Source organism: Staurois parvus, unplaced genomic scaffold (genome assembly GCF_062004578.1).
Source record: "Staurois parvus isolate SC_StPar_1 unplaced genomic scaffold, SC_StPar_1.0 ptg000714l, whole genome shotgun sequence".
NCBI lineage: Eukaryota > Metazoa > Chordata > Amphibia > Anura > Ranidae > Staurois > Staurois parvus.
The window spans coordinates 7,715,665-7,782,674 of record NW_028318510.1 but is presented as its reverse complement, the minus strand read 5'-3'; the positions used below and the strand labels follow the sequence as shown (position 1 = coordinate 7,782,674).

The window sequence follows — 67,010 nt, the reverse complement described above, 5'->3', positions numbered from 1 at the left end:
GAAATGGTGGCTCTGGCAAACCCATCCTTTGAGGATACTATAGCAGTAGAAACCGGCCTCTCAAACACTAATCTGTGGTTAGAATGGATGAGATACAATGCAAACTCGCATAATAAGTCCAACTGCTATGTGTGTGGGCATGCCATACCACATCTGGGGACAGTGCCACTAACCCTACCAGATTCCATAGAGGAGTGTGTCTTAAGCCTGTATACTAACATCTCTACGAACCAGTCTTTATGTGAGGACTGGAAGAAGCGTTACCCCCTAATCCAAGGAGACGAAAAGGCCCCAAATGGTTTAACTATATATCCCGGTAATTATACCTGCTATGCCAACTATGAGGGAGGAAGAAGGTTCCTGGGGAACTTCACAAAGGGATTCTGTGCTGCTTATAGTACAGCCCGGTCAGATCTAACCCAGAACCAGGTCATATCATTGGGGGATATATTCTGGATCTGTGGTGATCAGAAGATTAGGACCCGACTGATAGGGAAATGGAGAGGGGAATGTACCCTTGCCAATGCCATAATGCCATTGCACATCCTCTCAGATCCATTACTTAAGGGGCCTCCCAAACCCCCCCCCCCATGCAACCAAGCACAAACGAAGTGCCCCACAAGGGAGTTTTGACCCCCATATCTATATAGATACGATAGAAGTCCCAAGGGGGGTACCCAATGAATTCAAGGCCAGAGACCAGGTGGCCGCAGGATTTGAATCCCTACTCCTCTTCATCACTGAGAACAAGAATGTAGATTGGATAAACTACATCTACTATAATCAACAACGGTTTGTAAATTATACACGAGATGCCCTAAAGGGGATAGCAAAGCAGTTGGAGGCTACTTCAAACATAGTTTTTTAAAATCGTATGACACCCGATATGTTATTAGCTGAAAAAGGGGGGGGGGTCTGTAAAATGATACCAAAGACCATGACCTGCTGTACGTATATCCCAGATAACACAGGCCCAAATGGGAAGGTGACACTGGCCATCAAGAGGTTGGAGGACCTGTCAAATAAACTTAAGGAAAACTCTGGTATTACACATCCCTGAGATCAGTGGTTTGGATGGCTGAATGGCTGGCAGAAAGCCCTCGCCCAAGCAGGGGTGGTTATCCTGGGTATTGTCATTCTAATGGCAATAGTTGCCTGCTGTGTGATCCCTTGCATTAAGAGGCTAATAGGGAAAGCTGTGAACGAGATCTCCCCTACATTCCTGAACTATAACAATGTTGAACTCCCCCGTGGAATCCTATACTCCCTTACAGACCATGGCCCCTGATCATCATATTTCAGACATAAAAAAAAAAAAAAAAAAAAAAGGAATGCTACAACTTTCCCCCCCCAACAGACAACTATAAGCAGGGAAAGACAGTGCCTGACTGTGGCCTTCTCAGGACGTATCGAGACTCTAGGGATGGATTAGCCACTCAGGGGCTCTATATGCGTCTTAAAAGAGTTCCAAGGGGAGGGCCACCAGGCAGTTAGGACATCAGAAGAAATAAGGACAGTCAGGAATAAAATAGCCATTTTAAGGGGGGATTGTAGTGGATTGTGATAGACAGTCCACGTTTTATTAGATGATCAGTAAAATGACAATTTTATAGTCTTGCTACTTTATGTTTCTTGCTCTTTAAAAATTCCTTACTCTCTTAAGTAAACAATCAGATATAGGTTGACAGAACAATGATGATAATTAAGATGGCGCCTTCATCCGGAGTCTCACCCTAGGTGACTCATTAGGAGAAAAGTATCTTTTAATGTAAACAACCCCCATAAAAGGGAATGAGTCTCTTTGGGGACAATGATTGGAAGATATCAACACGGATGGAAGAACACGCAGAAACCCAGTGGACTTTTCACCCAATCAATGTATATGCTTTGCCTGCATCATAAGCCCTATAAATGATACTGTTAGTTCCTCAATAAAACAGAATTTTAGGAAGCTGGCAAACTGCGAAGTGTCAGTGTCTTACTTCCACGTGCACGTATTCTCATATTAATTTGGCTCACTGGTAGATCACGGTAAATGGTCTGTAAGTGACCTAGTCCAAAACACTAGCAATACACACTAAACTGAGCATGTGCATGTGGCTACGGGTTCAGTCTGTCTTATCAGGAGATAAGACGTGGACATTTGAACAAGAGGAGGGCAGAGAAAACAGGATCCAACTTCCTTTTTACACATTGTGGAGAATTAACCCCTTAGGTTCCACAGTGAGTATAACAAACATGCTTTACTGCATATACAGACTGATTTTACTGTTGTGGGTTTAGTAACAGTTTAATTGGACTGCCTAAAGTTGTTCTGGTATACTAGCTAAGTCCTCCTTTGGATCGCGTGGACTTTGACTCTGCAAAAAAAAATCTTATTTGTAAGCAACACCTGGTGTTCCTTTTCGAGTATGCAGTAATAGTCACAGGTGATAATTCTTTTGATTTGTACTGGTGACTTTACTGTTTATGTCTAAGCACATGTGACACCTTAAATGGTTTTGAATAAAAATAATTTTTCCAAAAAAAATATTGCAGTTACTGTTTGAGCATTCAGGCAGTGGTCGATGTTGTGGTTCTCTGAATACAATAACCAGATGTGGAGATTTCTCCATCCATGCTAAACAGTTTCTACTGTTTCTTTTCTAATTTTCTCTTAGCCTGTGTTAGACTAGGCATTCAGTAACCCAAGCACTGATGGGACATATGACCAATAGGAGAATCTTCTGTTAGAGCATGAACAGGCTGGAAGGGTATCTTTTATAGACATCATCTAGGAGGAACATCTGGAACGAGGAGAAAAAAAGAACATTGGGTGGGTGATGGAATGTAGGGGAAATTTTTGCTCAGATAGGGGTTGCAGGGTCAAGCTAATCCATGAGTATGCTGACAGTAGGTGAGCCAGGAAATACTGTTATGAAGTATTACCAGTGACAGAACTATACAGTATCCCTTTGGAGATTTTGGCAGATTATATACAGATTTTAAAGTTATCCAGAGAAATATTAGAAAAATTACTTACAAACTGCCTTTACTGCCTACTATATTGAAACCAGTGCTCCATTGGTAATCCAACCAGCCTTTGTAGTTCTAATGGATGCAGAATGAGCATCATGCAACTAGCTGCAGAGCATGGTTTATACTTTGCTGTTATAAATTATTGACTGTTGAGATTTTCTAAAACTGGTGTACTCAGCTTCTGGTGGAGCTGTGCATGGTAGCCAATCAGCTTCTAACTTCAGCTTGTTCAGTTAAGCTTTGTCAATAAAACCTGGAAGCTGATTGGTTTCTATGCAGAGCTCCACCAGATTTTGCACTCTCCAGTTTTAGTAAATAACTCCGTGTACAGACAAAATTTGTGTTAATGAAATCAGGTTCATCTCCTACAACACCATTTCTGCACAGCAGAAGGACCACACTGCTTTTTATGACATTTACAATGCTGGTTTATAATATTGTTTTACTAAATAGGTAGCAGATCTTGATTTTACAGATAAGATAGTATGTACAGTCAGACATCACTAACCTGATCAATCACTGTTTTTGGTAGAAATGATATTTCTACATGGCAAATAATTTACTAGCAGGTGTAGTAGAGTAATAGAAATCCAACAGACCCAACAGTCATGACATGCATGCTGCGGATTCTGTGTAATTGAATCACTAATTGAAAGGGGCATGTTCAAAATAATAGCAGGGTGGACTTCTATTAGTGAGGTCATTCATTCTTTGAAAAACAGGTGGCAATTATTGCCCTTATTTAAGGAAGGAAGGCAGCAAATGTTGTACATGCTGGTTACAGTGCATTTCTCTCTGAAATTCTGAGGAAAATGGGTCATTCCAGACATTGTTCAGAAAAACAGCGTACCTTGATTAAAAAGTTGATTGGAGAGGGGAAAACATATAAAGAAGTGCAGAAAATGATAGGCTGCTCAGCTAAAATGATCGCAAATGCTTTAAAATGGCAACCAAAACCTGAAAGACGTGGAAGAAAGTGAAAAACTACCATTTGAATGGATAGAATAGCCAAAATGGCAAGGACTCAGCCAACAATCAGCTCCAGGAAAATCAAAGAAGATCTAAAGTTACCTGTGAGTACTGTTACAATTAGAAGACGCCTATGTGAAGCCAAGCTATCTGCAAGAAGCCCCCGCAAAGTCCCACTGTTGAAAAAAAGACATGTGCTGAAGAGGTTACAAGTTGCCAAAGAGCACATTGACTGGCCTAAAGAGAAATGGCGCAACATTTTGTGGACTGATGAAAGATTGTTCTTTTTGGGTCTAGTGGCCGGAGACAGTTTGTCAGACGACCCCCAAACACTGAATTCAAGCCACAGTACACTGTGAAGACAGTGAAGCATGGTTGTGCAAGCATCATGATATGGGGATGTTTCTCATACTACGGTGTTGGGCCTATTTATCCCATACCAGGGATCATGGATCAGTTTGAATACATCAGAATACTTGAAGAGGTCATGCTGCCTTATGCTGAAGAGGAAATGCCCTTGAAATGGGTGTTCCAACAAGACAACGACCCCAAACACACCAGTAAACGTGCAACATCTTGGTTCCAGACCAACAAGATTGACATTATGGAGTGGCCAGCCCAATCCCCGGATCTTAATCCAATAGAAAACTTGTGGGGTGACATCAAAAATGCAGTTTCTGAGTCAAAACCAAGAAATAGAGAAGAACTGTGGAATGTAGTCCAATCATCCTGGGCTGGAATACCTGTTCACAGGTGCCAGAAGTTGGTTGACTCCATGCAACACAGATGTACAGCAGTTCTCAGAAACAGTGCTTATACAACTAAATATTAATTAATTCAAAGGAAAGCAATGTGAATGTTTGAGTTTGTAAAGAAGAATACAAACACTGCTATTTTTTTGAACAGTCTAATATTCACTTTTCTTCAATTTTTTAGAGGAACAACACAAATTTGATATATTTTTCTTCATGTTTTGATTTGGAATAGAATGTGTAGTGTTCCCAATGCATTTGTGTGTATGGAAATAAAAGCTATTAGAAGGATTTTGAGCTTTATTCACTTTTTTCAACACACTGCTATTATTTTGAACACAACTGTACAACATTCAGCCCCATCCATCCTATCTCATGGATCTATTAAATGAAGAGCCCACTTGGATAACTAACCGAGATTACTCTAGAAAATTCCTTCAATGGGTGATGTCAGTACTTTGCTTCAAATGACAAATTAAAAAGTGAAGATGTTCATTTTTAATACTCCAAGTTGCTCCATATCTCACCTTAATAATAAATAAGCCACGTTGGAGACTATAAACAGAAACTGGCAATGAGAGCAATTTGCAGGCTGCCATTGCTGACCTTCTTCTGGAAAGGCTAGTTGCTCTGGCTTTAATAGACTAGTCTGTTCCAGGTAAGTGAATCAGTAGGCATTGAAGTCCCTATGTCAGCATGACAAACACAAAACTCATTTTGTAGAGGTCAGCAGTGGCAGACAGTATCCTATTACAGTTTTCCAAATCTCTATTTCCATAAGGAGGTAAGATTATTTACAGCATTTCTCTTATGAGTTTACCTTAACCACATGCCCTCCTGAGGATTTACCCCCCCCCCCCCCTTCCTGAACAGGCCATTTTTTGAGTTACAGCACTGCGTTATTTTAACTGACAATTGCGCAGTCATGCAGCGCTGCACCCAAATGAAATTTACATCCTTTTCCCCCCATAAACAGAGCTTTCTTTTAGTGGTATTTGATTGCCTGTGTTGTTTTTATTTTTTGTGCTAAACAAAAAGAGACCAACAATTTTGAGAAAAAAACAATATTTGTGACTTTTTGCTATTAAACATCCAATTAAAAAAAATCAAATTTCATCATAAATTTAGGGCAAAATGTATTTTGCTAAATGTCTTTGCAATAAAAAAAAAAATCCCAATACGTGTAAATTAATTGGTTCACATTATAGCGTTTACAAATGGCGGTATATATACTGGAATTTATTTTTTTTAGTAATGGTGGCGATCAGTGACTTATAGCAGGACTGCGGTGGGCATTCAGTGGGGGGAACTGACTTGGTGTCACTGACAACCCCAGTAACACCAATAGTGATCAGTGCTAATAAAAAGCACTGACACTGTACTAATGGCACCGGGCAGGAAAGGGTTAACATGTGGGGCGATCACAGTATTAACTGTGTGCTGTTTCACTGTGTGCGTGCTGTACACTGTAAGCACACTGCTATGCAGAGCCATACAAAGCAGTGTGCAGGAGCTGACAGGGGAGAGAACTGTATTGTTTACATACAGTTCTCTCCCCCATTAGTAATACTCAGCGATCACTGGGTGCCAACGAGTCATCACTTGCTGGGACCCGGTGACTGACAGCCGAGGCCGCAAATGGAGGCACGGGTAGGGCACGACCCCTATCCGGAACTGCAAAATCACGTGTATATATGCGTGATTTTGTGCACCCTTGCCTATCTCACTGCATTTTCTGCAGTAAAGTAAAAAAAAAAATTAAAAAAATAAAACCTTCTGCATGCAGCTCACAGCCACCCCCCTAAATACATACCTGAGCTTGAGCTCAATCCAGCTATGTGCATGAGAGCAGAGTCTCTCTTGGCTCTCGCTATTCATTGGCTCAGATACAGCAGCAGGAGCCATTCGATCCCACTCTGTCAATTAGAGCCAGTGATGTGGGAGCAGGGCTCAGGAGCAAGCAGCTTGCTACGGTGGGCCCTCTGCAGGGGAGAGGAGCCAGAAGTGAGTGACAGTAGGGGACCGCAGGAGAGGAGGATCGGGGCTGCTCTGTTTGCATTTTAAATCATATTAAAAAAAACAAAGCCTGGGGTTGTGATGTTGCTCAGTATTGGCGTTCTCGGACCCCTGCTCTTGGTCTTGTTATCTTTTTCCTTTTGTACTCCTCTTTCCGTTTGTTTTTGGTGTGGCAGTGGATAGCTGCCTTTAGTTTGAGTTACTGTCGGTGTTATACCAATGTTTTTGTCAATTATGTGCCATTGATAGACCCGGTGTGGGCACTCCTTTTGCTCTGTTGGTGTTAGAGCACTGTTTTTTTTTTATGTGCAATTGATAGCCCCTGTGTGGGCGTGTTTTGTTGCTCCTGTCTTAAACTGTTTATAAATTAATAAAAACATTGACAAAAAAACAAAGCTTTACAACTACTTTAAGAAAGAATGTGAGGGGATTTCAAAACTTTAGAGCTGTTCCCAGAGCAAGAGGTAATGAGAAATTTACCAATGGGGACACCAGTTTCAGGGACAACTGTCTAGGAGAGGAATTCCCTTCACTTTGGAAAAAGGTCTCTTAGACAGGGAGTGAAGTGAAATTTCCCTAGCAAAAAAACAAAACAAACTGGCAGTGGTTTGAACCTTACCCTATGTCATCCAAAAATTGAGAACAAAAATGTTGCCTATACACACACTTTAACCATTTCATATAGCAGTCCAGTTCCTGACAGACTGTAGAACTGCATCCCTGCCCTTGCAGAGAATGTGTACTGATCCTGTCGCTGAACTGACAGCTACCCATATCGCAGGAGAACCTTCCAGTGATTTCCGTCTAACACCAAGATGTCTTCATTCCAGCACCTCAGCAGAGCCAATGATGGGAGGAGAGATGTGCAGGCACAGTGGATTCTCCAGTTTTATTTATTGATACCTTCAGGACTGCTGTATTTCTTCTTCTTTAACCTCCCTAGTGGTCTGATTATGTCCATATTTCTGTGCTCAAAGCAGTACATTTTTTTTGCATGGAAATATGTATTTTTTTATTTTAGACCTGAATTTTTTGGAATAACTTACTGAAATCTGTCCAAACAAGAGTCAAGTAAACATCCCGGGTATGTTAAAATTTGAAACACAAAGTCATAAATTATAATTTAATAAATAATCATAAAAAATAATATAGTAATAAATTTAATTCAATAATATAATCAAACCAAAAACACTGAAAGTTGAAATATAGCGCCAAATTCACACATCACTGTGCAAAGTCGCAAAATCGTTTTCAGTGTCTGATGACGAATTTCCTCACGAATCATTATCACTCAATTTTGTAAGTAGTTCACTTTACGATCACTGGTCTGAAACTGATTTTGACCTAAAGGGACGCTTTGTGGACGCCATGGACGTTTCTCACTTTCCAGGCAGAAAGAACAGTAAAAATGCAGGCAGGGCACAGGACAAAATGTATGTGAAATGGTTTGATACAGCAATGTTTTACTATGTGATTTTAGTGAATGTCACTTTGTCATTTTCAATTTCCCGCCGTTCCGTCCCCCGTACGTCCCGACGCTCGCAGGGAACAGAACCCAGAAGACAGATGCCGGCATCGGCCAGAGGACATTACAGGGGACACTGCAGGAGGGACATCGCGGGAGCACAGGACAAGGTAAGAGAAGAACAGATCTCCAAGCAGCGCCGCATGGTAAGCCTGAGTGTAGCTCGGGGTTACCGCTTGTGGTACTGAAACTTTACCCCGAGCTACACTCGGGAATACCGCCAGGGAGGCTACAGTGAGTTCTGTACCAGGAGATGGTATTTTCATTACAGCTGGTTTTATTCTATTTGGTGACCTTGCTACAACATAATTTATAACCAATAATGAATGTTGGTGATAAATGATAAAATGTTAAGACAAATAAAATGACCTGCGAGAACACCTTATGCCCATATAGTTTATTGAACATTTATAGAAAAATAAAGCCCACTTATAAATATTATTATTGTCCTTTAAGTCCCAGATTTGCATATACACAAGCACTTCAAAATGATGACGTTGGTCCTGTCAACCATCAAAAATGTTCCTTATTCCTGTTCTAACACAAATACACTGGAGTGTTGTCTTCACAGAACAAAAACTGACCATTTTACTATTTAATATAGATGAAGCAGACTTAAGGTGGCAGGTTTGTGTCACTTGGATCTCCAGTGTTTATTCTGTTTTCATTGTGGAAGGATATAGAGCTTGCACAGGCTGTCTAGCTGTGAGAACATAGAGGTTGGACGTTTTTGGAGGGTTTTATAGTATGTTTGATACAGTCACCTTAATTTAAGTTCATTCAACTGACACGGTATTTATAGAAAAATTATCAAAATCCGGGCCAAATATATATAGCATCAGAGACATTGCATTACCGCCATGTATATGACCAACATGAGAGTTCAAGGAAAAACCCCAAGGTTGGACACGCTTAAAAGGAAGTCAGTTTTAAAAGACCATTCACATTCATGCTTTGCAATAATGGCTGTGCTTTCATTTTGAATGGCACACCAGTACACTATTACAGTGGTGGGCAATACAATTGCACTGCAGAGCATAACACATGTAATGCATTGCAGTACACTGTAAAAAAAAAAAAAACGTTTAATTTTCACACACGAACACGCAACTGTTACTGCAATGTGCAGTGGGATCGAAGCCAAAGAACAACACCTTTTCAGATGGAAGTTAAAAGGCTAAAAACAGCCATAGATGGATTGAATCTCTGCTGGGTCAGCAGGGACAGGTCAAGATTCGAACCATCAATGGGCAGGCTGATTGTACCCAATTTGATTGTTGCACGACTTGGGTACAACCAGCATGTCGGATTTTTCCATGCAATTATTGCCAGTGGCTGGAGCCGCTAGCAATTATCACTGTGTTCTGCTAGCAGGGCTGGCTCCCCGCCGGGAGAACACAATAGCTCTGCATGAGGGATTCCCCCATCAACACTGCAACTAGTATGCAGTCCATGAGTTGGGGAATGGCTGCTTCCTATAGAGCCTCTGCACATGGGCATTATTTTCATTACGCTGGCCATGGCTATGTAGGGACTTCTACAGGACCACAGGATAGAGGATATCTACGGTGGCAGAGGGATAGCACTAAAACATATACTTTAATTATTTATTTATTTAAATGTGCACTTACCCTTTTAAAACATAAAAAGCAAATCAAGTAAGCTTGCAAATGACTATTATCTTTCTGCTTCTGTCCCCTGAGAGCTCTCCCAATGATTCTGAGCTGACAGTTTAAACTGTGCTGATAAAGCATCCTCAGCAACCCTTTAAGCCCTGGTTCACACTGATGCGGTGCGGAATTTGCAGCTTTTGCAATGCAAATTCCGCACCGCATCACAATCGCACCCCGTTCATGCAAACCACTGCGGGGGTGTATGTTAACAACGTGGTGCATTTTGCAGAATCGGATCACATAGGTGTGCATACACATGCGAACAGATTCTAGTGCAGACCCAAAAAAGGGTCCTGCACCTTTTTAGTGCGGGTGCAGTATGATTAGAGCCATACAAAATGTATGGCTCCAATCGCACTGCACACAAATCGCATGTGATTTGCACAGGAATGCAGTGCGGTTCCTGTGCGAATAACTTGCAATATACCGCACCGCATATATGTGAACCCAGGCTAAATGAGTACAGAATTTGCTTACTCAGCTCCTAGCTTACAGTATTCCTCCAATACAATATTGGAGCACAATTTGTAAAAAGCATAATATACTAAAAAGTAAGCATGTTTATTCTGGGAATCAGGTTTACCTGGCAGCTATTATCTATGGGCTTCATGGTATAAACCAGTGGTCTCCAAACTGTGGCCTAAGGGCCAAATGCGCCCCTTTGCTTGCTTTTGTCTGGCCCTTGGGGCACTATTTCATCCACTGATACCAACAATGGGACATCATTCCTCACCACTGACACCAATGAAGGGGCACAATTCCTCCTACTGACATCAAAGATGGGGCATTTTATTTTTCTCACTGATGTCAGGACCTTTTCTACTCCCAATGGCCACAGTCTGGCCCTTTGTTTTATACCAGGGGGTCTCCAAACTTTCTAAACAAACAGCTTGCACTAAAGAGATGCCTTATTTCATGTTTTTTTTCTTCCAGAGATTTCAGCAACTTCCACCATGTACAGGAGAAATAGATTTTTCAGGACTACTGCTGCTGGTATTTAACCAAACAAGTTTAAGGAGTACAAATAACTCATCTGAACGGTACACCTATTCTTTAAATTGGCCTTACACATCATTATTGCAACATTTTCTGCAAAACTATGCTATATTCACTCTGTGAAGGCTGTATAAATAAGCTTGACTTCAGAGGACCAGCAGCCAAATCCTATAAAAACAAAAAAACAGGCAGATTTCTATTGTGGAAAAGATTCAAAAAGAAAAAAAAAAGAAAATACATTTTACCTTTATGTCAACAATGTTTTTCTAATTGTACACTGAACCATGCACTCCCAACATCTGCTGGAATGAATTAACCAATCAAGAGTGGTTAAAATCCCAAAACCTGGAAGAAGATGTAGCAGCACTGCAGGGGTCCCTTTGGCAGGTAAGCCTACCATGGGCAACATAATGAGGGCAGGGACTGATGTGAACATACAGTATGTGTGTAAAGCACTGCATATTAAATTAAATAAAGAGCAAATGTACGTGCTTTTTGCCATAATGTGATTATCACACTTTTTTTTTCCTTACTAACAGTTCCTGATAAGTTTCATGTATGGTCATCAGCTTAAAGAGTCATTGCTAAACATAATTACCAATGATAGTGTAAGGAACAGCCTTAGTACACATTGACTACTAATGTACCGTTCTATAGTTACCGGTTTCATCTGCCCATTTACAATGTATATAACTTACCTTCTTGAGTTAACATTGCATTTACAGTAACATACAGAAGATCATAATAAACAGACATACAGGCTGGCCTTGATAATGTATGGCAGGGAAATAAGCATACCCAGTATTGCGCAGTTCTTCAGTACCCAGGCTAGTGGAAAGTCACTTGACCTGGTGTAGGTCACAGCACAAGGAAATAATCATCTGAGGTCAATGTTGGAATATATATTTTTGATGGGGAAGCAAAAACAAAAACAAAAAACCTTTCCTTAAATACACCCTTCTAGTTCAGTCTGGGAGAGTTGAATACAATTTTCATTGGAAGTGCTGTAATCTTAAAAAAATAAATAAATAAATAAAAAATTGGTTTCAGAAAGCAGTATTGCTTCTTGAAGCTTTATAAAAGCCTGCCAACAGTTAAGGGTCACTGCACACAATGCATTGTAGTAATATGCAGAAAAAGGTGCATTTTGCTGCTAAGTAGTAATGCACCGAGGCTGCTATTGCTGTGTCATTCATTCTGAATGGCAACCAAATAGACCATAACACACATTCTGGTGGTGAAGTTCTCTGAGTACCAGCCTTTGTACAGTGAAGTATAGTGTTGTTTAATCACTTCCCCCTCCATTCATAAAACATCTTGTATTCCTTTCACAGAAAACAGGTAAATCTGTAATTGGACAAGGGGGAGGCTGGTAATTAATTCACCTTCCTTTCCCTTTGTCCAATCACAGAACACCTTGTATTCTGTGAATAGACCCCAGACATTACAGGGATGGATGAAGGGGTAAGAAAGGGGAGCATAAAGGACAAGATCCTGCACTGTATGTGTGCCGGAACCTGGAACTCAGACCTGCAGAGCTGAAGATCAGAGCTGGCAGTAGTATCTGGCAAGAAAACAACTTCCAAATTAGCTGTAGCCACAAGCTGTTCCGAGTATTCTTAGCTTTTTTTTTTATTTTATATATGTTGCTGTAGAAGGCCTCCAACCCAGGTCACCTTTTATAAAAGTTTGCGTTGATTCAATGCAGTGTGGGCACCTTTCTATAATATAACACGGGCCCCTTTCATTAGTTGGATGAGATGCTGCACCCTCTTCTTTGCATTGTGGGATGCAGAGGGGTGTACCACTACTTGACCTTGGTGCAACATTTTAAGAAGTGCTGGTGCCACCAACATGAAAATTAAAATCAGGGTTCTCAAAATATGAATCCTGCAAACTTTTACTTGTTCATTGCATGAAAATAATCTTAAGCACCTACAGCAGTCTGTCTTCGGTGAACAGGCTGCCGAGAGGCATCAATACATCGTATGATAACAGCTATGTCTCTGCAGTGGTTTCATATGCCCCAGACTGAGCTAAAGCTATGCAATCATCAGGGAGCAGGAGTTCTGCTGATTATACAGCACATGCTCTGACTCAGCAGAGGTTGTCTCAAACCACTGTAGAGAGACCACTGCTTCCAAACAGACAACAGCAGTCTGACACTCCTCAACCGCACACTAAAATCTAGGCAATCGGTCAGGAGCGCACGTTTTGGGATTGCCTAGCTCTAGCTCAGGAAGGGGGGCACTTTGGACTCTTCTAGAGAACACCACTTCCACACAGAGCAGTGTAGTCCTCTCCACAGCTTTCTTGCTGGGCACACACTTTGCAACACATGCTTGAGATCATGTACAAGTGAAAAAACATTAAAGCCTCATTCACAGGAGCGCTTACACCGGTAGTACGTGAATAGGCCATGTCTTTAAGCAGCTGAAGCCACCAGTACCATGTGCAGGCAGTCCATTCATGTCAACAGGAATGCAGTGGGTTCACCGACACAGAACGGCTGTCAGATTGGGATGATTGACAGTGTCTAAACAACTGCTGTATCTCCATAGACATGAATGGACTAATTGTAGGCAGTACCTGATGGCTCCAACTGCTTAAAGACATGATCCGATCACAGACTACAGGTGTAAGCTCCCCCGTGAATGAAGCCTAAGACTTCACAGGAGTACCATTTTCTTCACCTGGAGTTTAATTATTCAATTTTTCTAGATGGTACGGTTGGGCCTTAAGTACCAACCCTAGGATTTTTTTTTTTTAAAGTAAATTAATACACCATTACCTACAGGAAAACCCATAGCAAGACGATGGAGGTAAGAGAAGGCAACATATATTAGATCCATATATTTCAAACACATAAAATGTCCCTATCCATTTTAATTATATTAAAAAGATCTGCTCTGTTGTGCACAATTTAGAACAAATCCACTCTCTGGAGGGGCAAGAAAGAAAAATAAAATAATAAAAGGAATGATAGATTATTGTCCTACTACTCCATTCAGACCATGAACAATATTTATATCTGATAGCACAAAATAGAGTACCTCCTCTGTGTTCCAGATGTCCATAAAGAACTAAAGGCAGAAGTCATTTTATAACATTGTATAAAAACATCTTGATTCAGTCTCAATAAAGATAAGAATAGAGGTGAAGTATAAAATCCAAATTTATACGTTTCATTTCTGTACACTGAAGTTAAAGTTTGAAGGTTTCCCTTGACAAAACACAGGAAGAATACTGAGCGGAAAAGGTGCCAATCACATGATATACGTCCCATCCTTGTAATATTTTATGGTGTCCATCTGTTGTGTCATGACCAAGACTTCTTGGAACCCTGTGCTAAGGCCAGACATATGTTGGAAGTAGGCCTCTTTCTCCACTTGGATAGTAAGGTTATTGACTCCAGCATCTTTCAGTATTGCAGTTACCTAACAGAGAAAAGGGCAAAGGTTATGGCAGTAGTAAAACTTAATATAAAAGTTGTGCACAGCCAAAACAAAGGAAAAAAAACCCTAAAGTGAGCCATTGCACAAATAAGTATCAAAATTTAATTTACAAATTAAAAAACAAACAAAAAAAAATATCCTAACCCATAAAAAAAATCCCACTTACTGTATAGGTCAGTATGGAACACCCCAATAAACCATACAAATGGAAACCTATGCGCTAAGCCGAATATATATCAAAAACCATATATATTATGTTGCAGCTCCTCGCTATTGTGTGTTCAGACACCAATAAAAATGATTATGGAAAAAGTGTAGTGCAACTAAAATGTGTATAATCCAATATAAATGTGCAATTTTTGTTTTTTAAATAAAAAATGTTTTAATCTTTTTTATGACATTTTTTTTTCTTGCACATTTATATTGGATTCTGCACATTTTAGTTTCACAACACTTTTTCCATATTGAAAAACATGATGTATACCCACAATAATAAAAAGGTTTTTACTGTTGTCTGGGGAAGACCCGGGTCTTTATATCATTCATGAGTGTTAATAAACTGCATACTCACGCCGTACCTCAGTAATGTATAAAAGCAAAAAATCCAGCAAGTCAAAGAAATTCAAATGTAGACAAAGGGAAATAGATAAAATGTAATGGCTAGGATGAAACTGAATGCAAGGGAGGCAGGAATATAATTGCCCAATCCTAAAAGGTAGAGCCACCAACAAACCCCAGCACTGTGCTTAACATCCCAAAAGACTTCAGCTATACCGCTGTTTTATAAAGTGGGACTGTAAGAAGTACCTTAGCAGTAAAAGATCTGGAGATCTTTGTTAGGAAAATGTTATCAGCCAGTACATCACTAAAATAAAACTGTGCATATTTATGTGTACAGGGAGGAAAGAAAACATCCCACCCAATGTGTAACCACTACTTAATGGTCCATGGGGCTTTACCTGTTGGATGATTCTCTGCTCCACAACATCAGACATCACTTGTACATGGATAGTCCCTGCAATAATTGAAGCAGAGTGACGCCAAAAATGAGGATCCCGATAAGATATAAGACCATCAACCTTCGATATCTGAGAGAGAGAGAGAGAGAGAGAGAAGTCCTTTTTTTTAATCTTACTATGGAAATTACTTGCAGCATTTTTGCTTTTGCCTTCATTTTACAGTCAATGCATCTACAGCACAGAAATATGAAAATATGTTCTTAAAATATATGTAAAACTTGCATGCATTAAAGCCTGTTTCTGTGCAAAAAAATTTAAGTTTTCCCATGCAGTGGAGCTGTGCCCATGCGGTCTAGGTGAAAAAGGAGATATACTTGCCTAATCCTCCAATCCTTCAAGCACAGGACCGATTCGGCACCCCTGTGCTCCAGCAGTCTTGAGTTGTGGACTGTTCCTGACATCATCAAGCAGCCTCCATAGACCAGGAGCAGCCCACCGCTGGACTGTGGGGGAGCGCCGCTTTCCAATGGAACAAAGGATCAGGTGAGTATAAGCTCCTTCCTCACCCCTAGACAAAATGAACAGTTGACCCATGCGTGCGGGCACAGCCCAACTGCATTAGAATTTGTTTTTTTTTTTTGCCTGAAATTGGTCTTTAAACATGGCCAATTGGTGTAAAGCAGCAAACCTCTTGTGTGAAAACCATGAATATTTATGCAGTGTCTGCAGCACCCTAGCACCCTCTAGTGGTCAGCTGTAATAAAAGCTATTCAGAAACACAGTAAGGCCCAGTGCAGATGGGCTTATGTTTGCTTACTGCTTCTCCTGTTATACAAGTCTATAGGAATGCAAAAAAAATGCTTCAAACCCATCTCCGGGGTTTAAAATTTAATTCCATCCCACCACCTCTAACTGATCGCTAGCATGAAAAAAAAAATAGAAAAAAATCGAAATACCCTCTTTCACCTATCATGAGCCATAGTTGAGTGACACAATTTAGATGACTATAACTGGCTTCATCAGGATTATTATTATTATACAGTATTTATAAAGCGCCAACAGTTTGCTCAGCGCTGTATATTACAAAGGGGGACAGAACATGCGACAGTACAATAACAATACAATGTGATACCCGAATGGGTTCGAGGATTAAAAGAAAAAAAAAAAACAACAATGTGAATGGATTAGAGGAGGATCATTTTTTGCCTGGAGCTAGGCTTTAAAGCAGTTCAAATGCACCTGTCATTGAATTTTAACTCATCTCAGAAGCATCCCCAAAATGGAGTCAAAACGCATACCATGGACACAAGCCCAAAGCCTCATTTAGCCCTGGTTCACACTATAGCTTGCATGTGAATTGCACAGGTACAGCACAGCATTCCTCTAGGTTCACATATGTGCTGGTGATTACAGCTGTGGAAATGCACCTGTTTTCACAGCCGCAATCACCTGCACAGAAAAAAGCAGGAGCTGTGTATGGGTGCTGTCAATGCTCCCACACGGGGAACTGTGCTGTACTGCACTTGCGGTTCCAATGCGGGCTGCAATTTGTAAAATGCTGCAGGGACCTTTTTTCTGTAATTCAGGAGGCATGGCAGCCCATTCAAATAAATGGGCTGCTGTGCTCACGCAAAACGCGGCTCTAGCACCTAGCTTTTATGTGCGATTCACATGCGATTCAGTGCAGTGCGATCTGAGCCCATTCAAAGCCACACTGCAACTGGCTTGCATGGTTGTTTTGTATTATGCAATCAGGTGCAGGCAAATGCATGTGTTTGGGGTGTCAATATCCTTGTTCTGACACCCGTCGCTGATTGCAAAACAAAGTGCGATAGCGATGCAGGGAGAGCACAGGAATCAATGCGTTTCCTGCACCACATATCTGTAGAACTAGACTTAGCAGTATGAATTTATAAGGTGTTGCCCATAGCAAATTATTTTTTCCTTTTAATTTTCCAGTGTATTTGGAACAAAGGGATGGGATGGGTTATAGAAACAGTTGTCCTTTCATCCAATTGGAGATGTTTCTTAGAATAGCAAAACATTGGACTACCAGCTGTGGGGAGTTACTGAAATATAAAAACCCCATTGTAAATAAAACCAAATGGGTGACCTTGATGAAAGTGTCCAGCTCTATGTTCTCATTGGGAAGGCACAGGCCAACTGCAATAGCAAACCAATATATGCCAAATTCCCCTCCAGCCCACCTCCCCAGAACTCCATCCAGTCTTACCTTCTCCAGGGCGATGTTTATTCCTTTCTCTATTTCTGGAGGGATTCGAAGGAGGATCACCTGGCAGGCATCTTTCAGCAGAGGGATGACACTTCCAAATATCAGAATAGCAATGAAGAGAGAGCAGAGAGGATCAGCAATGAGCCAACCAAACTGCCGAATCAGAATGGTGGAGACTATCACACCCACACTGCCTAGAGTGTCAGCCAGTACATGGAGGAACACACCTGGATGGCAAAACAAGAGGTTAGATAGAAGTTAATGAACTGGAAACAATGACACGTTATATGTTGGATTTCCAAGTTGGTATATGTAATTTTGTATGTATCTATACTTTTCATTAAAACTTTTACTTCCACCCCTTGCTGCATGGTATTTTACAGAGTGTCATCTGTACTCTGCGATCCAGACATTGAATGCTATACTGCACATCTGTAAGATCAGCCTTCAGAGTGGAAGATGGCCTGTGTTGCACAGTGCTATTGATCAACATTCTAGTATGAGAGGGGAACAGAGAGATGACCACAGCAGTGTGCACCTTCATTGTCCAAAGGACAAAATGGGTCCAGGGCTAGGATATACATCCTAACTGTAGTGTACTCTACAGGGGTTCCAGGACCTGGCTGTGCGGTCAGGCGGAGGTACGTGGATCATCTGGCTGCATTGATTTACAAATTCTTTGGCAGGTAAACAGTTCACACATATGTGGTTTAAAGCAGCATTAAGCCCAAAAGCAGACATATTGCAGTTTACTAATTCGTAGATGTGGTGGCTGCATTAGTTTTCTTTTTAGGCTTTGTTTCAGTTATTGAGGCAAGCCATTAACCAATGATAGGGGTGCTTCAATGATCAGCTATTTATTGAAAACATTTATCCCAATAGAAAAAAAACTGCTCTAACTGCTTATAAAATGTTAGCTGTAGTTTGGCTTCAATGTGTTATCTACTACTCCATCTAACACTCTTCTCACCCAAGATGAACAATGTTTCTATCCAAAAAGTACCCCCTGTGCGCCTTCATTCAGTGGGGGCACTCTAATACAGGAGGTGTGTTACTGGCCAGAGCACCAGGTGAAAACAGAGGGAAAGAAAACTAATGCAACCACCACATCTGATGATTGGTAAGCTGCAATATGTTACATTTTTTGGTTTAATGCTGCTTTAATTATATGTGTTTGTCTGAAGTAAGCTTTCATTTATGGTAGGTACTGAGAACTGTACAACTAAACTTTTTTTTTAATAAAGATTACAAAAACGTCCAGATCTTGAAAATCATCTGAGACAACTTAGCAAATTTGTCTGAAGTATTCAGGAACACCTTATATGCAAAAAGTACAATTGTGTCCTACAATTTTTTTAAAGTGCTCAGTGCTTCCATGACCATATACCTACCACGCATGTTGGCATTCATGCCTCCACCAGATCCATGGGAATGTCCATGATTGTGAGTATGCCCATGATCACCATGTGAATGCCCATGTCCATGACTGTGCCCGTGGCCATGGTGAGAGTGGGCGTGGGATTCATGAGAGGAACATCCACCTCTTGAACCACCATGGGAGTGGGCGTGGCTAAAGGCACAGATACCAACAAGGTTAACCAGCAGACCTCCAACCGAAACTGGCTGTAAGACAAGAAGAAAAGAAAAAAAAATAAGGATCAGTAAAAGTAACAGGAAGACACAGGATGATTTATGAAAACCATAACAATAAATGGCACTGGCTCTACACTCTTGATAAGTAAGCAAAGTATGCAAAACAAACATGTATTTCTGGTGTGTTCACATAAATTCAGGTGTGAAAATTCAGCATGCTGTACTTTATTTAAAAGCACTACAACAGCATAAAGTAGACTCGATAAAATAAATTCCTTCTTCTTCTGATGTCTGCGGTGATACCTCACGTGTGGGACAATCGCTGTTTGCGTGCGAGCACAGAGGGAAGGAGGAGCTTTACATTTTTTACAAATTATTTTTCTTACACGATCACTTAAAAAGTTTTTGTGATCACTTTTATTGCTGTCACAAAGAATGTAAACATCCCTTCTGACAGCAAGCGACAGGTACTCTTTTATGGAGAGGTCTGTAAGACCCCAGATCCCTCCTATGCCCTTAAAAGCAATTGATCATACCAAGATTGGTGTGATCAAATGCTGGTCATTTTTTAAAAACGGCACAGTTTACATCCAGGGAAACCAGAAGTGATGAATGCTCATTGCTTCTGGTTTCCTATGACATATGGTTATGGTCTTTGCATCTATGATCACCTTACATCAGCTGGTCCCAGCGGGATGGAAAACCCTGAAAAAGCCCTGGAAGGAAAAGGGGGGGGGGGGGGTTATTAACATCTCCTATCACTGCTTGTAAACTATATAGTGACTAGTTAGCCGCTAGGATTGCTCTTACAAGAGAGCCTGCCGTCGGCTCTAAAAAAAAAAGGTACCGGGATGATGCCTGTGGCTGCGGGTGTCATCCCAGTATACCCCCTTGAAGGCCAACAACATATGGGTATGTCACTGGTCTGGAAGTGGTTAAAGGACAATCGGTGTGTCATCGTCCACACCTCCCACACACAGTTAGAAAGAAAATACTGGAGATGTCAACGCTATGGTGACAATTCTAAAGTTAGGCAGATGTCTCCCCACTTGTTATTGGTGAGATGCACAAATCTATTAATGGTTTGTTTTTAGGTAGTACTTACTGTTAACATATCTGTATTGATGTCTGGAGGATCAAAGATTCTTGCTATAGCCTCAATAAACACAAAGAATGCTATCACCACCAGAAACAGACCGTTAATGAATCCTGACAGTATTTCCACACGGCCATACCTAAAATGGTATATGACAAAAACCACATTAATCCCATCACAGACATCACTGATCTTCCCCTGTGATTATAGTAGTACTAAATAAGCATTGAGTAGTATTGCATAAGTTGCGTTTGTATTTGGATGTATAGTCCGTTTTAAGTAACAAGACATCACAGAAAACAAATTCAGAGCTCCTCTTTTTGAATATCTGGGCAAACAGCTACAAAGCACAACTGAAACCAATATGCGTGCACTGTTTCACCTGTCAAAGGATTGGCAATTCTGCAAAGCTAGCATAGCGAGCCAGACACCCCTGTCAGACAGCTCAACCTGATCCTCAATCTTCCGGCACACTATACTGCAGTTAATGTAGGTTCACATCAGTGCATGTCTATGTGGGGGTGTTTGCATAGGCACAGCAGCCTATTCATTTGAATGGGTTGATGTACCTGTAGGAAAGTTGGGGTCTTTAAAACGCAGCCAAACAGAACTACATGGTGCTATGGCACCATGTGGTTTTACACATGCAAAACGTTTTCCAATATGTGGGGGTGCCTTTAAAAATTAATGGCACCCACGCATGTCTGAAAAGAGCAGCATGTTTTGCCTGCGGGGCTGGAATGCATACGATTATGCATGTCTTCCTGACATACATACATACATACATACATATATATCTCTCAAAAGGCAAACACTTTTTGATAAAGTAGGGGAGGGCAAGATTGTTGCAGTTTTTTTTTTTTGTCATCGGTGTCTCAGTAGTAAGGAGATTTCCTTTTCACTTCCTGTCCTGGACACAAAAGAAGTGAGAGGTGTGCCAACTAAACTTTTTGGACCTACCCTCACTTTCATTCCCAGTGACACTGGTGATTAGAAGAGAGAGCCTCGCCTCAATAAGGCTACGTTCACACTAGCGTTGTGTGCAGGCGGCAGAGAGGCGTTTGGGAAGCGTTTTTACCGCTTCCCAAACGCCTCTGACAATTCTGCACATTGCAGCACATGGTGCTGTTCTAACGGGAGCGTTAGCGTCGTGGCAAAATGAACGCCTCTGGTCGAGTCAGGAGGTGTTGAAGCCTCCTATTCTAGTCTATGGTGCTGCGGTTGCGGGGCATTTGCAAAGCGGTAACACCATTCAAACTTCATTATAGGCGTTTGTGGGGTGTTTTTAATGCTCGGCAAACGCCTAGCAACCGCCGCTAAACCGCGCATGCGGCGTTTGCGGAGCATTAAAAAACGTTCCGCAAACGCCGGACCAGCGCTTGCCAAACGCTATAGGGGTGTTTGGCAAGCGTTGGTAAAACAGTCAAGTGTGAACGAGCCCTAATAGAGACACAGACAGCAGTAAAAACCTGACAAGGGTTCTAACCCCTCCCTCACCACTCTATCCAAATCTAAAAAATGTTTTGCTTTTAATTACACTTTAGGTCATGGTCCTGGATTCATCCCAACCTGTAGCTGGATGATAAAAAGGGCAGCACCACACTTGATGGGGTGTTACCAGAGATACATTTAAGTGTATTTGGATCAGAGTCTAAACCTGCCTGAGATATCCTGCCAGGAAGCGGTCACTGTGCACTGCCAATTAGAAGTAACTGCGGCTTAAGGTCAGGGCATGCTTTGGCTGCTTATGATTGGCAGTGTGCAGTGACAACTTCCTGTAGGGGTCGCTCAGGCAGCTCTTCACTAAGACCTCCCCTTCTGTAAGCATGTTCACATGTGCTGTGTGAAGCAGAAAGCTGAGATTGAAGCTACCACTTGCTCTTTTACTGTGAGCACTCTTATACAGGGGATTACAAAAGTCAAAACCGTTTCAGGTACTTATGCTAGTGCTATGTAAAAACCCATTTATCAATTTAATAATTGTGATACTGTATAAACTCAATGGTTTTGTTGTTTTTAAAATGTAAAAAAAAAAATAAATATATATATATATATATATATATATATATATATATATATATATATATATATATATATATATGGAATTTAGCTTTGTAATTTTGGAGAAATGTCAAGGGTTCATTTACGTTATTGTATATAATCAATGATCTCCAGATGTGGCCCTTTGCATGCCTTTATCCGGCCCTTGAGGCATTATTCCTGCCACTGACGCAAACAATGGGGTATTAACCTTCTAGATTGTAAGCTCCAAGGAGCAGGGCCCTCCTATCCCTCTTGTATTGTTGCTGTATTGTCTTCTGTTATATTGTAAAGCGCTGAGCAAACTGTTATATAACTCCTGTATAATAATAATAATTCCTGCCACTGACACAAACAATGGGACATAATTCCTGCTACTGGCAACAAAAAAGAGGCACTTTTCTCCCACTGACACCAACTATTTCTCCCCCTAATACTAAAGATTGAGCATTGTTTACCCCCACTGGGCACAGTCCGGCCCCCCCAAAGTCTGAAGGACAGTAAACTGGCCCTTTCTTTAGAAAGTTTGGAGACTCCTGGTATAAATCATATAACTTGTGCATTGATGATAAACTTTTCTTCCCCTGACAAAAGTAACAAATTCTCAAATATAAATTGGCTGACTGGAACCTGGGATTTGCCAAAGCTTTCCATATATGCACTTGCTTACCCATAAGAGAAGATCCGAGTTGCCTTCCACCGAGTCATTAATGCAGCAATAAGTCCCATGACTAGAGCAGAGCAGTCAAACAACATGTGGAATCCATCAGAAAGCAGCCCTAGACTATTTGTCCACACACCATAGAACAGCTCCACAAAAGTAAATGCCTGAAATAAAAGCAGAGATTTAGTTCCACACTGAAGAACAGGCCATTCGGGTAGGTAATCTGATTTTATATATGGTAGGATGGAAGCTCCAAAGCTTCGTTATCATCCAGCTTAGGCTTAGTGCACACTGGACATTTTTGCTCTCTCTCCTAACACCTTTCCTTTTGGCAATGGTGTTTTGTCAGGAAAAAAAAAGTGATATTTGTAAATGCATGTAAGTAATGTTTTTAGGCATGTTTAGGCGCGTCAACGCTTGGGTGTGAATTCATTTAATTTGCCAAAATAATTTATTCTGGCTATTGCAATGAGTTAACACTCAAGCACCAAACGCACATTTAGACAAGATGTTCTACAATAATGTTGCTGTTCCTGGACATGCTGGCAGTGGGTTTTTTTCTGCCTCTAAACGCCTATGTGTGCATGGACACATAGGCTAAATTGCAGGGGTGTTTACAAGCAGGGGAAAAAAAAAAAAAAACATGCCCCGAAGAACAGCTTTAAAAACGTCCATTGTGCATGAGGCCTTAAAAAGACAAAAGTCCAATTTAAAAAAATGCTAAATATTGATCCTGTATTACTTTGCGAAAAGGATACAGTTAATAAAATACAGTAACAATATACTATAAGCACTAAGCACCCATGACTTTATGGCTCACAATAGCTGTAAGGTGAACCTGACCTGGCCTATAACATTTACAAGGTAAAAATTATACTCAGATGCAGCAACTTAAGGTGCTAGTCTTCAAGTGAATCCTTCAGTCCCTGTAGAGACCACAGGATCTTACTAGGTCTAAGCTAGATTCCTTTGGCCTAAATCAGCAATAAGCCCATGGTGCCAAGCCCTACGTCTGGCATTCAAAGTTCAAGTGCCAGAGCTTCAGTTGGCAGTAGAGGCTTTAGCATTTGTCACTTGAATAATAAAGCAAGGCTTAGCACTAGGAAAGAGCAAGGTTTAGGGTCCATTCATGTTGCATGTTCAACGTTTGGTGCATTAAGACAGCCCATTTATTTTAATTTAAGGATTTTGCCTATTTTTCTGACATAGGGGAATAACAAGTTCCAGTAGGTAATTTTTCTGTCCAAAACAACCCCTTAATTTGTTGCCTTGGCCTCAAAACTCAAACCTTAAGACTTCATCCACGCTGGGTATTTACTTTTCTCCTCTGAACGCCAGAGCTCTTGGCAGGAGAAACACTGGTTAAAAAGCGGGCCTAAAGTTGTGTATTGCACATGTTTAGCTGTGTCAAGCGTTTGGACGTTAATGGATTCCATTGGCCAAAATATTAATTTATTTGTTTTTTTTTTTATGCCCATTGTGCACAAGGCCTAAGAGATGACAACACTTGAATTCAAATCTGTTAAATTTACAGTTACTTAAGAATAGATCTCTAGGTAATGTTACTGCTTATAAGTAGTACCCAAGTAGGAGGATATCCAACTTAGATCCCACCATCTATATATGACTTATCTGTGCCTTTGGGTCAACAGCTTGTTTATAAGCAACAGCACAAGCCTGTTCCCAATGTCTTTTTATTCAGGTAACTTTTGAAACAAAGACAAAAAAAAAATTGCTTTTTTTTTTGTTAGATACTACAGAGAAGAAAATGACAGTACATACCTCACATTACAACAATTGTTACAATAGAAATAACTTCTCAATCAGTAGACAACAAAGACAGTCATCTCAACCTCCCTCCCTCTTGGATACCATAAATGTTTAGTTTTTTAGTTGCTATCCAGGAAGAAAAATAACATAATGGTGTTATAAGAGGTATTCCACCCTTTAACATTATAGTTTGAACACCAGTCCTCCCTCACATATGTCAACTTGGTCAAAGTTCCAAAATACCGCTTTCAATACCAATATTGTGAATAAGAGTGTTTGAATATAACCTCAGATACTCCCAAAGACATGCTGGTAGGTTAATTGATTCCTGTCCAAATTGGCCCCAGTATGTATGAATGTAAGTTAGGGACCTTAGATTGTACACCCCTTGAGGGTTAGGGACTGATGTGAATGTACAATATATATATGTAAAGCGCTGCGTAAATTGACAGCCCTATATAAGTACCTAAAATAAATAAATATTATGGTCAGTACATTTAAATACAAACATATTCACCTGCATAGTCAGTGTAATTCCTAGTCCATAAAGATCATTCTTCGAGATCGGTGTGCCCTAGGGCACGATTTGTATCAGAATGAGTCTGGAGGGAGTGTGCCTGGGTTAACCAGACCTCCCAAACTCGCTAAATTTTTTGTGGGCATAAAACTTAATATGTTTTTCTATCTCTAATAAAGACTTCCATTGGTCATCGGTCCATTTTTGGGCCAATATACCACTATAAAGACCAACCTAGCAATAGGCTCATGAAGCTGATCGAACTTTACATTGTCGGGTAGAATACCAAGAATCCCTATTTTTGGGTCTAACAGTAAAGTCAATGCAAAAATGTAATTAATTGATTCAAATATTGATTACGGATATCTAAAAAGCTTTGGGCATCTCCACATCCACACTGCATCTAGTTCAGTCAGGGGAAGAGATGCACACAAAATTAAATATTTCCTTTGGGGTATGTTAGACAATATACACAAACAGAATGAGATGGAGACATTGAGGTCAGGGGTATGGATTCAAGTGCTGCAGACCATTTCTCAGCTTTCAGGGTACCTACATCTTTTTGCCATTTTGTGTCACTATTTGCTGCACAGTTGGTATGTCTTGTGAAGAGAATGGCATTATAGATTATTGCAATGAAACCTCTCCAATGCCACCTGTCTGCACTATCATAGCGATCAGGGGGGAGATCAAGAGCAGGATAGATATGAGCTGTACGGTTGGGTTTGTATAGCAAGACTCACTTGCAAGTATTGGAAGAAAAAATGCTGTGGAGAAGAATATTCCTCTAGCAAGATCTTAAAAGTTTTAATATAGGACCTTAATGTCTTTAGCACAGCTCATTAGATTAAATATGGTCAGACTTACTGGTAGCAACAAATTACCACTACACTGGCCCATTAAAACCAGGGGAGAAAGGAGGAAGGAAAACACCTTATGAGAGTTCAGAAGCAGCTGGGAGATTACCATGTAGACTGCAAGTGATTTTTAAATACAGGTAGCTCCTGTCACATGTAAACCAGTACACCTACCAGGTTTAGACATAGAAAGTAGAAGATCTGCCTGGAGTCGTATTCTTCGAGTATTTGTTTGAGTGAATCCTTAATAAACCTAGGCATAGATGGGGAAGTGCTGTGCAGGGCATCACCCATAAAGGTGTACAGAGGTGTCCCTTCCGGAGAATAACCAACAAGGGTGCCCTTCTGGCCCTTCCTGGATGCCGAAGATAGGATGCTTGCAGCTGTTAAATGAAACACATAAATAACTGAACTGTAAAACAAATCTGTATATATGTATAACAACTGCTCAATAATAAAAGCCACTTACAGTATTGTTTACATATGTTATCAGAAATTGTAGTTGCCGTTTTGGAACCACTAAGCCACTGTGCTGCCCAGTTCACCTAAAAATCATAGTCAGTAGAGGCCCAAATAATGAATTTTAGGGCCACCAATTCTTAGTGTAAGGACCAGCAGAAACGTTTAAGAAACCAGGAACAAAAAAGTAAGCTTTGTTTTTTTTTAACAATAAAAAGTAAATTGCCAGCAAAAATCTTTTTGTAATGAACTGGTTAGCTGGATCTATCCAGTCTTCCATGTTGGTTGGTTTGGCTGAACATCATACAGTATCTGCATTAGACATGCATTCAGTTCACAAAAATGAATAGCAATCAAGAAAATGTCTCAGGAAAGCAACAACACAACCTGACAACACATGGAACAGATTTCATTGTCATTCTAGGTGGAGGGGATTGTTAAATGTACTAACAAATTAATGCTGAACTCCAGCTAACACTTTATAGGCACTTACAGCATTTTTTTCCCTTTTTGCGATAAAGGTTTGACACAAACAAAAGCTGATTATTGTACACTTGTCAGTAGTAAATTGTTTGTCTCAACCCTGTAACTGCTACATTTTCAGAGTGGCTTGTTCTGTTGAAGAACATCAGACTTACTGGACAGATCACCAGTTTAAAAAAAAAATTTATGTAGCCATTACATCTAGAAGTTGGTAAGCTGCAATATAATAAATGTTTGCTTTAGGGTTTAATACTGCATTAATTCTTACCACAGGTAAAAAAAAATAAAAAATAATTAAAAAAATCCATAGATGGATCAAAAGTTAGCTGGTTCAGCAGGGACTAGCCCATTTCTATCCATGTGTGGCTGTGCCTGTTTGAGAGAAGTCAATCAACTTTTGTCGAACAGGCTTGTTTGAAAATTGTTCTCGATTAGTTAGCTGACTGATCAATGTACTCTGAAAGCGGAGAGACATGCTATAAGAATACAATGTCCCAGTCGGAAGGATTGCTCTATCCACCTCATTTCTTTTTTTTTTTTCCAGCCTGTTGGCCAAAAAACAAAAACAAACAAACAAAAAAAAACCAAAATAATAATTTATGGGCAACCTAACTTTTTCACTGTGTGTGAACCTAATGGTGTGACATCTCCTGAAAATTTGTATCCCTCCTCTCCATGCCCTCTCATTGGTGATCAAACACTACTCCGTTGTTTATACACACTGCACTTATGATGGCCAACAAGCCCAAAACATTTGTATGCAGTTTGAAATTAATGGTTCTACAATATTAGACTGTGCTATATACTAGCCTTTCTGGATGCCCGGTAGCAATGGACTGCAAAGGAATGATTTGCATGACCCCACCCACTATTCTGAATGGAAACTTTCTGGGATATTTAATGGATGAGACATGTAAATACCTACGTTTCTAGGAGGGCTTTACTTTACTACTAAATTAACTAGTTAAAATTCTGAGGACACCAACCACTCTCAAACAATACTTACACAAGAGGAAAAAGATAGAGCTGACCACCACTCCTCCAGAGAGGACATGTTCAGTGCTAGGCTGGTGTGCGGGCTTATTCATGGCCCGCAGCTGGTCTGTGATAGGATGAGTCCAGAAATTCCCCAGCAGCAGAGCACTGATTACTATCAGGAAATATCCATAGCGCGCACACTTTGACACTTCCATCTTAACTGAGCAAACAGACTCCACATAGAAATCCAGGATCATGACCGAGAATATAACGGTGATGAAAGGCATTATGAGAGAAGACCATGACTCCACTTTACTCTGAAATAGACACATATTAAACAAAAGGTTAGATGGAGCAAGGATAGGCAATTAGTATTGGAAAAATGACTAATGCAGATACTAATATCAATACAATAATAATATTTTACTGCAGTAAAACACTATTTCCCAGATGTTAGTTGGTTGTGTTCCACAGTCACAACCTTGACCAGGTCTAAATGCTCCCTTGTGAAATATTGCAATAAACTGTGGAAGAGTCTTTGTTATTTCATCCTTTCCTGCTAAACCTGCTGCTTCTCTGAATGGTCTCTCTTTTTCTGCTCTGAATCTTTATTTCTTTCACCTTCAGCCACAGAAATGCAATCAAAGCACTACTCTGTACGAAGAGGGTGTAAGGTCCACTGTATCATACTCTTATGGTATACATGTAGTTTAGCTTACTGTGCGCTTTGTATTGGTCAGATTGGAATGGAGTAGCTCAGGGAGACCCATTCCAGCCCAAAGTTTATGTGACATACAAGCCTTTCCGCCTAAGAATGTTAATCAATTGTCAGTATGTAAAGTTAAACCCTATTTGAAGTCTTCTACCTTTGTTCTTCTCTATAGTGAACCTCCGCATGTTATCATTTTAACAGATGTTTGCTTGGAAATGCCTATGTGTGTGCTTCCCATTCTTTCACTGCAGAGTTTCATGCTGGAAAAGATGCATAACAGCCACATTCCTCCTAACAGGTTTCCTAACATAGACATTTTGGGGTTATTTACTAAAGCTGGTTCACTCAGACCCTGGTGCAGCTGTGCATGGTAGCCAATCAATTTCTAACCTCAGCTTTTTCAACTAAGCTTTAGCAATAAAACCTGATTGGTTTCCTTGCAGAAGTACACACGATTCTGAGTGAACCAGCTCTAGTAAATAAACCCCTTTGTGTTGGGTAAGAAGAGGGGTGTGCTTTACCAGGTTTGGTAGATTACAGAATGAACTGGGCAGTGTGGTCATAATCTGTGCCTGTTGTTTGGCACAGTCATATTTAGACACTGCAACTGCAGTAACAGAAAAGTGGAAAAACTATGTAACCAAGTCTTTTTCGTACGATGTCTATCTAAACCAGTGTCCATTTTTGTGACTTCAATTGGCCTTTAAAACACAAATCCACCATCAACGTTAAATTGAATCAAAAATGGATTCTGTAACCATTTTCCTTCATCCTGCTAACCCATAAATTAAAGTGCTTCTAAAGCCTTAAGGTTTTTTTTACCTTAAAGTGTCGCTAAACCTACATCATTAAAAAAAAAAACAGAAGAAAAAAAAAAAAAAAAAAAACCCCCACAAACAAAAAAAAAAACCACACACTATCAAATGCTGTATTACATGTTGTTCATACTCAGTCCACTATGAGATTCATTTTCTATATTCTGCAAAAAATCTGGTTGATCCTACTGTTCTCTATCTCCCCATTCTGTCCATGTCCCCAATGCAACTGGGGATTTTGCAGAGCGGTGTTGGCAGCCCTGTTTGCAGGGAGTTTCTATGTGGATCATTTTCTTCCTATCACATCTGAGCAGCCCACGCTTCTATCACATGTGGGCATATGCTTAGTGGTAAATGACGGCTAACCAGCTAAACACAAAGGGGGTGGGATAATATATCTAGATTGAAGGAGGCTTCGCCTTCCTCTTATTCTAAGACACTGGAGGGGTGTGAGACAGCCTGTGACTGGCAGAAATCAGCCAACACCGTGTTATTAAATGTTAAAAACAAAAGCTTGAGAGGTGCTGATTTTCAAAGAAAAAAAGTCAATATTTGCATATAAAAACTTTCATTGTGCAGTTTTCACTAAACATAATCTATGTAAAACAATCTTTCAACATTTGCTCAATTTGATTCATTCAGATTTGTGATGACTTTAACCACTTGCCCTCCAGAAGTTTTATCCACCCTTCCTGTCCAGGCCATGTTTTGCAATACAGCGCTGTGTTACTTTAACTGACAATAGCGCAGTCATGCAATGCTGTACCCAAATGGAATTCATGTTCTTTTTCACCACAAATAGAGCTTTCTTTTGGTGGTATTTGATCACCTCTGCTGTTTTTACCTTTGCGCTAAAAACAAAAAAGACTGACAATTTTGAAAAAAGCACAATACTTTTTATTTTCTGCTATAAAACATTTACACCAAAATGTATTCTGCTACATATTTTTGGTAAAAAAATCCCAATAATTGTATACTGATTTGTTTGCGCAAAGGTTATAGCATCTACAAACTATGGTACATGTACTGGAATTAAAAAAAAAAAAAAAAAAAACATTTTCATACTAGTAATGGCAGCAATCAGCGACTTGAAGCGGGTCATTTTTACACTAATTGACACTTTTTGGGAACCAGTGCTAAAAATATTATGCATTGACACTGTACTAATGACACTGGCTAGGATGGGGTTAGCACCTAGGGTGATCAAAGGATTAAGTTTGTGCCTACCTATGTGCTTGGTGTACACTAGGTGGTGCTTTTACTATGGGAAGTGATAGATCGTGTTCTCAGCTCTGCAGAGAGAAACGATTCAGGATTCACAACAGTGCTAATGACCAACGATCAGCGGGTGCTAGCAAGCAACTGCTTGCCGGGCCGTGCAGATCGTTTTGTGCTGCGACAGTTCAAGGCTGAAGATTTTCTCCGGTGGAGTGCGCCCCATGTGGAAGTGCAAAATTACGCTTATTTATGTGATTTTTGCACAGGAATGCCGCCCTGTAGCAGTAAAACTGCTATAGATAGGAGGTAAAGTGGTTAATACTAACTGCATCCTCAAAATGCCGCAAGCATAAATCAGTATTGTTGATGACCATGGGTTCTAGATCTGTATATTGTCAATCACATCCCGACAATTTGAGCCATTGCTGTTCCAAGAAAGACTAATACTTGATCTATGATTAAATAACATTACACAAGAAATAAAGTCTGCGGGCCAATTCAGTTATGAGACACAGATAGCTCTGCTTTTTGTCTCTTGGACTGAGCTTAATGCAATACTGCCAAGCAGAAGCAATCTAGACATTTGTATAACACATAACTCAACGTGTCTGCAGATAGAGAAGGTGATTACCTCAGTAGTTGCAGCAAGGACGATGACCCACGGGCACAGTAATATGACAGACACAAGGTGAGACAAGGCCTGCAGACGCTTGGCTCCACCAATATCTAAAGAGAGCTTTCTGGAAGCTGTGTGGAAACCAACATTGAAACATAAAGCCAACACAAGCAACAGTACTCCTCCCTGAAAGCAACAAGAAAACAGATGCACTTCAATTAAATAATACTTTATTTTGTACAATGCAAAATCATTTTGTAAAAGCACATGAGGTCATAAATACTGAAAGATGAAACCCTAGACCAGTGATGGCGAACCCGTGGCACGCGTGCCACAGCCGGCACGCCGAGCCTTATCTGTGGGCACGCCAGGAGAATCCAGCGGCGCGCTGTCTTCCCGGCTGTAGTGTGCGTGACAGCCGGGTCCCAAGTGCGCATGCACAAGAAGCAGTGCTCTTTGTGAATGGTAAGGCGGTACCTGGGACACATGACAGATCCCAGAAGCCGCCGGACCAATCACAAAGCGCAGCGCTTCTCGCGCATGCGCACTGGGCATCCGGCTGTCCGACGAGCGTAAGATAAAGAAAAAAAACTCTGCGGAAGTAAGAGCGGGTACCTGTCAAATTCAGGTACCCGCTCCCCCTCCCTCCCCAAAGGTCAGCAGTCATCTCTGTACTGTCCGCAGTCTCTGGTCATCCCTGTGCTGTCCGCAGTCTCTGGTCATCCCTGTACTGTGTCCGCAGTCTCTGGTCATCCCTGTACTGTGTCCGCAGTCTCTGGTCATCCCTGTACTGTGTCCGCAGTCTCTGGTCATCCCTGTACTGTCCGCAGTCTCTGGTCATCTCCTGTACTGTCCGCAGTCTCTGGTCATCTCCTGTACTGTCCGCAGTCTCTGGTCATCTCCTGTACTGTGTCCGCAGTCTCTGGTCATCCCTGTACTGTGTCCGCAGTCTCTGGTCATCCCTGTACTGTGTCCGCAGTCTCTGGTCATCCCTGTACTGTCCGCAGTCTCTGGTCATCTCCTGTACTGTCCGCAGTCTCTGGTCATCTCCTGTACTGTCCGCAGTCTCTGGTCATCTCCTGTACTGTCCGCAGTCTCTGGTCATCTTCTGTACTGTCCGCAGTCTCTGGTCATCTCCTGTACTGTCCGCAGTCTCTGGTCATCTCCTGTACTGTGTCCGCAGTCTCTGGTCATCTCCTGTACTGTGTCCGCAGTCTCTGGTCATCTCCTGTACTGTGTCCGCAGTCTCTGGTCATCTCCTGTACTGTGTCCGCAGTCTCTGGTCATCTCCTGTACTGTCCGCAGTCTCTGGTCATCTCCTGTACTGTCCGCAGTCTCTGGTCATCTCCTGTACTGTGTCCGCAGTCTCTGGTCATCTCCTGTACTGTGTCCGCAGTCTCTGGTCATCTCCTGTACTGTGTCCGCAGTCTCTGGTCATCCCTGTACTGTGTCCGCAGTCTCTGGTCATCCCTGTACTGTGTCCGCAGTCTCTGGTCATCCCTGTACTGTGTCCGCAGTCTCTGGTCATCCCTGTACTGTGTCCGCAGTCTCTGGTCATCTCCTGTACTGTCCGCAGTCTCTGGTCATCTTCTGTACTGTTCGCAGTCTCTGGTCATCTCCTGTACTGTGTCCGCAGTCTCTGGTCATCTCCTGTACTGTCCGCAGTCTCTGGTCATCTCCTGTACTGTCCGCAGTCTCTGGTCATCTCCTGTACTGTCCGCAGTCTCTGGTCATCTCCTGTACTGTGTCCGCAGTCTCTGGTCATCTCCTGTACTGTGTCCGCAGTCTCTGGTCATCCCTGTACTGTGTCCGCAGTCTCTGGTCATCCCTGTACTGTGTCCGCAGTCTCTGGTCATCCCTGTACTGTGTCCGCAGTCTCTGGTCATCCCTGTACTGTGTCCGCAGTCTCTGGTCATCCCTGTACTGTGTCCGCAGTCTCTGGTCATCCCTGTACTGTGTCCGCAGTCTCTGGTCATCTCCTGTACTGTGTCCGCAGTCTCTGGTCATCTCCTGTACTGTGTCCGCAGTCTCTGGTCATCTCCTGTACTGTGTCCGCAGTCTCTGGTCATCTCCTGTACTGTCCGCAGTCTCTGGTCATCTCCTGTACTGTGTCCGCAGTCTCTGGTCATCTCCTGTACTGTGTCCGCAGTCTCTGGTCATCTCCTGTACTGTGTCCGCAGTCTCTGGTCATCTCCTGTACTGTGTCCGCAGTCTCTGGTCATCCCTGTACTGTGTCCGCAGTCTCTGGTCATCCCTGTACTGTGTCCGCAGTCTCTGGTCATCCCTGTACTGTCCGCAGTCTCTGGTCATCTCCTGTACTGTGTCCGCAGTCTCTGGTCATCCCTGTACTGTGTCTGCAGTCTCTGGTCATCCCTGTACTGTGTCTGCAGTCTCTGGTCATCCCTGTACTGCGTCTGCAGTCTCTGGTCATCCCTGTACTGCGTCTGCAGTCTCTGGTCATCCCTGTACTGTGTCTGCAGTCTCTGGTCATCCCTGTACTGTGTCTGCAGTCTCTGGTCATCCCTGTACTGTGTCTGCAGTCTCTGGTCATCCCTGTACTGTGTCCGCAGCCTCTGGTCATCCCTGTACTGTGTCCGCAGTCTCTGGTCATCCCTGTACTGTCCGCAGTCTCTGGTCATCCCTGTACTGTCCGCAGTCTCTGGTCATCCCTGTACTGTCCGCAGTCTCTGGTCATCCCTGTACTGTCCGCAGTCTCTGGTCATCTCCTGTACTGTTCGCAGTCTCTGGTCATCTCCTGTACTGTGTCCGCAGTCTCTGGTCATCCCTGTACTGTGTCCGCAGTCTCTGGTCATCCCGGTACTGTCCGCAGTCTCTGGTCATCCCTGTACTGTGTCCGCAGTCTCTGGTCATCCCTGTACTGTGTCCGCAGTCTCTGGTCATCCCTTTACTGTCCGCAGTCTCTGGTCATCCCTGTACTCTGTCCGCAGTCTCTGGTCATCCCTGTACTGTGTCCGCAGTCTCTGGTCATCCCTGTACTGTGTCCGCAGTCTCTGGTCATCCCTGTACTGTGTCCGCAGTCTCTGGTCATCCCTGTGCTGTGTCCGCAGTCTCTGGTCATCCCTGTACTGTGTCTGCAGTCTCTGGTCATCCCTGTACTGTGTCCGCAGTCTCTGGTCATCCCTGTACTGTGTCCGCAGTCTCTGGTCATCCCTGTACTGTGTCCGCAGTCTCTGGTCATCCCTGTACTGTTAATTAGTTTGCACTACTGTACGAGTTGTTTTTTCTAAACCAAAAGCTCGATATTCAGGTTTCATTGCAGTGTTGGCACTTTGAAAGAAATAAGTTGGTTTTGGGTCGCAGTTTGGGCACTCGGGCTCAAAAAGGTTCGCCATCACTGCCCTAGACTGATGTATAGAGCAGAATGGCCATCTCTACAGAAAGCTCACTTTAGTAATAGCACTGATAAACCCAACACACTTTTATCCCAAAGCATGCACACAAGATGTTTTTTTTCAGTGCACTGGAAACCGTTGTTCCAGTGGAGGAAAATTCAGCTTAAAAAAAACACGACTAAAGCTACGTTTTGCATGCTTGTTCATGCATTTGGCGTTAATACATTCTATTGGCCAGAATAGTAAACAATTCTGGCCATTAGATTGGATTAATGTGCAAAGCGCATAAACGTGCCTATTATTAATGTGCATTTGACATTTTTCCGCCCAAATTTTCCCTCTTCTGAATGCACAAGTGATGTTTTCTTTATTCTGCCTGTAAATGTCTATATGTGCATGGACACACAGGTTAAAATAGAGGGGCATTTAGAGAAAAAAAAAATCAAAAAAAAAAGCAATACAGAAAAAAAAAATCAAACTCCTGTAAAAGTGGCGTGTTTGACGTTCTGTGTGCATGAGGCTTTAAAACGGAATTAAAGTCCCACAATTGTGAGTACGCAGGCTCTTTACTGCAGAAGAGACATGTAATGTCGCTTCTTTAATAAAAGAAACCTACCCGCCTGTTTGCAGTCTTCTTTGGAATATTCACTAAGCTGCAGAAGTGCAGCTCAGTTTATATTCCGGCACAGCGTCTGTGTAACAGGATGACTGCACTCCTGCTCACGAGAAGGGGTGATGTCATTCCATGCCGGTCAACGAAGACAGCCACAGTTCAGCACCTAATAGATGCTGGCAAGAGATGTCACGCTGAAGGATTTAACATGTTCATGCAGGTCAGACTGTAGCATGACACTTTATAGAGAAGGAAAAGTTTAGGGATCACAATGGCAAACATACATATTAAATTAAACAAGGCTAAATATACGACACAATGGAGTACATAAACAGGAATTAAATGTAAGACAGCCTACAGCTGATAAACATGGAAAGGACTAGATTCAGGCAAGGGCACCTGAATCTAGAAGTTTTCAAATATCTGAAGTATTGAGTATTTGATAATCAAATATAAACAGATCTAGATTTCTGCAGTAAAACTGAAGGGAGTCTTACCTTATGATCTGCAACTCCTAATAGGGAGAACGCTGTGTACAGGAAATGCGTTAGAGTACTGTCATGGTGTCCTTCAGCTGATACAGGACAGTTAAGGCAAAATAAACACAGAACCTAACATACATAAATTAAATGCAAATCCTCAAAGAACATTCACAGTTTGTATATTGTGATGGGAGTGACTTTTGGGGGTGGGGGGACCCCTGTATCATCGTCCCTAATTCTTATGTTTAACACACCCTGTGCCTGTTAAGGGGTACAGGGCGTGAATGGGAATTGTGTATTGGTGTGTTGCCCTTTGTTCTCTGCCATGTGGCTGTCCATTGTTCTGTGTCTTGGTCGGGGGGGGGGGGGTTCCTGTAGCCCTTCCCACTGATGGGGTGGGCTGATTATGTGTTTTCTGTCCCTGGTTGTGTTTCCCCACCCTGTGTATATATCTTGTGTGTGTGTGTAAGAATAAAGGAGTTGACTTCCTGTTTTAAGAAGAGTCGGGTGCTGTCTTATTTCCTGCATGATCAGCGGGTGGTGTCCGGGGATTTGAGTTCGGACAGGGAAGCTGGAGTATAATGGAAAATACCCAAGAGTGGTCAGGTTCCGGTTCTGTTACACATATACAGCTGAAGACAAAAAAAAAAAAAAAGTAACAAAACCTATAGATGTTCTCTATTAACTTCCTGCACACCGGAAATCAGGAGTGACTTCACTACAAGTCAGTCAGAATCTACTACTTTCCACGACACTGTCACAGTTCAGGGACTAGAGTGGGAGGGGTTAAGGCATGTTACAGGAGGAAAAGGACACAGGGAAGCACCGTGATGATACATTCTAAGGCCTTGTTCATACAGAGCGTACATTACTCTAGTACAGCCATCACTAAATGGGGACCATGGTCCAGATGTGGACAGAGTCAATGTACGTCTCGGACCCGCCATGGTTGTGCCATTTAGGAGCCAGTTCTCCCCCCAGCTGCCACTAGCACTGTCTTCTGTGCAGAGCTGACAGAGGGAAGCAGCACAACAATGGATGGAGGGTGGTAGCTGGCCCAGTTAACTGATTGATTTCTACGACTGCCCTGCATCATAGCAACCAGTTAACTGGGGCAGCTCCTACCCTCTGTCCATCACTGTGCTGCCCTTCCGATGCCAGCTCTAGACCCTCTGTGCGTTCCGTCCTCTGCGCTGTAAGGTAGGACAGGGAAATGGGGTCTGTCACAACTATTAAGTGCGGGGGAAGCATGGATTGATGTGAAGGGGGTCCGGAAACAAATGTGAAGGGAAGGGGGTGATATAAAAGGGGCGGGTGAGGACAGGAATGTGAAGTGAGTGTTATGAAAGGAGGGGGGGGGGGGTTTACAAAGGGGGCTAGGACAGGAATGTGAATGGGGGGCTGGGGACTGCAATGTGAAGGGTGAGTTCTATAAATGGGGTAAGGACAAAAATGTGAAGGGGGTCTAGGCACTGCAGAGTGAAGGGGGGGGTTTCTATAAAGGGGGTGAGAACAGGAATGTAAATGGGGGTTCTATAAAGGGGGGTGAATACAGAAGTGTGAAGGGTGGTGCTGTAAAGTGGGTGAGGACAGGAACGTCAAGAGGAGTGCTATAAAGGGAATAAGCATAGGAATGTGATGAGAGGCTGGGGACTGCAGAGCGAAGGGGGGTTCTATAAAGGGGGTGAAGACAGGAATGTAATAGGGGGTTCTATAAAGGGGGGTGGGGACAGGAATGTGAAGGGAAGTACTATAAAGGAAATGAGGATAGGAATGTAAAAGGGGGCTGGGGACTGCAGTGAGCAGGAGGGGTTCTATAAAGGGGGTGAGGACAAGAATGAGAAGGGGGACTGAGGATTCCAATGTAAAGGGGGATTCTATAAAGGGGGTGTGGACAGGAATGTGAAGGAGGGCTGGGGACTACAATGTGAAGGAGGGGTGCTATTCGGACCTCTGCTGGAAGAAAATTTTACTGAATGGACCTTTGTGAATTTTAATTCAATACCCCTGCTCTAGTCTATGCCCCTACAATGTTGTGTTTATTCACACGGGGATGCACAGGTGTTCGTGCATCCCTGTGCAGGTAGTTCCACTGGTGGCTACAGGGACACAGCTGCTGTGTCCCAATTATGATATCCATGAGAGTGTGTGCAAGTCACTGAACTCACACTATTTGCGTTTGGGGACCCGCACCCACACGGATGTCATAGTGGGACACAGCGGCTGCGTCCCTGCAGCCACTGCGTCCCAATAGACATCAATAGGATTACCTGCACGGGGATGCATTTAGCACCATGCGGGCAAAACAGCCCTGCACAGAGGTAAAATATTGTATTGCCTGTGTGAAGTGAGGGCAAAAACTCCAGGGCCATATTTCATAATTCCCTCCAAATTGATAAACTGTAAAGGCTTTTAAAGAATTACCTATGGACAATTTTAGTTACTGTAGTTTATTTCATGGGCAGTTTTAAATCTTGACAATTTTGTAATCTATTTACTCGATACAAGATTGTCTTTTACAAAAAATAAATAAAATAAAAAAAAAAAAAAAAAAAAAAAAATCGGGTATTATATTTTGTTTGAGCACACTAAAAATTTTTTTATTGTATTTTTCCTGAACATTTTCATTTGATAAACAGCTGCACAAATATCTCGAGACATTTAAAATCAGAACAGCCACCATTTTATTCTCCAGGGCCTCTGCTTTCATAAAATATTTAATGTTTGGAGGTTTCAAGTAATTTTCTATAGGAAAAAAAAAAAAAAAATCTGATTTTAACATGAGTGTGAACAATACAAAAACTGCACAACAAGTGGCCTATTTGCAGAATGTTGCTGCCAGGTAGGCTTTTATTGCAGTAAATCTCTTCTTTCTACCAGCATGTGCAGAGTGTACATTCTTGATGTGGTTTGGTACCAGGCTGAATTAACAGTATCGCGGGCCAACCAGTCAAGATGGCTATGGAGTTCAAACCCATAAGAGTGGGTACAGATGTTGGCATATGACAAAACAAGGGGATTTTGAGGAGATAGCAGCTGATGCAATGCTGGAAAGAGGGGGGGGGGGTTTAGCAGGTAAATCTGCCATACCATGGAAATATGCTCTGTATGGTAACCCTCGTCAGACTTTATTTCTGCTATATATAGCCCTATTTGATTTTTATCATAGATAGGATAGCTGGGCATAGCCTTTGGCTCATTGGAATTCATAACATCTTTTTTAACATCAATTTTTATACATTATGGTATTAATTCTCTGGCCTTCTATAAAAGTTTTGTTTCTAATTTGTATTATATTTCTTACGATAATTATAGAGGAATATGGAGGGCGATTTGGTTTTCTTCCTCTGCCGTAAGTACCACAAGATGGATATTTGACCACCCTTGCCCCTCCGATGATTTACACCACTGAATTTTGGACTATGCAGTCCCATCTTGGATATCAGTATTTTTATGACCGCTCTGATCAACATTAACTGTTTAATTCCCTTGTAAGTATGAAAATGATTCTATAACCGTTATTGATGTCTTATATATTAACTATTATTAATCTCAAATATGTTTATTCAGAGATCCCTTTTGTACTCGTGCCCCCTAAAGAAGATCTAAAAGTGAAATGATCAAACCGTGTCAGATTGTTTTGGGAATGTTGTATTGTTGCAACTTAAAGGGAACACATCCCTGCAATAGTTATCAGAGCTAGTGTGCTTTTAAATGCAATGTATCTTTTATTAATTTTTTTTCCAATAAATTGTATGACTAAAAAGAGGTCCTTATGAGTACATATGTGATATGTTTGCTGCATTAAAGTCCCATAGGGGGTTATTTTTGTGTATATTCATGTTGGGGATGAGCAGCCAGATACTAGATTTTTCATCATGAGCCATTACTATGTAGAACTCTGTGCTGGAACTGCACCTGAACATCTGAGGAGGTGAATATTAAAGAAGTGGATCCATATTGCTGAGTATTCCCTGCAAAGCATTGCTCCTAGATAAAGGCTTCAGTGTTATTCATTCTTCTGCAGAATATTGCTCCCAGAGCAGAAAGCGCTTATGCCGATTTATAATTTGATCAGCATATTGCTCTGGTGCGTTGATTCAATTTATTTGGTGGTGGATTTAGCACACGGTGGATCTTTGTTGGACACAAAAGAAATTCTTTTGAATGATATTGTGACACAATATATTGGTGTTTGGACTTTATTCACTATATATTTTTTTTTGAACACTTTTCATATGTGATATTGTATTTACTTTTTATAATATTAGCGCAACCTGTTTTTTTTATTATTTGCACCTTTGTAGGTTAGGTTTTGCAGCGCTTATATTTTATATATATATGTTTTAGTTTTTCACTTAATTATTATTTCTTCTGTGGTGCTATCCATATTTTTTCTGTTGTGTTATGAGAAAATCAAAAAAATAAAACTACCTCCTCCATTAAACCTCAATAAAGGATACGGTGTTCTGCAATTTTGGCCATCAGATCATCATTATCAAAGAGAAGTAAACAAATAACAGCTATAATAAAAAAGGCTGCACCCCGAGTCTGTGTAGACAACAAAAAAAAAAACCCTGCATAGTTAGAACCAATATTAATATAAAGAAAAGGCGTTTGTGTAAACACTGTTGTAATGCAGAATAATCAGTGTCCTTATATTCTACTACTAAGTCTACCTAAACTTTAATATTTTCTTTGTTTTGGATAGAGTGGGACTAAAACACTTGTTGAGTTTTTATAGCAGCTTGTGTCCTCATTACAAAGATTCACCCCTTTATTTGTCCTGTTGATTATTATCACCAAGAGTGAAGGAAAATGCTAAATATTGAGTTGTCATATATATATATTGCTGCGTAAATTGACAGCACTATATAAGTACCTGTAATAAATAAATAAATGGAGATAGCAATTCTGGTGACAACTGCTAATAGGGGATTTCTCTGACTGTAGAGACAACTTCCCATTTTCGCTATGTTCTAATGTTTTAATTAATTTTGTTCTGATATACACTAGGATTTTTGTAAAAGAATATACTTATAAGTAAATCTAAAACTCTTCCTGTCTGATAGAGTGGTGAAGGGTTGGAACCACTGTCAGTTTTTTTTTTTTTTTTAATCACTTCCTGTGTTTATTTTGGGAGATTTCCAGATTTCTTGTTCCTTTTCACCACCAGGACAAAAGATTAAAGCAGAAAAACAGGGAAAAAAATGTTTTGCCTATGCAGTGGGGCTGTGGTGGCACTGCACGGATTAAATGCTGGTTTTGTTCTAGGAGAGAGGACATTGAAGATATACTCGGATATGACCTGCTGATCCTTCCCGCACAAGACCAGTCCTTTCTGTTCCTGCCCCCCCCCCCCGTGGTCCAACGGTCTTGTAAATTGACTGTTCCTGAGGTCAGCACACTCAATGCATACTCCACAGATAGGAACAGTCCATCGCTGGACCACAGGAGAGCACAGTGTTCTGTAGGATCGGCTGGTCAGGTGAGTACAAGCTTAGTCTTTATTCATAAAAAAAAAAAAAGAGCTCGAAAAAAGGGGCAGCCCCACTGCATGGTAAAAAAAAAAAAAAAATTAGCTGTTCTGCTTTAAAGGGAAATATCCCCAAAAATATATACCAGAAAAAAACTGGCAGGTTCTGATTTTTTCCCCCCACTTTATCAAAACATGTAAATTTAAAAAAAAAAAAAAAAAAGGAAGGGTTTTTAAACATGTTTCACACTGCTAAACAGATCATTTCTAGGCTACCCTGTGTCAGCTCTTTTGCTCTTTCTAGGTATAATTTTTACTTGGACAAATACCTTGGATGGAACCCCACTGGAACCAGTGAAAAGCACTGTAAGCAATGTTAGAGCCACAATATCACTGTGTTCAAACAGCAGCAACGTCCTGCAAAACAAATATAAATCAACCAGTATACAGATGGTGATAATTCTAGTATAAAAGCTATTGAGAGATTGAGTGGAATCTTTTCTTATAAGCGGACAAGATTTTGTAAATTGACAACATTTTCTTCCACCAGCTGGTAAATATACTCATAATGGTCAAAAAAAAAAAAAAAAAGTAGAAAATATGTTGAACTGGACAAAATCACCAACACGATAGGCAATTTGTTTTCAACACTGAAAATGTAAAATCAACACATCTACAAACTGTCACCACCCCAGTGTCCCTTAGGATAGGTTCACACCTATGCAGTTTGCATTTGATCCGTTTCTGCAGTGCTTGTTGCTGTGCGTTTTTGACACGTTATTTTTTTTTGCCAACTTGTTGCTGGGCAGATTAAAACGCATAAAAAAACCCTCTACATGCATTTCTGCAGCAGCTCCATTGATGTCTATTGAACCAAACCACAATGTTTTGCATTTAAAAAGGTCCCTGACTCTTTCAAAAAATGCACCAGGTGAAAACGCAGAGATGTGAACATGTCCCATAGGAAATCGTGTTAAATGCCCTGTAGTGCATTTCTGCAAAATGCTTTAGGTGTGAACCTAGACTTAAGCCTATGTACCAAAAATGTTATAATCTGCAGTACATGTTGCATTTTTTTGACTATGTCATACCGCTGTAATTGGTTTAATTAATTGCCTATGCAGCTGTACATATTTGATGTCATTAGCAATGTCACGGTATGGGGGCTTCTTGGACCAGTGGCATAAGTATGGGCTTTTTGCAGTAAATGAGGCTTATATATATATATATATATATATATATATATATATATATATATATATATATATCTCCATCTCTTCTGTATAAATTTATCATAGGCCACTAGTCACTGTGAATAACCACTGCATGGACTCCAATGTCTATGCTGGAGCCTTGTGCATGTCCCTTAAGCTTAACCTAGCCCTTAACCTTCACCCTAACAATTTACATAGGACCAAAAGTGAACCCCTAACACACCCACCCAAAAAAATAATTCACCCCCTGAAACCTAATCCATGCACTATACCAAACCCCTTAATAGCCAACATAGACCCTTCTAAATGACTGGCTCCTGTTAACTGGATATTTTGTAGTGCCTAAGGCAGGATATGGGCTCAAAATCAAGTGATCTTTCCTTTTCTTTCACCTCATGAGCCTCTTGTCCCACAGCGCAGAAAGCTCCTGCTTTGGTTTTGAGATGGATCAGATATTTAATAATATTTAAACAAATGCAAACTGTTGATTCTACAGGAATTTATGCTCAGGTCTCACTTTAAGAATTCCAAGAAATACAAAATTATAGCTAATGATAGAATACATCTGTATATAAATTCCAGGTTGGGGGAAAAAAAAAAAAAAAAAAAAAAACTGCGCTGGGTTCTATCACTTTTATAATAAATGAATGAGGGGTAGGACAATGGCTTAAGGGTTAGTGCTTCTGTTCTGCAGCACTGGGGTCCTTGGGTCAAACGCTGGCAGGCCACCCTGGTGTTTACCCTGTGCTTGCATGGGGTTACTCCAGTTATACTGGGTACCTCCCACACTCCAAAGACAAGCTAGTAAATTAGTTGCCTCCTGTCTACAATTGGTCCCAGTATGCTATTCTACTGTCCCAAAATCAATCTGATAAGCACTTTGCATGCCCACGGAGAACAGCACTACAGATATATATGCTGATTATGTTCATGAGCTCTACCTGATAGCCAGCCTTAGGATAACTGGTTGGTAGGCAAACCCCTGCAATGCCGAAAAACATTTCAGGAGATTTGTGTTGTGTTTGCTGTCCCCAAAGTTGTTAATGTAGTTTGTGCAGTGTCAACTATTGATGCGTTTCTCAGGAACTGCCATTATGCAATCTGATGTTATATATTAAAAAGGAGAAATTAAATTACCGTAATGGTCCACAAAGAGTGAGGCCAAAGAACCACAGAAGTGAGATAATACAGCCAACGAACGCATGCTTCACAATACTGATCCACTGAAACGAAAGACTATGTTAACTACATCCTATATCCTAGAACAGACAGGTTATACTGTAAACAAAATGCAAGACAACAGATTTCCACATTTAACATATGAAGGTATAAATGAACTTTGTGCCAAGGTGGTAACAAAAAGGCCTCTTTGTACCACAGGGTTATAAGGAAACAATGGGGTTGACTTACTAAAAGGCAAATAGACAGTGCACTTTGTGAGTGCAGTTGCTCCAGAGCTTAGTAAATGAGGTAACACATCACTGTACAAAGAAAACCCAATAAAAAGCAAGGAAAATTAAAAAACAAAAAACATGTTTGCTTGCATGATTGAAGTCAGCAAAAGGTCTCCTCATTTACTAAGCTCTGGAGCAACTGCACTTGCAGAGTGCAACTACACAGTCTATTTGCCTTTAGTAAATCAATCCCAATAAGTTGAAGTTTTAAAGTGTAGTTCCACTTTTGCAGCCTAATTGGGGTAATACCTACTTTATACTTGTTACATGTTCTCATTAACATAGCACAACAAAAAGAAAAAAAAAAAAGAAAGAAAAAAAAATAATCATTTGCAAATTGCCATTTTAAATGCTCCTTTCTGATAACTCCAGCACTGAAAAAAAAAATTATCACACTTTGTTTTCTTGTTTTATGAGGGGGCTGGGAAGCGGTGTTAGCCATAATGAACCCTGGCTTACTGTGCTAGCAGATCTCCTTATCAGTTGTAAACTCTACTGTAGATTTGAACACAAAGGGTTAGGCGCAAGAAACTGGCCTCCTGTGTTGTATGTTAATGAAGGGATAAGTTCAGAAGTGCTTGCTGTCAGCCATGAGGCCTTCTCCTGAGAAACATCTGAAAAAGGTAACAAATATTTCATTTTTGTGTGTCTGTATCGGAATACATAACAAACAACATATAGTGGGGTTTTCCCCAATTTGACTGCAAAAGTGAGAGTACACTTTAAGGGTGGATTCGCACTATAGCTGCGCAGGAAATCACATGCGATTCAGCCAGGAATTGCACCGCATTCCTGTTCAATTCACATGCAATTATTTGCAGTGTGATTTAAGCTCATTCATTTTGTATAGGCTTAATTCACACTGCACCCACACGAAAAGGGTGCAGGAACCTTTTTTTTCTGCACCAGATTGGATTGCATGAGTGTTCACACCCATGCAATCTGATTCATGCAATCTGATTCTTGCAATCACACTGCATTTTGTGATCTGTTTTGGGGTGTCATCAATTTACCATTGACACTGCTGGCGGATCACATGAACAAAGTGCGATTTCAATGCGGTTCAGGAAACCGATGCAAATCAGGTCTAAACCAAAATTCCCATTTGTGGTCAGTCAAAACTGAAAATATCATTTAAAGTCATTCCTCTGTTAACAATACTTAAGTAATAGTTGTCACTGAGTCTTCACGGGCTGTGAACACCGTTTATGACTGTTAATCTGAATTAGTCATTGATAAACTAATTCATGAGAAATTGTGCAACCTATACAATTCCCCATGCATTAGTTTATCATTTGCCAGTCATATAATCGTCTGCATAAGTAGATTAACAACAGACAAAGTCTGCTGCCACGATACTTGGTAATATTGTAGTTCCACAAAGATGTTCAGCTACACTGTCAAAAAAATGTCCACATCTACCAAGAAAAAAAACAAAATACAAAAAGGATGACATTTTAATAAGCTGGTAAATCTCAGAGCAGTTTTGACACTTGTTTACACACACACACACACACACACACTATTAGCCCCTTTGTTATCCTAGGACACCTGATAAAAGGGTACTAAATAAAAGTTAATAAATTAGCATAAAATAGATAGTAAACAGTTCCAAAGTGACTTTCAGTGCTCATACGGTGCCTCTTATCCTGGTAGGTCAGTGCTTGTGCAATGGTTATAGAGAAAATTGCGCACTCACCAGACGCGCAATATAAATGCGCCCATAAATATAAATCCAGACGTCATCAAGGTAGGACAGGTGTTGGGGTGACTTCCCTCTAAAGGGTAGGGTGGTGCATCAAATGGGTCCTTGTACTTTACTGGTGATCCAAATCAGCCAGAATTCCCCTTAAGGGATGAGTGGGTGCTGCTCCCTGGACGCACAGGATGCGCGTTTCGTGGAAATCCCCTCTGATGACGTGCGGGTGCACGAAACACATTAGGAGGAACCAATTACGCCGTGACGCCGTGCCCTGCATGAGTTAAAGATCCATCCCAGTACCAAGAGAGGGATTCTCCTACACTCCTGCTCTCTAGCTGCTCCCATCCTCTGAAACTCCCCAACCCAATCTGTCCGGTTAATTCCTCCTCCATCCACCTTAGATGATCCCAGAAAACCGATCTCTTCATGGAAACCTACCTGCAAGCATGCCTATCTTGCTATGGGGGAAACACTGGGGGCTCAATCCCGAGCCGGGCTGTGTGCTTCTCAACACCGACACACATACACACACACGCTTGCTCGACCCCACCCACTGCTCAACAGAATTTGATTGACAGCATCAAGAGCCAATGTCTGCCATTGCTCTCACTGAGCTCTTGGGCACGGCGTTGGATTGAGATCAGATACTTAGGTGGGGGGCTGGGGGGAGCTGAACGTTAAAGTTTTTTTTACCTGGATGCATAAAAATGCATTAAGGTAAAAAAAAAATATTTAGCCTTTACCACAACTTTTTTTACTTAAGTTATCAAAAAATAGGATATTGAAACTTAAATTTTTTGTATTTTACTGAATCTAATAAATGTCGTGGTGGTCTTAGAGGAAAAAATACATTATCCCCGCCCCCAACACTGAAGGAAAAAAATGAAGCAAAATAGAAGTGTTGCTCACACTAACCAAAGGCCTCATTACATTTGAAGGCTTCAATATAGTTGCAATGGGCGACATCATCAGTTTTGCTATAATCAGCATAATTTAGGCTGTTTCAGAAAAAAATTTTTTTTTTTTTTTTTGGAAAGTGGAGGCGAGGTACACAACAACCAAACTGTCTTTTCTCTTGTGCAGTTTAGAAAATGAACCTTATTGCCACAAACAAAAAATGTGTGTTCTCTCTTCCATGATTATGTAATATCCAAAAATACAACAAACCATTCGGTTATATCAACTTACTTGGCGTCTAGTAATTGTCTTCCCAGAAGAAAATGGTTTTTGAAACAAAACCATAAAAAATGCAGACCTGTGGAGAAAAAAGTACATGTATTCAATGACCTATGTAAGATTCCTAATAGATGCTGAGAACATGACGTATTACATCTATTACGGAAAACCCCAGGAATCCAAATAAGTCTGTTTATGAAGACCCACACCAACATCTTTTCAAAGGCACTTGTAGCTGAAGCCTGGCCCCCAGAATATGTACCTATAACTCAATCCAAAAATTGCCAAGATCACCCTGGGGTGGTGATGGAGCAAACCCAGAAGCACAGCTTACATCATGTAAAGGTGATCTCCATACAGATATAAAAGACAATCTATTATAGCTTTTTAATCATAAAACACTACCATTACCACTAAATCTTTCTTTTAAATGCAAGCGCTTTAAGTGCCTGAATTTCACCTGGTACCAGCCGCTGTACAGAGCTCCATTGTGAGAAGAAGCAGAACAAGAAGCCAAATGCGCTGACAAGAAGCATGTTGATAGGCTGAAAATTAGTGTCCAAGAGAAGAGCTCATCATTGTGCTGCTTCTAATTTCACTGTTTAGTCATAGGTAGAAGTCAGTCCAGGATGACCTGGGCTCAGAGGAAGTGGGTTGAATGAAGTGGTATGTAGCCAAGCACAAAGTGATTGGCTGGGGTTTGGGGCAGCTGTCCAAAACTGGACGCAACCAGCTGCATCCAGGCTCGGACGCAACCAGCTGCATGCAGGCTCGGACGCAACCAGCTGCATCCAGGCTCGGACATCTGTCCCAAAACACTACTAATTGCTCTGTGTGTGACTACATGTGACCAGCAGCGGCCGCTGTCAACCCCCCCCCCATTAGTTTAAATGGGCCAAGCAGCTGCTACTGCATAATGCAGTCATTGCAGAGGCAAGAAACCATAGATTCTTGTTGCAGGAACCTGGCTGCCTCAACAAACCGGCCATGTGACACAGATCTTTAAGTACACCTGTAGCGAGTAGATTCAGCTGACACTGCTGACCTCCTTAAAATGCTAATTATTTGGCTGTCTCTGGCTGCACTATGATTCCTTATCATGAAACAAGCATGAACCTGGTGACGTTAGAACTCCTAATGTGAGGAATCTAATAATCAATGTTTTCACTTATGATTCACACATTTTTCACCTTTTCAGTTTGATTCAGTTAGTAAAATGTATGAATCATTGGTAAAACACGAATAACTAGAACCCAAAATATTGAGGTTGGAGACGCTCTTGAGAGGTTGGGTAACCCACAGATTCATGACTCAAAACATAACACTACAAGCAGTTAGGACACCTGCTACGGATATACCTGTTCCAGGCCCCTAACTAGCCAAGTAAAGGAAGATGAGGATGAAAGTCCCTGACTGCACCTTCAGGCCTCATTCACACTGCTGTGTTTATTTAAAGTGGTATTAATCCCAAAACCAAAAATGTAATATGCTGCAGCTTACCAATTAGCAGATGTTGTGGCTGCATTAGTTTATTTCCCCCTCTGTTTTCACCCAGTGACCTGGCCAGTAACACACCTCCTGTATTAGAGTGCCACCACTCTGAATTAAGAAGCACAGGGGGCACATTTGGGCAACAGAATTTTCAGTCTGGGGGGAGGGAAGTGTTAGAAGTAATAGCAGATTTAACAAAAGTTAATGTTTTGTAAGCAGCTGCAGCAAACAGTTATTTTTTCCTTTTAGGATAACAGTTTTACAGATATAAAAGATGATCATTGTAAGCATTGTAAGTCAGTGTTAAATGGTTTGTCTAATTCCTGTAACTGATACATTTGCAGGAGAGCTTGCTCCTCTGAAAAACAACAGACTTACTGGCTGGATCACCAGAAGAAAATAGAAGAAAGCAAGCCTAAAAAGGAAAATAAATGCAGCCATCACATCTAAGAATTGGTAGCTACAATATAATAAATGTTTGCTTTTGCATTTAATACGGATTTAAGCAGGATCTTGCTGGCAGCAAGATCCTACATAAAATCTTGTCCAAACACTCTTTGTAAAGTTTGTGCACTCTTTCCATGCCTACAGCATAAATGTACGCAACTGCCTGCAGATCAGGGCTGACATCAACAAAGTGTCAGCAGCACCTGTGCTGAAAATCACACACTATTAATGTTTACATGGTGGCCCTGAATGAGTTAGTAATACAGTGGCAACATATGTGCAAAATGACTGGCTGAGATCGTTCTTTTCATGCGCCGCTGCTCCATGAATGACTCCTTTAGCACTGTTATATAATAATTATTAGTGTAAAATCAGTGGAACACGCAGATTATTGATATATACAGTTAGGTCCATATATATTTGGACACAAGCACAATTTTAGTTTTTTCAGCTATTTACCAAAACAAATTCAAGCTTTAGTTATATAATGGATATGGGCTGAAAGTGCACATCCTCAGGTTTAATTTGAGGGTATGTACATCCAAATTGGAGGAAGAGTTTAGGAATCACAGCTCTTAAGAGTAGCCACCCCCCCCTTTTTCAAGGGACCAAAAGTAATTGGACAATTTAATCAAAAGCTGTTTCATGGCCAGGTGTGGGCTCCTCCATTATTTCCTCTTCAATTAAGCAGGTAAAAGGTCTGGAGTTGATTCTAAGTGTGGTATTTGCATTTGGAATCTATTGCTGGGAACCTATATCATGCGTTCAAAGGAGCCGTCCATGCAAGTGAAACAGGCCATTGTAAGGCTTCAAAAACGAAAAAATCCATCAGAGAGATAGTAGCAACATTAGGAGTGGCCAAATCAACAGTTTGGTCCATTCTGAGGAAAGAACTCACTGGTGAGCTCAGCAACATAAGGCATGGAAGACAACAGTTATGGATGATCGCGTGCATTTCACTTGCTGAAGGCTTGAGGTGATTGTAGCCGTATTAGTGCATTTGCGACAGAAAAAATTGAGTACTGTCCATGATACTTTTTTTTTATTTAACATACAATTTTGAGGACAAGCTTTTGGGGTATGTCCCCTTCTTCAGGGTCCAAGCAGTACTAATCACACAGTTTTAGCAGAATGTTAGAAGAGATGTGGGAGATGAAAAAAAAAAAAAAAGACTAGAGATAAAACACAGCAAAAGCAAAGACAAGAGGGGGGGGCAGCACTACAGAGGGAGTCATGCTTGAGGTGATAGTCATAAAACTCAGGCCGTTATCTCGTGTCAAATAGAATTATCATTCTTAGTTTAAAAGTTTTTCTTTCCTGAATGGATTTAAAATTTCCTTTAAGAACTAAAATATTGAGGTCTTCCATTGTGTGGCCTGGTTGTGCGAAATGGTGTCCCAAATGGTACAAAAGTCATCTTCTTTATGTTCCTTGATGGTATATCCGTGCAAATTCATCCTTGTTTGCAACTTCTGTCCTGTTTTGCCAACATAAGATCCGTTGCTGCATTTTCTGCACTGGATAAGGTACACAACATTACTGGAGGTGCAGCTGTATGATCCAGAGATATTGAATATCCCTTTTCAGTGTTTGACACTTTTTGATGGCTTGATTTGGTTGCACAGTTTGCAGTGTTTTTTATTTCAGGGTTTGCTTCCATTATTTGTGACATCTTGATCAGAAGGAAGATTCCTACTGATTAGTTTTTTTCTGAGGTTGGGGAGTTGTCTGAAGGCCAGTATTGGGGGTTGCTGGAATATTTCTTTCAGAGTTCCATCCTCTGTTATGATGGGTTGTAAATCTTTGATTATTGTTCTTATCCCTTCTAGTGCTGGGTTGTATGTGGTTATTAGAGGTACACGGTTGTTTGTTTTTTTTCTCCTTGTACTGAAGTAGATTTTCTTTTCGGGTTCTCAAGGCTGTTTTTATGCTGGTTTTGTCCTTGTAACCTTTCTTATGGAAGGCGTCTGCTAGTGTCCCGAGATGTTTATCTCTGTCTCTTGGGTCAGAACATATTCGGTGGTATCTAATGGCCTGTGTATGATGGCACGTTTTGTGTGTTGGGGGTGGAAGCTGGAACTGTGGAGGTAGTTGCATCTGTCAGTGGGTTTCCTGTATATTGAGGTGTGAAGCATATCATCCCTGATGTATACTGTGGTGTCTAGGAAGTTGACGTGTGTGTGAGAGTATTCCATTTTTAGTTTGATTGAGGGATGAAAAGTGTTGATCAATGAGTAAAATTGTTTTAGGTGTTCTTCACCTTCTGTCCATATGATGAAAATATCATCAATATAGCGATAGTATCTGTATGGTTTTTGTTCCATGCTGTTCAGGAATTTTTCCTCAAGATCAGCCATAAATAAATTGGCATATTGGGGTGCCATTTTACTTCCCATCGCAGTGCCCATACATTGGGGATAGATGTCTTTATTGAAAGTAAAGTAGTTGTGTGCAAGTATGAATTCAATGAGTTGTGTAACATCCTCAGCAGTGTATTTGTGGTTTGGTGAGGATGATAAGGATCTGTGACATGCAGCTAATCCATCCTTGTGAGGGATATTACTATACAGGGATACTACATCTATAGTCACTAGAAGTGTGTTAGATGGTAATTGCTGTATGTTGTTGATCTTGTTCAGAAAGTCAGTTGTGTCTTGCAGGAAACTAGCAGTATTCTTGACTAACGGTTTTAACATTTTTTCTACAAAGCCTGAGATTTGTTCAGTGAGTGTGTTCATAACTTGCTGAATTTTTGCTGAAGGCAAAACTAAAAGGCAGAAAGAGCCACAAACAAAGAACAACTGAAGACAGCTGCAGTTAAAGCCTGGCAAAGCATCAAAAAGGAGGAAACCCAGTCTTTGGTAATGTCCATGGGCTTCAGGAAGTCTTTGCCAGTAAAGGATTCTCAACAAAATATTAAAAATGAACATTTTATTTAGGATTATATTCAACTGTCCAATTACTTTTGGTCCCTTGAAAAAGGGGGGATGGTTACTCTTAAGAGCAGTAATTCGTAAACCCTTCTCCAATTTGGATGTACATACCCTCAAATTAAACCTAAGCGTGTGCACTTTCAGCCCATATCCATTATATAACTATAGCTTGAATATGTTTTAGCAAAAATCTGAAAAAAATAAATTAAATTAATAAAATAAATAAAAAATTGTGCCTGTGTCCAAATATATACAGTATGGACCTAACTGTACATGCTGGGCCCAAGCAGCAGTGGCGGCCAACAGAGTTCAATTACGATGTACACATGTAAACATTAACACAAATGTTTACATGCATACAACATAAAATACAGCTGGAAATACAGTCCAGGATGCAGCTATATCCTTTTTTTTTTGCTGCTGAACTCAAAGTTGCATATAGATATGCACAAGACAATGCGCTGCACGCAGTTTATTCAGCATGTGTGAATGAGGCCCTAACAAGTTAGAAATGGTAGAACCCATTGTTCTTTTCAGACAAGTTCCTCTGACAGTGTACAGTCATTCTATTGTAGAAGAACTAGATCAACACGAAATCTGTAAGCACGGAAAATTAGATTTTTGTCTTCCAGATCACTGAGAAAGAAACATTATCCGAAAAATAAACAAACAGTCACAGCCAAAGGAGCCGTCCCAACATTCCACAGTCAGCAGAAGTAAAACAGGTTAGAATATGCCTTGTGTGCACAATACAGGACTAAGAAGCAATGTGTCCAATGCACTGGAAACTTACAGCTGGAGTATAGATAGTCATTATATTGTTATCCATGTCATTCCAACTAGATATTTAAAAAAAAAAAAAAAAAAATTTTTTTTTAGCAAATTAATAAATCCTCTCATTTAGAGACAAATTTACTAAAATGTGAAGTGAACTGAACCTTAGCATGATTTATTCACACGTTGGTAGGGCGACGTTAACCTGTGATCACATCAAACACCCAGTTATGTAAAGAATGCTTTTTTAAAATGTCCTTACCCATGACTTGTTGTTTGAAGTAAACACAGGTCCGCCTCACCTTGCTTCATATCATAGTAAATTGGGTCTGCGGTTCCTTCCGTGATCACTACAGAACACAGCAGTGAGGTAGACGTCACAGGATGGAACCACAGTGTGCGGCAGGCAAAATAATTATCTTACACTTCCTGAAGTGTTGAATGCAGAAGGTTCTGAATCGCTGTAAGACCTCATTAAGACGGGCAAATAGCCTGCTGTGTTCAGATGAGTCTAAATGTCGGTGTCCAGGGTCAGTCAGAGTCCCTATTCGCATGTAACCGCTCGGGTGAGCAGAGCAGCAGGGTACAAATCTGGTTACGTCTGTTCGCACACAGTGCATGCAGCCAGACATATGAATGAGGCTTATAGGAAGGAGACCTTGTGGCTGGAGAGATTATAATACCTTTTCTATTGCAAGGAGCTAGCATTCAGGATCAGATGGACAGGACCGCTTCAAATGTGTTTGCTAATCCTAGAAATGTTCAGATCCAGTAATAACTCCTAAACTAACTGAAAGACCATCACTGAAAATGCTTTCCCCTAGACCAGCGGTTCTCAACCAGTGGGTCACGTCCCCTTTGGGGGTCGAACGACCCTTTCACAGGGGTTGCCTAAGACCATCAGAAAACACATGTTTCCGATGGTCTTAAGAACTGAGACACCGCTCCTCTATCCGTCTCCAGGTGGGTCCGCCCACATGCAGATACGCCCACATACGAGTAAGAGAACAGTCAGCAGTGATGACACCTGACCCCTCTGCCCCAGCCTATCATCTCTCACAACTTCTGCACCACCCATTGTCTGCACTGCTCCCCCAATCATCGCTGAGCGGCGACATCATCCCCAGCTCTAAATGCGGGGCGGGGCTTATCGGGATTAAACTAGAACTTGACCAACCAGACGAGGTGACGTGTCAACGGGAAGCGCCAGTGAAGAAGTTTTGACGTCCTCAGATTGGGTGTGGCCTCTGTCAGGGAGTCGGCTAGCTGGGGACTGGGTGGAGGAGGGGGAAGAGTGGATCCAAGATGGCGGTGGTGTGGAGGTGAGAGCGGGCCGTGTGTGAAGAGAGCTGGCTGCTCTGTGTGGTGGGGATGGGGGAGGTGTGACGCCTTGTATGGCGGGAATGAGAAGAGCTGCTGCAGTTATGAAGTAGCAACAAAAATTATTTTATGGTTGGGGGTCACCACAACATGACGAACTGTATTAAAGGGTCATGGCATTAGGAAGGCTGAGAACCACTGCCCTAGATAAAGGTGCCGTTTCTGAACAAGAAGCCTACTTACTTACCCTAATTTTAATATAAAGATAAACTGTACAATATGGACTACTTTCAATAGATCGTAGGATTCGAAGATCCCGAGAGTCTTCAAGAACTTGGTGAAGCAGAGAAGTACAATGTATCGGGTCAGCCTGTTAAAGAAACATAGTTAAGTACAGCATTCAAGTATTAGCAGAGCTACAATGACAATTACAATGAAACGCGTGTAAAAAGCTGGGGTTGATCTACTTAAGACACTTTGCACTAAAAAGCAGTTGCTCCAGGGCTTAGTAAATGAGGCAAAGCTAAAAGAATACCCAATCACATGGAAAACAAAACAGCATTTTTGCTTAGACATGATTGGATGATAGCAGAGCATCCCCTATTTACTAAGCTTTGGCACAACTGCACTTGAAAACTACGGTACACAGTGTTTTTGCCTTTAGTAAATCAAGCCTTGTGTCTGGTCAGTTGTGCAACAAAGTTTTCCATCCCAGAATGTTAATATAATGACAATCCTACTCCCCCCCCCCCCACACACACACATGTTGTAGTTAATAGAAGCTGAAGCTAGAAGACATAACCTGGATTTTGTATTTCAGCAGAAACCCTTAAAATGGTTTATTTCACACAAAGTTGATCTTGCAGTTCTGTGCAATGGATAGCAGACTGTGTTGGCCACCTAGGACTCTGTGGTGCATTTTACAGTCCAGCATCCAGAAGGAATTTTAAGGAACGGTCACTCTTACCTGTGGATTTTTACATTTATTTTAGGTAATGAAGACTGCAGCAGAAAGGTGAGACTCTTTGCTGAGGGTTACAGCATCAGGACACAGGTGGAAAGATTCCACTACTCTAAAAATAGAGAAATAAGTAAACACCAGCTGTGTGGAGGACTGGGACTGCCAGTGCTGCAGCAATTGAATCTCTAGGAAAATAGAAGGTTTGTGGTAGGCCCAATTATGGAGTTCTAAAGGTCCCTACAGTGGAAGTAAACTCACCTTGGCCCATGTCTCCTACGTCTTCTTCATTCAAGCCTCGCTCAGACTCCTCAGCATTTATCGAATCTGGGAATGTGTCTGTGCCCCCCCTCCATCATCATCCCATTCTTCAAACCCCGCCATGGCACTGTTGCGAACTGCAGTGACAGGGGTTGGATGTGGGAACTGACACTCTCAGATGTGTTGAATGCTAAAGAGTCTGATAAAGGTGGCTGTACTGGAAGAGAGGGAAGGTAGCAGAGACAGGATGCTGCAGAGATGGATATTCTCCCTCTTCTGATGCAGGGACCTGACCGTTTTATATCTGTAGAGACCCAATAGGATCTTTTTACAGCAAATCCGTGCTTGTCCCATGAAGGACAGAGCAACAGGTTCTCTTTAATCCCCCATTCCCAGTAGAATGAAGTCATCACTGCTTCATCTTCTACCCTTCCCTTCGGTTTCTTCCAGGTTCCGGAAACCACAGACATGCCACCGGACCCATCCCCCTCCCCTATCCACACTGTATGGAAGCCAATGCCTCCTAGGACAAGTGAATTGCATATCCCAGGAGACACTAGAAGCAGAGCATGTCAATCTCTGGACAGAGACAGGGGCCTGACCGAAATGTGGATGACTAAAAATAAATAAATAAAAAAAAGAGGAGGGGGGCATGTTGTGGAGGTGTGAAGGTTTAAGGGAAGCAAAGTCATCTTTTATTGTGAAGGTCTGCATTCACTCTACTGCTAGCAGGGAAAAACGCAGTACTTCCAGGTATGGTTGGAGAACATGATAGCACTGAGCCAACGACCACTGCAGTTACATGGGGAGAGTCTAGGGCCCTGCATAAGCTAAGCTTTCAGAGACTTGTAATGAACACATAGTAACCTCTTCTATAACGGAGCAAAAAAGGGAAGGGATGCGGTGCCGTGGGAGGGGGGGGGGGGGGGGGGAGGAAGGGATGCGGTGCCGGGGAGGGGAAGGAAGGGATGCGGTGCCGTAGAAGGGAGGGGGGGGGGGGGGGAAGGAAGGGATGCGGTGCCGTAGAAGGGAGGGGAAAGAAGGGATGCGGTGCCGTAGAGGGGAGGGGAAGGAAGGGATGCGGTGCCATAGAGGGGAAGGAAGGGATGCGGTGCCATAGAGGGGAAGGAAGGGATGCGGTGCCGTAGAGGGGAAGGAAGGGATGCGGTGCCGTAGAGGGGAAGGAAGGGATGCGGTGCCGTAGAGGGGAAGGAAGGGATGCGGTGCCGTAGAGGGGAAGGAAGGGATGGGGTGCCGTAGAGGGGAGGGGAAGGAAGGGATGGGGTGCCGTAGAGGGGAAGGAAGGGATGCGGTGCCGTAGAGGGGAAGGAAGGGATGCGGTGCCGTAGAGGGGAAGGAAGGGATGCGGTGCCGTAGAGGGGAAGGAAGGGATGCGGTGCCGTAGAGGGGAAGGAAGGGATGCGGTGCCGTAGAGGGGAGGGGAAGGAAGGGATGCGGTGCCATAGAGGGGAAGGAAGGGATGCGGTGCCGTAGAGGGGAGGGGAAGGGATGAGGTGCCGAGGAGAGGAAGGAAGGAAAAGAAGGGATGTGCTGCCGAAGAAGGGAGAGAAAGGATAAGAAGGGAAGGGATTCGGAGCTGTAGTAGGGAAGGGTTGCAGAGCTGTAGAGGGGAAGGGATGCGGTGCAGTAGAGGGGAAAGGGTGCGGTGCAGTAGAGGGGAAGGGGTACGGTGCTGTAGAGGGGAAGGGGTGTGGTAGTATGGGGGAGGGAAGGGATGCAGTGCTGTAGAGGGGAAAGGGATGCAGTGCTGTATAGGGGAAGGGGTGCGGTAGTATGGGGGAGGGGAAGGGATGCAGTGCTGTAGAGGGGAAAGGGATGCGGTGCTGTAGAGGGGAAAGGGATGCGGTGCTGTAGAGGAGAAAGGGATGCGGTGCTGTAGAGGAGAAAGGGATGTGGTAGTATGGGGGAGGGGAAGGGATGCGGTGCTGTGGAGGGAGGGGAAGGTAAGCGGTGCTGTATAGGGGAAGGGGTGTGGTAGTATGGGGGAGGGGAAGGGATGCAGTGCTGTAGAGGGGAAAGGGATGAGGTGCTGTAGAGGGGAAAGGGATGTGGTGCTGTAGAGGGGAAAGGTTTGTGGTAGTATGGGGGAGGGGAAGGGATGCAGTGCTGTAGAGGGGAAAGGGATGCGGTGCTGTAGAGGGGAAAGGGATGCGGTGCTGTAGAGGGGAAAGGGATGCGGTGCTGTAGAGGGGAAAGGGATGTGGTGCTGTAGAGGGGAAAGGGATGTGGTGCTGTAGAGGGGAAAGGGATGTGGTAGTATGGGGGAGGGGAAGGGATGCGGTGCTGTGGAGGGAGGGGAAGGGAAGCGGTGCTGTAGAGGGGAAGGGAAGGGATGCGGTGCTGTAGAGCAGAAGGGAAGCGGTGCTGTAGAGCGGAAGGGAATGGATGCGGTGCTGTAGAGCGGAAGGTAAGCGGTGCTGTAGAGGGGGGGAGGGATAGTATGGAAAGGGGGGCGGGATAATATTAAAGTGAACCTGTCACTGATAATGGACTAAGCACACAATATAAGCTCCGGTCACCTGGACTCCGGGGCATCCACAGGGCCCAGCCTGCCCGTACTCATCACATTACTGCTGTACTTGTCCTCCATGGCTCTCCCCGGACAGTCCTAGTCCCTCATCCGGGACAGCCGGATCCCCTATAGGAGGAAGGACCCCCGGCCCTCTACAGCCGCTGCTCCCCGCTCTGGGCGGAGGGTGCCTGGGAACACATGGAGGCGGAGAGGTGATAGCCAGGCACAGGGACCATATTCTGGCTATACAGCCTCCAGTACTGCCAGCTCGCCGGCCCGTAGTGATGATGGAGCAGGAAGCGTCAGATGGAGGTGACGTCATCGGACTACGGGGAGCCGGCAGGGACAAGACTGCTGATAACTCATATCTGCCACATGGACGGGGAGGGGGCGCTCTATTACTCATTACTGAACCATACACTGGCTGCATTGAACTTGAAGGATGCAGAAAGTCCTTCACATGTTAGGGGACCTGTACTGAGGGAATAAGGAAGCCTGCCATTGCTTACCTCCTGTAAATGCTGCTCACCTGGCTCTAGTACTCTTAAGAGGTGACCTGGAGCAAGTCACAGTGAAGTCAGAACTTGTACAGAGGTCATTGGGTCATCATGACAGCCAGGCAGTTAACATCTTAAAGCAGACCCCCCCCTCCCCCACCCACTCTCAAGCATTGCACTCTTCCCCCCTCCTCTCACACAATTTCACATGTATTTATTTATTTTGAATAGCTATTTTCTGGACCCTTCCACAAATGGTGTCCCAGCCTCCTGGGACAAGGGGTGGGCAAGAGGGGCCGCCGCCCAGGGTGCATTAGTAGGGGAGGGTGCTTCTCACCACGCACATGCTCCAGCTCAGGGGCGGACTGACAACTCATGGGGCCCCCGGGCAATAGGGGATCATGAGGCCCCTGTGTCCTTGCCCAAACTCAAAAAAGCCTATGAAAAAGGTACCAGGGGCATCTCATGGGGCCCCCTACTGACCCAGGGCCCTCGGGCAGTGCCCGAGTTTCCAAATGGTCAGTCCGCCCCTGCTCCAGCTACATCTGTCACGCTGTGCTCCAACGTGCTCACTCTCCCCCACTACAAGCATTTGCTAGTTGCTGGAAGGCAAGCAATTGGCCGCACAAGTACAGTGCACACCGCTTCCCTGCTGGAGCAAGGGGGAAGTATTGGTGCAGGGTGGTACACCCCATTCTTCTGTATGCGTTAGAGGGGGCGCGGCTCCTCATCCATGCCCTGGGTGCTGAACCAGCCTGTCCCAGTACTGCCTGGGACACTGACACATTCCTAGAGGTCTCATGGTAGCCAAAAAAGTTTTGCCTTCACTCAACAAGCTGAAGATAGGTTAATTGACTCCTGTCTAACCCTAGGTTCACATCTGTGCGGGTGGTGCCGCTGCGAATCCGCACGAAAATCCGTGTAACCGCACCACCCGCACAGAGAAATGCGGACCCGCAGGCGGTGTGCCATTAGTTCTAATGGCACGCCGCCCGCACTGGGAAGCGCAACCGTACTGGGAACCGAGGTTCCCGCGCGGGCTGCATTTTCCAAAGAAGTGCAGGGACTTCTTCCCTGCGTGTCACGGGGCACAGGAGTCCATTCAAATGAATGATCTCTTTTGCCCACGCAAAACGCGGCACGCACGGCCACATATATGTGAACCAGGGGTTAATGTCTAAATTGTCCCTAGTATGTGTATGTATGAATGTGAGTTAGGGACCTTAGATTGTACACCCTTTGAGGGTTAGGGACTGATGTGAATGTACAATATATATGTAAAGCACTGCATAAATTGATGGCGCTATAAAAGTACCTGTAATAAATAAACAGAAGGTGATTGGTTACTTTGCACAGCTGCTACAGTTTTGATAAATTACCTTTTTATCCTAGACAGAGGAAAATAACAAAAACAAAAAGGTCTGTGCGGAGAAAAGAATCCGAAATAAATATAAAATAGTTCATTCAGGCTTAATCTAATTCAGCATCAGGGTCGGGGCAGTATGGTTTACTCTGCGTAGTGAAAACCAAGTGCAAGAGTCAATCTGCGCAGCCACAAATCATATACAAGAATAAAAAACAAATAAACAACAAAAATGCTTTCAGGTTGCTGATATCACTGGTAGAGTGGAAACACCACACTTCCCTTTAGAGTCCAATTTTACCTTAAATAGTGCAGAGCAACCCAATAATGAACTCCAAATGTAAAAAAAAATTATTTGCGAGCAAAAATATTAAAGTCAAGAGTCCCAATCTGTGACATCCACTTCCGTGACAGAAAATGCACAGAATGATCCTTTTATCTTTACTGACGCCTAACTACACCCGTGTTCTCCACCACGTTCAAAGTCCAATCCACTCACCTTATAATGACCTCGAAATATTATGAGGTCACAGCCAGCATGATAAACTTCATGCCAGTGTCAGGTGCACGTCCCCTTTAACCCTTTCATTGCCAGGTCCATATGTTGTATGGACCTGAGAGCTGGGGGGTTCTACATGCACTCCCGGTAGCTGCAGCCATTGGAATTGTGTGTAAATCTGACAAGCATACTCCTGCCTGTCAGATGGAAGCATTCAGGCTGCCACTCAATTGCTTTTACACACCCCCAGTAGCAGTGCCCCCCTGTGCCCCTGCCATGTGTCCCAAGCTCTGCTTGCCCATCTGCGAGCCCAGGACCGGCACAGCAGGAAGAGGAGAAAGAACAGAGAAGACAAAGGTCCGCTTTCCTCCCCTTCTTGTTGCTGGCCCGGAAACAACTTGGGAAACGTAACTTCCAGGTCCCCATGTATGGCCGGGAAAGAATCTAATGTGAGATCTGCACTGCATTAGATTCAGTGGAGCACAAGGGAGACATCCAGGGTCTTTTAGACCGTAAATGTCTCATTAGTCTAGGCTCACACCTAAGCATTTTCTGCTGCGCTTTACGGAAACGCACAGCAGTCCATTTAACATGATTTCCTATGGGACATGTTCACATCTCTGCGTTTTCACCCAGTGCGTTTTTTGGAAAGGGTTAGGGACTTTTTCTAACACAAACCGTTGCACTTTTGGTTCTATAGACTTTAATGGAAACACTACAGAAAAGAATGTAGTGCGTTTTAGCTGTGTTTTTTACGTGTTTTGTATGCATTTTGTATGCATTTTAATCTGACTAGCAACAAGAAAAAAAAAATGCAAAACACACGTGCAAAAACGCAAAACGCACTGCAGAGACGGATCAAATGGAAACTGCATATGTGTGAACCTAGCCTTATACCGAACCTGTCACCAAAAAATCAATACATAGGGGTCTTTCTGCCCCTATGTGATGAGAAAAATATTCAGTAACACGTTAAGTTACACCCAAACACATAAAATCCCCCCCCCGCATAAACATTTTAAGGCCCCCACCCTCACATATATGCATGTATAAAAGTACTCGACGGGGGCACCTACACATGCAATACACTTGTTACATATCACCATGCACACCGAAGTGAGAGCAATATTTCTAGCACCAGACCTTCTCAATGTGTTTTCACACACCCACGGTAATGGTGCCCCCCCCACGCCACTGCCATGTATCCTGGGCCTGGGACCGGCATAGTGGGTGCCGCTGGTTAGAGGGGAAGGAACAGAACAGACACAGGTCCACTCTCCTCCCCTTCTTGGTGCTGACCCGGAAGCAACATGTAAAACGTCACTTCTGGGTCCCCATGCATGGCCGGGAAAGAATCTCATGTTGTGTGATCTGCACTGCATTCGATTCAGTGGCGCACAGAGGAGTCTCATTAAGGAAAACCTGTCACCAAAAATCATTACATAGGGGACGCCATGCACACCGGAGTGAGAGCAATATTTCTTGCACCAGATCTCCTGACTATTGCTAAACGGACGCCCTACAGGGGGCTTTTAAAGTGTTGCCTCTGGAAAATACAGGGTACTGAAGTTTGTCACCATTTCACTGATGCACGCAGATTTAAGGTTTATTATGTTGGGAATCTATTTACTCAGTAAAACCTCTTCTTTTATATTTAACCAAAACACTAGGTAATTTATTGCATTTGTGTGCGATAAAATTTCCTTTAGTGTATTTTTTACTGAAATGTATTTCCTAGACCTTTTCAGTAAAATTGTGTGACATAGAAGCTCAAATACACTCATAGGAAACACCAGCACACACAGTGCTATATAGATCTCTCTGTATTGGACTCCACAGCCAGCAATCCCAATTATATGGCAAACTCACAGCATGATGGCGGTTTCAGTTCCAGGCTCTATTCCCTATATGCGTTACGCCCAAGGGTTGGGCTTCACCAGCAGGAAAAAGGTTCCAAAATTACTGCAGGGATACAGCATAGTGCTATGAGGTTCCCAGCATGGGAAAACACTCCGTATTGCCTGCACTGGCATGGCCCCATCAGACACTAACAGTGTACAAGTACAATCTACCTTGTGAAGTGACCATTTGTCCCATCTCTCTGGTTTACTGCAAGAATATGAAGGGTGTAGCTGGGTGACATGGTCATCTACCATTGTTCAGTGCTGGAGAGACTGAAGGAGGCTACAGCTCTGAACCAGAGGGGAGGTAGGAGTCATGGGCCATTGGAGAGGGGAGTATGAAATCGCTTCTCTTGCAGGGCACCATTCTTTAGAATGGTCTTTTGCACAGACAGGGTTCTTTTATCTACAATCAATAAAAAATTCCTGCTCCACCTGCCTGTAGTAAAAGCATCTCAAACAGGTGTATCATGGGCCATATGCAGACCACTCTTTTTCACTCTTTTTCAGTGGCACTCAGTCACTAAACCATTTATTTTAGCACAAACCTTTCCTTAGGATTATATATATATGTGTTTAATGCATGTTTATGTTATTTATCTGTAAAAGCCTCCCTTGTGTAGACATTTAATGCCTTGCCACTGGGTACCACTTGCCCTTTAAGGGGTTCTCAATGTGAGGAGGTGAGCTTCCTGATCATGTGATCTTTGTGATTTTCTGTGGCAGTGATCATGTGACTGGGAGCCTGTCCCCAGTTCTCCATCATAAACTGGGACCTGGAGCTGTCGATGGCAGTTCTATTACTGTGCCGGGGATGGCGCATATGCATGCTGTCAGCACAACACAGCGGCGCAGGGTGTACTCACATATGGCCATCCAGTGATAAAGCCCACTGCCATGCTGTCACATATATGTGTACAGCTGGTGGCGGGTGATTAAAAGCCCCGAGACTGCTTCTGGGCACTGCCTGCTTGGATGTGATACCGTGACGGAGGCGTAGGTGGGACAGAACACATGCGGAGAGCAGTGGAGAACACAGGGCTTTTATTTAAAGATTTTGACGGTACACGGTGAGAATAGCAAGGTTTTGGCAAACAAAAGTTAAGTCTGTACCACAGGGTAGAACGCCCAACAAAGAGCCCGCAATAAGGCGGAAGATTGGCAGGCAATGGGTAAGTCCAGACCCACAGCGGAAGACAACTCTGGCAGGCAATGGGTTAAGTCCCGGCACGCGGCAGAAGGGCAGACTGGCAGTCAATGGGTAAGTCCAGGCACACAGCAGAAGGGCAGGCTGGCAGGCAATGGGTTAAGTCCCGGCATGCGGCAGAAGGGCAGGCTGGCAGGCAATGGGTAAGTCCAGGTACACAGCAGACTGGCAGGCAATGGTTAAGTCCGGGCACACAGAAGAAGACAGACTGGTAGGCAATAATTCTGGGCACACAGGAGAAGACAGACTGGTAGGCCATAGGTAAGTTGGCAATGAGTAAGTTTGGGCACACAGGAGAAGACAGACTGGTAGGCCATGGGTAAGTCTGGGCACACAGCAGAAGGGCACACTGGTAGGCAATGAGTAAGTCGGGGCACACAGAAGAAGACAGGCTGGTAGGCAATGAGTAAGTCCGGGCACACAACAGAAGGGCAGACTGGTAGGCAATGGGTATGTCCGGGCACACAACAGAAGGGCAGACTGGTAGGCAATGGGCAAGTCTGGGCACACAGGAGAAGGCAGACTGGCAGGCAATGAGTAAGTCCGGGCACACAGCAGAAGACAGACTGGTAGGCAATAAGTAAGTCCGAGCACACAGCAGAAGGCAGACTGGTAGGCAATGAGTAAGTTCGGGCACATAGCAGAAGGGCAGACTGGCAGGCAATGGGCAAGTCCGGGCACACAGCAGAAGGCAGACTGGCAGGCAATGGGCAAGTCCGGGCACACAGCAGAAGGCAGACTGGCAGGCAATGGGCAAGTCCGGGCACACAGCAGAAGGCAGACTGACAGGTAATGGGTAAGTTCGGGCACACAGCAGAAGGCAGACTGGTAGGCAATGGGTAAGTCCGGGCACACAACAGAAGGGCAGACTGGTAGGCAATGGGTAAGTCTGGGCACACAGCAGAAGGCAGAGCACAGGGTAGCAATTCAGGGACTCACCAGCCAGCAGTGGCCTCAGCAGAGGAAGTTTAGGCAGATAGGCACCAACTCCTCACGGGTCTTCAGAGGGCTGTGTGTCTTGGCCGCAACTTCAAGACCACACAGGCAACGTAGAACCACAAGTCCCAGCAGTGCACAAAGCAAAGCACAGTTCAATGCATCACCTAGCAAGGCCTGCAGCCATGAGCTGCACTCCCCCATCCTGACTCAAACTCTGCCTTCTCCCCCCATAGGGACAATATATGGCCCTTTCAATTTGACCAAGCCTCAAGCTCACAAAACACAGGTGCTGACATGTCTGGCTTTTCAGTCACTGCACAGGACACCATGCTGTCTGTGCTCCCTGCTGGGATAAATCTCATCTCCCACCCCCTGCGGGCACAGGAACTCCAAATTATAAACAAAGCAGACAAGCTGACTGCTGACCACACGTGTTAATGTCAACAAAACAACACAAAATAAAATAATATTTCTGCTGTTCATCACAGATACCAACACCATAATATCCCAGACAAAGTCTGCACAGCCATGAAATATCAAAAACAGTCTTTATTAGAAAGTAGAAAATAATATTGATAAGCATTGCAACTGCATCATATTATCCCCACGAGCTTGAATATGATAACTACAATTAAAACCATTATCAGAAGGAAAGATCCATAAGCCGCATATAGAAGGCAGACCCATGTGCATGAAATGAGATGAATGGCAGCTTCAGCCCAGACTCCAGCCAAGCCACTCCCCCAATTGCATTTCACTCCGCCCCTACAATTAAAACCATTACCTGAAAGATAAGCCAGTCCTCTTCTGCCAAATAACTACCAAATACAAAGTTAGCTTCCAAAGAAATCCTTTCTCTGAACCAACCTGGGTCTTAATGGGTACATATGAATAAAGGTAAAGATGTATAGCCCATAGGAAAGTAGCAAATGTATACGTACAGTATATACCTGTATAGTGATATACTCATCAAATGTATATGGCCTCATGCACACAGGGCCTAACAGAATGCTGCTTTTTCCATAATTTGTGTGTGGGGGAAGGGGAGATCATTGCTTTTCTGTGCTTTTACCTGTATATTTTAAAACCCATGACAGGGCCTCTTTAAGGAAAAGACAAACCTGAATGTGCCTTCAGCTGTTCTGTAGTTGAAACTTTTCCTTGCATAAATTTACAGCTAAATACTTCAGAAAATGTTTTATGGCCAATTTTGTTCTGCAATTAATAATGGTAAGTTATAATGTTAAAGTCCAACTCCAGGCACAAGAATAAAATAGCCTTGCAGTGCCCCCTCCACCCCACACTAAGAAGGGTTAAATGCTTATTAAAGTGGTTGTAAACCTCTGAAATGAAAAATGAACAATGCACATCCCTCTATAGTGTGTACTTGCCTCAATCTAAAGCACCTAGTCTACTTCCTGTCTGATCTCTCTTCCCTCCACTATCTACATGACTCACTTCTGACAGTCTAACTCAACACCACAGAATCCTGGACGATGGCCCCGCCCTCTCCAGCACACAGGAAGTGATTGACAGTTTCTGCTGTGCATGTTTCCCTATTATTCTGCCTGGGGTGTGTCTCCATAACCTCCACTTGGGTCTCAGAATTACACCGAAATCTCCTTTCTAGTCTGTGCAGTGTGTGACATTAGATCCCTGCCACCTGCCTGCTGGAGCTGAGAAAAATCCTTTGATCTGTGTATTTTAGAAGGCTATAGAGGGAGGGCTCAGATAAACAGGTACAACTCCGTGTATCACCTGAGGTTAGGCACTTCACTGGGTATATATTTAAGGGTTACAACCACAAATCTAGGGTTATAGTAATAAAAACGTTCCTTACTCCTTGCTGCAGCAGGCTTCCTTTATCCGTGTAACTGGTCCCCCAAAGTATCTTCTCTTAGCTGCTCCCGGCCGTGGTTGCACATTTGCCTTTTCCACGTATAATGTAGGGCTAATAGTCCTGCATTGTACGTGATGATGACATAGCAGGACCGCCCACAGCTTGGAGCGAAGGAGAGAACAGGAGTGTGCCGGAGCCTGCTGGAGTGAGGGTTGCGGTAAGTAACACAGCCTCTTCTCCTGAATTTACTGAGCATTTAACCCTTGCAGTGCAGAGGAACCCACTGCAAAGGTTTTTGTTTTTCCAGCCCAGGCTGGGCCATCATTTTTTTTATTGAAATAAGTCCTCTTGATTTAGCACAATTACATCTGATCAGGGGCGGACTGACCATTTGGAAACTCGGGCACTGCCTGAGGGCCCGGGGTCAGTAGGGGGCCCCATGAGATGCCCCTGGTACCTTTTTCATAGGCTTTTTTAAGTTTGGGCAAGGACACAGAGGCCCCATGATCCCCTATTGCCCGGGGGCCCCATGAGTTGTCAGTCCACCCCTGCATCTGATATGCCTGCTCTAGCATATCTACATTAACCACTTGCCGTCCGCCTGCTGTTTATAAACGGCAGGGCGGTGGCAGTCCAGGGGCGGGTTGCCGTTCATAAACGACACCCGCCTTTTCTAGCTGTGCGCGCTCCCTGGGAGCGCGCAAAACCGCGATCCGGTGCCCGCTGTGTCCTCCGGACACAGTGAAACACCGATCGTCGGACTGGACCTCTGTACGAGGTCCCGATCATGTGATCACTGATTGGCCAATCAGTGATCACATGCAAACTAGTAAGCAAGATGTCACTTGTGACATCATTGCTTACTACGTGTGAAATCTGTGAATGATCACAGAGGTCACATGGTACAAGGCTATTCACAACAGCCTTGTACCATGTGACAAGCTGTGACCAATCACAGCTCACTCAGTACTTCTCAATGACTGCAAGAATGCAGACAGAGAGAAAGAGAAATGATTGCTTTTACATCCTATATGGGTGTAAAAGCAATCAGTGTAAAAAAAAAAAAAAATCTTCATCACCCCCCCTGTACTGCTAGGGTGACAGTATGTAAAAAAAAAAATAATAATAATATAAAAATGTAAAAAAAAAATGTTTAAAAATTA

The 67,010-nt window shown here is 42.8% G+C and overlaps 1 protein-coding gene across 1 annotated transcript; it reads right to left on the bottom strand.

Annotated features, from left to right (window-relative positions):
• Positions 1 to 8,662: 8,662 nt before the first annotated feature.
• SLC30A5 (solute carrier family 30 member 5) lies at positions 8,663 to 57,921 on the bottom strand. Its single transcript, XM_089653487.1, has 16 exons — positions 57,609 to 57,921; positions 54,097 to 54,219; positions 46,897 to 46,963; positions 43,690 to 43,775; positions 41,668 to 41,755; positions 40,326 to 40,413; positions 35,878 to 35,954; positions 31,430 to 31,600; positions 28,082 to 28,370; positions 26,308 to 26,516; positions 22,996 to 23,153; positions 20,295 to 20,424; positions 18,988 to 19,219; positions 17,597 to 17,823; positions 15,364 to 15,492; positions 8,663 to 14,386 (listed from the first exon to the last, which is right to left on the bottom strand). The coding sequence occupies exons 1-16, from the start codon at positions 57,677 to 57,679 to the stop codon at positions 14,216 to 14,218; spliced, it is 2,316 nt and encodes a 771-aa protein (XP_089509613.1). The 5' UTR covers positions 57,680 to 57,921; the 3' UTR covers positions 8,663 to 14,215.
• Positions 57,922 to 67,010: the final 9,089 nt, after the last annotated feature.

Coding starts and splice junctions, on each gene's coding strand:
- SLC30A5 (XM_089653487.1), bottom strand. CDS start 57,679: ATGGAGGACAAGTACAGCAGTAATGTGATGAGTACGGGCAGGCTGGGC. Junction 43,776..46,896: donor AGACAATTACTAGACGCCAA/GTAAGTTGATAT, acceptor CTTTCGTTTCAG/TGGATCAGTATTGTGAAGCA. Junction 14,387..15,363: donor AGCAGAGAATCATCCAACAG/GTAAAGCCCCAT, acceptor TTTCTCTGTTAG/GTAACTGCAATACTGAAAGA.